We start from the raw sequence: 72,089 nt of genomic DNA on the forward strand, positions 1-72,089 counted from the left end.
TGTGAGGTTTATTATATCATGTCATGTCTATTACGACCATCAACAATATAAACCTAAACCTCAAATACCTTTATTGCACACATATGCGTGATCAACAATGGCATCAGACATCTAAATACATGGCCTGGAGAAATTAATCCCTGTGAAATACACACGTTTTCAATTTATCTTGATGAAAAAGAATGATTCAAGCAGTAAGACATTCCAGCCCAAAGGAAGTGCATCAGTGCTATTTAATTTCACAATTAAATACAATACTAATTCTATGTTTTCAAGGACAGCAACACGGATATAGAAGATCAGTAAGTTATAAAACACTGCGTGAAGTAAAAACAGCAACAACATAAGGTGGAATGGTGCATCCAAGGCTGGTTTAAAATGCACATTTGAAACACAAATCTCAGACCTAGTAATATTGTTTATTTCTCTGTGGTTAAATTCATTCAAAGCTGATCAATTCTTGCAATATATTGGTATCAACTTTAGATATATGTCGACATTGTTCTCGACTTCGTTCTATCTAGGTAATAAAATAGAGCATTTTGTACCAATCTTAAACTTTATCATGGTGTATCATAAACAAATAATCAAACGGTAATACGAAAGAATTAAACGTATCTTTTTTATCTGTGATATCTATATTCTGTAACGGTCACCAAAATCATAATGGCACTCATTATTGGAAATAAACCTATCGAAGAAGTTATTTCATCTTAACCAGTTGGTCAGAAATTTCCCTAAAAACAGCAACCTGCTATCAAAGAAATCATAATAGGAAATTGTATCAACTGGGAAATAAATAATATACCCTGGTTTTGTAGGAATACTACACATCAAAATGGAAAGTTAAGTCTTGTGAATATAAAATAATCTCTTTATCAAAAAGTTGTGGTTTTCAATCTGTCATCATATTAATTTCTAAGTGTACAAAGCAGCTCAGTCTTTATCTTTAACGTTAATTGAACAGATGTAACCGACATGCTAACCTAACTTTGAATTATTCAGTAGCAGGACATAGTCAACTGTTTTGGTGGAATGTGGAGTAAAAGGGTAGTGCTAGTTTCATCTTCCCATGTCGTCAAGGTTTTGGACAGGTATAAACGACCTCATATGCTTTTAGACTGAAATAGGAGAGAACAGCCTAGTGTTAAGTAACTCTGCTAAATCACTTTCCAATCATTATAAACAAGATTTTGCATTCGCAAATATTACATACTGAGATATGTTTCGACATGGTTTTAAGACGTTCAAAGAGGAGGGTCCAAAACTACTCGTAGCATGCTTTAGTTTTGTTAAGCATCGTCCATTTCTACTGAAATTTGTTAGAAATTGATATAGCGTTGACAATCTTTAAACATATATATCCACAACAAAGTCTCGGTTCATTATATGACACTCCAGAGTTCGATATGATCATTGTATAACTTACGTTACACTTAATATGAAAAACAATTTATCTAATATCGAGAAACACAATGTTGACTGCTGTATCCCAATTTTTGACATTTTTACCTATTATGTCTGTTTGGTTTGTTTGAACATGCATTGTTGTCAATATAATGGAATTTTATGCGACTGTCATACAAGTGAGAGGTTTAGCTAGCTATAAAACCGGGTTTAATCCACCATTTTCTACATAAGGAAATGCATGTACCAAGTCAGGAATTTGACAGTTGTATTCCATTCGTTTCATGTGTTTTGGCTTTTGATTTCGCCATTTGATAAGGGACTTTTTGTTATGAATTTTCCTTGGAAATCGGTATTTTTGTTATTTTACTTTTTCCATTCTTATGAATGCGCGAATTTTGTGACATCCAGATAGACGACCAAGTCGGAAAGAATATCTTTCCTCATATATACTATTGGGAAGAAATAAAACATTACGTTAGTTGTCATAATATTTACTACCAACTAATATAACCAGAGCTGGTTTTTAGTGATTTCATGTTGCTCAATTTTTAGTTTCTGTGTAGTGTTGTGTTGACTTGTTTGTCTTTTTGTCTGTGTTTCTTCGACTTATAGTTTTTGTATTGTCCCTTTGGTATCCTCTCTTTGTTTTATCTGCATATCATCTAGTATCATCCCTTCCCTCCTCAGTTCAGTTAAATTTTATCTTCGTGACTATACCTCCTTCACTTCATGTTTTGTCAACACCAGACAATCGCTGCAATCAAAACATTTCTTTTTCAAATGACAATCCAGAAAAGGACACGTCAATATATCCCTAGAAATAGTACCAACCTCCCCTGGACTGACCTGGGTTTTACAGAGCCTTGCATTTTCCACTGATTTGTGTGTTCTTACACTGGCCCTGCTTAAAGATATGACCCGAACTGTTTCGAATCTGTCATGCGTGTTATTCTTCCCGCGGAAATTGTTTGGTTAACCACAACATTATATATTGACTTTAAATCCTTTTACATCCTAGCCTAATATTGACATTTGTAGATATATACATAATGCTGAAACCAGGATTTTATTGAAGTTATTCATCATTTTTTAGTTTTAATTGCTGTTGTTTACAGGATTTGATCTTCTAGATCCTTCAACCTTCTTCTCTGTTTAGCTTAAAATGAACTGAAGATGGGCAGTCCCTATAAAACCTTTGCAGCCAAATTACTATTCAATGTTTTGCACCAAATAGTCCTATGCCAAGTCTGGATTGCTTTCTACCAGGAGAGAGAAAAGGGCTCACTATCTTTGCCATTTAACGCACAAGTACAGCTGATCATTGCTCCTCTTCTTGGCAACTGGTGCCTAGTTCATATGAGGCATCCTTAATACAGGAGTTTCTCAAGAGAATCAAAAAAGCTAGTGTTGTCCTTTAATTCCAAGCTCCACTAAAAAGATACTATTATGTACTCTCACTAAATAGATACTATAATGTACTCTCACTAAATAGATACTTTAATGTACTCTCACTAAATAGATACTATAATGTACTCTCACTGAATAGATACTATAATGTACTCTCACTAAATAGATACTATAATGTACTCTCACTAAATAGATACTATAATGTACTCTCACTAAATAGATACTATAATGTACTCTCACTAAATAGATACTTTAATGTACTCTCAATAAATAGATACTATAATGTACTCTCACTAAATAGATACTATTATGTACTCTCACTGAATAGATACTATAATGTACTCTCACTAAATAGATACTATAATGTACTCTCACCAAATAGATACTATTATGTACTCTCACTAAATAGATACTATAATGTACTCTCACTAAATAGATACTATAATGTACTCTCACTAAATAGATACTATTATGTACTCTCACTAAATAGATACTATAATGTACTCTCACTAAATAGATACTTTAATGTACTCTCACTGAATAGATACTATAATGTACTCTCACTGAATAGATACTATAATGTACTCTCACTGAATAGATACTATTATGTACTCTCACTAAATAGATACTATTATGTACTCTCAATAAATAGATACTTTAATGTACTCTCACTGAATAGATACTATAATGTACTCTCACTAAATAGATACTATAATGTACTCTCACTAAATAGATACTATTATGTACTCTCACTAAATAGATACTATAATGTACTCTCACTAAATAGATACTTTAATGTACTCTCACTGAATAGATACTATAATGTACTCTCACTGAATAGATACTATAATGTACTCTCACTGAATAGATACTATTATGTACTCTCACTAAATAGATACTATTATGTACTCTCAATAAATAGATACTATAATGTACTCTCACTAAATAGATACTATTATGTACTCTCACTGAATAGATACTATAATGTACTCTCACTAAATAGATACTATAATGTACTCTCACTAAATAGATACTATAATGTACTCTCACCAAATAGATACTATAATGTACTCTCACTAAATAGATACTATAATGTACTCTCACTGAATAGATACTATAATGTACTCTCACTAAATAGATACTATAATGTACTCTCACTGAATAAATACTATAATGTACTCTCACTGAATAAATACTATAATGTACTCTCACTAAATAGATACTATAATGTACTCTCACTAAATAGATACTATAATGTACTCTCACTAAATAGATACTATAATGTACTCTCACTAAATAGATACTATAATGTACTCTCACTAAATAGATACTATAATGTACTCTCACTGAATAAATACTATAATGTACTCTCACTAAATAGATACTATAATGTACTCTCACTAAATAGATACTATAATGTACTCTCACTAAATAGATACTATAATGTACTCTCACTAAATAGATACTATAATGTACTCTCACTAAATAGATACTATTATGTACTCTCACTGAATAGATACTATAATGTACTCTCAATAAATAGATACTATAATGTACTCTCACCAAATAGATACTATTATGTACTCTCACTAAATAGATACTATTACGTACTCTCACTAAATAGATACTATTATGTACTCTCACTAAATAGATACTATAATGTACTCTCACTAAATAGATACTATTATGTACTCTCACTAAATAGATACTATTACGTACTCTCACTAAATAGATACTATAATGTACTCTCACTAAATAGATACTATAATGTACTCTCACTAAATAGATACTATAATGTACTCTCACTAAATAGATACTATTACGTACTCTCACTAAATAGATACTATTATGTACTCTCACTAAATAGATACTATAATGTACTCTCACTAAATAGATACTATTATGTACTCTCACTAAATAGATACTATAATGTACTCTCACTAAATAGATACTATTATGTACTCTCACTAAATAGATACTATAATGTACTCTCACTAAATAGATACTATTATGTACTCTCACTAAATAAATACTATAATGTACTCTCACTAAATAGATACTATAATGTACTCTCACTAAATAGATACTATTACGTACTCTCAGTAAATAGATACTATAATGTACTCTCACTAAATAGATACTATTATGTACTCTCACTAAATAGATACTATAATGTACTCTCAGTAAATAGATACTATTATGTACTCTCACTAAATAGATACTATAATGTACTCTCACTAAATAGATACCTTAATGTACTCTCACTAAATAGATACTATAATGTACTCTCACTAAATAGATACTTTAATGTACTCTCACTAAATAGATACTATTATGTACTCTCACTAAATAGATACTATTATGTACTCTCACTAAATAGATACTATAATGTACTCTCACTAAATAGATACTATAATGTACTCTCACTAAATAGATACTATTACGTACTCTCAGTAAATAGATACTATAATGTACTCTCACTAAATAGATACTATTATGTACTCTCACTAAATAGATACTATAATGTACTCTCACTGAATAGATACTTTAATGTACTCTCAGTAAATAGATACTATAATGTACTCTCACTAAATAGATACTATAATGTACTCTCACTAAATAGATACTATAATGTACTCTCACTAAATAGATACTATAATGTACTCTCACTAAATAGATACTATAATGTACTCTCACTGAATAGATACTATAATGTACTCTCACTAAATAGATACTATAATGTACTCTCACTAAATAGATACTATAATGTACTCTCACTAAATAGATACTATTATGTACTCTCACTAAATAGATACTATAATGTACTCTCACTAAATAGATACTATAATGTACTCTCACTAAATAGATACTATTACGTACTCTCAGTAAATAGATACTATAATGTACTCTCACTAAATAGATACTATTATGTACTCTCACTAAATAGATACTATAATGTACTCTCACTGAATAGATACTTTAATGTACTCTCAGTAAATAGATACTATAATGTACTCTCACTGAATAGATACTATAATGTACTCTCACTGAATAGATACTATTATGTACTCTCACTAAATAGATACTTTAATGTACTCTCAGTAAATAGATACTATAATGTACTCTCACTAAATAGATACTATTATGTACTCTCACTAAATAGATACTATAATGTACTCTCACTGAATAGATACTTTAATGTACTCTCAGTAAATAGATACTATAATGTACTCTCACTAAATAGATACTATAATGTACTCTCACTAAATAGATACTATAATGTACTCTCACTGAATAGATACTATAATGTACTCTCACTAAATAGATACTATAATGTACTCTCACTAAATAGATACTATTATGTACTCTCACTAAATAGATACTATAATGTACTCTCACTAAATAGATACTATAATGTACTCTCACTAAATAGATACTATTACGTACTCTCAGTAAATAGATACTATTATGTACTCTCACTAAATAGATACTATTATGTACTCTCACTAAATAGATACTATAATGTACTCTCACTAAATAGATACTATAATGTACTCTCACTAAATAGATACTTTAATGTACTCTCACTAAATAGATACTATAATGTACTCTCACTAAATAGATACTATAATGTACTCTCACTGAATAGATACTATTATGTACTCTCACTAAATAGATACTATTATGTACTCTCACTAAATAGATACTATAATGTACTCTCACTAAATAGATACTATAATGTACTCTCAATAAATAGATACTATAATGTACTCTCACTAAATAGATACTATTATGTACTCTCACTGAATAGATACTATTATGTACTCTCACTAAATAGATACTATTATGTACTCTCACTAAATAGATACTATAATGTACTCTCACTAAATAGATACTATAATGTACTCTCACTAAATAGATACTTTAATGTACTCTCACTAAATAGATACTATAATGTACTCTCACTAAATAGATACTATAATGTACTCTCACTGAATAGATACTATTATGTACTCTCACTAAATAGATACTATTATGTACTCTCACTAAATAGATACTATAATGTACTCTCACTAAATAGATACTTTAATGTACTCTCAATAAATAGATACTATAAGGTACTCTCACTAAATAACTCGAGGTTCAGTGCTTGTGTTGATATGCATTTATTCCATACCTTGCCACGTATAATTAGTTTTATAAGGAGGGTCGGTTGAAAACCAAATTTTTGACCAAGTTTTTGCGTCGAATGAAATGATTGTTTTTGTTTTTGTTTTTGTTTTTGTTTTTGTTTTTGTTTTTTTGTGTAATGTTTCAACATTCCAGCAATGCTAGCGGTTCCAAGCTGATACGATATTCTAGGGTTTGTGTTTGTTATCATGATTTCTTGGTAACTGCTCACTTGGACGCGTACGCGAAACATAAAAAAAAATTTCAATTTTGTATCGATTTGATGGAGATATGTAAAACTGCTGCAAAATGTTTGAAATCTTTTAATTTCAAATATCGGTCGGATTTCCTACTTTTTTTATATTTTGACCTTGTGCATGAAACATAGACCGAGGAAATTGTCCATCTGTTCTTTTTTTTATTTCGAACATAAAATAGTTGGGTAGTATGTACTTATCCTTACAACGCTCCTGCAATCTTCCCGGTTTTAGTGGGCTTCGTGTTGGTAATTTTTTTTATTATTATTATTATTATTCCGTCGTTTTTCTCTTTGCCCATGAGACAAAAGACTTCGACAATCAAACGTAAAAGACATTATAAAAAATGAAGAAAAAAAAAGACAAAAGTGTTAGATTATATAATTAAAAACTTATTTAAAAAAGAACACCAATTAAGAGGAGACATATTCGGTTAAAAAAATCCTAGGGAATTTTGGAAAAATTGGAAATAAAGTAAATAATAAACATTTGTAATATTAACACTAAGTATCTGTTTAATTTCTTAAAGATATAAAGAAATATGAGGGTGATACGTATATAATACTAATAATGATGTTAGTCGTTAATTTTCTAATTCTATCTTACATGGTTGTATTTCTTCGGCGATTAGTTGAATGATTTATATGTATATAATAAATATTATTTCTATTCCCGAGGCATGGTTGATCGGTAACGTCATATCAATCTATAAGTACAAAGTAGTAATACCGAACTACTAAATGACCTCCATTGCTCTTTTGTCTTGTCTTGGTAAGATTTTTTCTTATATTTTTAACATTTACTTGAAAATCGAGCCATGTTTAGCTATGGATATTTCATATAACAATCATTGTATGCATTTTTAGAGTTATTTTAATTAAGAATTTTAAAAAAAATTATGTACGTTTTCGACTTTGAAAATCATCTAATTTTATTCGGTTAGTTAGTTGGGCTGTTTAACGTCCTACACATGTATCTAACTTTTAATGCTCTAGTCGGACGGTAATTTTATTCGGATAAATTGTCTGTTATTATGTAATGCTTTAGGAAATGATATTAACAAAAAAGGTTTCTGATTTTTTCAAAGTATATACCAATTATGAAATCACGCACAATGCATAATGGAAAAAAAAGATGAACTTGGTGTACAATGTTTTAAAACTCTGTATATGTGGATGACCCTATAAAAATGTTAAAGTTGTGAAAAATGGCAACAATTAATATATATGTTAAGGAGACAAAAAATCTTATTTTCTCCAATGCCAGACTACCTAGAAATAGTATTTTTTTCTATCCATAACAGAGAACTAGAAATAGTCACTGATTATAAGTATCTTTGTATATTTTATATGCTATGAGCGTTAATTTTTTTAAAACCGTGAAATAAATGTATTATCAAAAAGATATTGAAACCATGTTTGATAAGTATAGAGTAACTAGTCCAAGAATTTGGAGTTTGAACAAAATAAACGAGAAACCGTAAGAATACACTATTTATGAATGTCAGTAGCGCATGACTCAATTACATGTATCAGTGCTGCTCGTTGACGACTTTTTTTTTATCAATCTTTCATCAGTTATTCTTTTTGTTACTTTGACTTTTAATAAAAAATATCGTAGGAAATGCAAGGACCTATAGATTTTTTTCTGTGGACATGTTCTTACAAGATTTATTTTATAATTCTAGTCATGTGAAATAAATGGTAAATAACGATATTTCATACTGAAACCAATGTAATAAGATTGTTTTCTGTCTATTCTTCTAGATATCCGGCTTGTCATTCTAAATTTAATGATTCCTCTATTAACTATCAAATCAAATCAAAAGCTTTATTTAAAATATTTTGTTTCTTTGATGTACATGTGTATAAGATGATGAAGGTAAATTTGATTTTCTTTATTACTGTCCTGAATACCTCTAATGCCATCGTTCTTATGCGTCTTATTTAAGAGATGGCACTTTTCACTTTAAAAGTAAAAATCATCATGTCATGTTGTAATACTGGTAAATGAGGCGGAGTATTCTTTCTTGTATTTTTTTCAATTTTAATCGTGTTTACTCGTTGAAACTGAATTTCAGACAATGAACAGAAATTCTAGTTAGACAAAATGAACGAGTAGTATCTTGTTAATTTTCCCAGTCTTTATTTATATAGGTTTCAATAATTGTGAAAAAAAAACGGTTTTCGGCTTGAATGAAAAGCGAACTTAGCAAATTTGGTGATTTACGTTTAGTACATTTAAATTCCTACTACAATGTCCTCAATATAATCGTTTGAGAAAAAATTTTGATGTCATGATAAATTTTTAAAACATGTAAAAATTTCATGTAGGTTAAAAGAATTGCTAATTTTGCCTTTTATTCAAGAAAACTGTGTTTTTTTTTTGTGTTTTTTGTTTGTTTTGTTTACATATAATAGAACTTATATGTATAAATGTTTTGAACTCATATTATCAATGCAGTAGTTTTGAAGCCCACCGTTACAATATTTGCCTACCAAAAATATATATATAAAAATAAGAAGATGTGGTATGATTGCCCGCAATGAGACAACTCTCCACAAGAGACCAAATGACACAGAAATTAACAACTATAGGTCACAATGATTTATGCATGCCATTTTACATACAGTCTTATGAAATTGGTCTGGCTGTGGGCTCAGATCATTATGTAAGGGGGTTATATGTTTATATCTGATTCGAAATTAGTTGTGTTTTTCATTAGTGAATCATCAGAGACATAATACATATAAGACATAATATGTATTATCAGAGACATATAATACAATTGTATTATATGTCTCTGGTATTATGGATCTGTCTTATCTTAGTTAAGTAGTAAACTTTTTATCACTTTGCATGTGTCTTCAATCTTTATTGGATCGTTACTGAAAAAATTATTTAAAAAAAAAAGATACTGAAAAATAGGTGTTTTAGAAAAAAAACAAATAACAAAATAACCGGAATGAAAAGACTATTCCGTAAACTATACGAGTTTTACTTTTGCACTGTTACCCATGCCTGCATATGGAATACGGGAAAGTACTATTAGTAAAACTAAGATCCAGTTTTCCAATCAAAAATTGAAGTTTGCTAGTTTGGCAGACTTTTTTCATTATGTTTCTATAAAACCAAATAATGATTTCCTGCTAAGATTTTTAATTTTCCTTTAAAGATACAGTAACGGTTGCAGGTAAAACTAATGAAATTTAAAAAAAACAAATGTTGTTCCCTACCCAGATTCCATCATATATCGGATACACCGACACATGGTAAATTTGCGATGAAGTTTTTCATCCTTCAGCATTTTCTTTTCCATTAGTAGAAATATGAAACTTAGTGTTTCTGCGTTACAATGCATAGGGTTAAACTATAATTTGTTCATCCATAGTCGGGGGAAAACTGAAATAGACCATTTCATGTTGCCTGAATAATACTCGACCCAACATTCCATAAAAATTCCTGTAAAACTAGACATGTTTTGATTATAGTTGATCTGTATTTTTCCTTGATGCAAGTATGTTAAATGATTTTGATACTTTCAAATTGAGGGAAACTCTGGAATTTGAAAACATGAATAGGTCTATTCTACTTTCTCTTTAGACTTTACACTTTACTAATACATGTAATATGAGGCAGGTGTTACATGTACATTTGTACTTGTGAAAGAGTACAAAGTCCGTACATATAAGTATCGTATTTTACCTGCTTTGCCATTGGCGAAAGCAGTTCTAGTAACCACTATACTCTGTGTGTCCATCTATCTGAAAGACATTGGGTAGAAAACTTTGTTCAAAAATTTTAGGCTTCTATAAAAGGGAAAATTTTTCGAAAAATCGGTATTTAAGCAACTATATGCATATTTCGTCACATTAAAACTTCTTTTAAGGCAGCAATTTTAGATCTGGACATTCATGTAACACTGCCCTACTCTAATAAATCAATGAATGGCTAAGTGAAATGGATAAAGGGAATTTCACAATTTATTATTATGCACTTTTTTTAGACTTTAGAAAAGCATTTGACATTGTTAATCATAACAGTTTACTCAGCAAATTAAGAATGTATCATTGTGATGATCATGCTATTGATTGGTTCCAATCTTATTTATCAGGAAGATTTCAGAAGATCAGGGTTCTCGTTAAGACGCATGAAAATCGAGCTGGACGCGTCATTTTTGAAACCCGTGGGGGGCGTCCTCGTTGTATCCCCTGAGTCCAAAACACATCGTTCAGTCAAGGGTCTAACTTAAATTAGTTATTAGAGAAAAATAACATACATTTGTTATTGAGGGCTAAAAAATCTAAAATCTGTGATAACATATGTATGTTACATGTTTCAAAGGGGCATTATACATCCTTTATTTTGTTAAATTGTGTACTAGTTCTATTGATATTATAATTGTCTTTATGTATATTAAACTTTAGAAAGATATAACAGCCCATAGTTTGCCAATCATGCATAACATACCCGTGTTATTACAGAAAAAATATGCCTGTAATAACAAAAGGGTGTTATTACAGCTTCTCTACATCTCTTCAAAGCCTTTTCTCCTACATATATCACAATGTATTTTAATTTATTGTAATAAATAATGATAAGAGCATGTAATGAGGTTCTGCGCAAGCTTCCTAGTCATTCCCAAGTGTCTCATGTAATAAGTTAAATGCCTGTAATAACTAAGCCTTGTTATTACAGCTAAGTTATCACTTAAAAGCCTTGTCTCATTGATTTACCATGGTTGATCAAAAATGTATTAATTGAATTGGAAAATTAGTTTTCATGGTTATGTATTAAGTTACTGCGCAAGTTTCAAGAATTCCCAAGTGCCCACTGAAAATAAAAAATTTTATGGTACATTTAACTGATAACAAGCATATGTTACTACAGATTAAGAGAAAGTATCCGTAATAACACATGTACGTTATTTTTCTCTAACAATTTATTCAAGTTACACCCTTGACTGTCTTTTGCCTAGAAGATTCATGATCGTCGACATTGTTAAGATTGTTTTGACAGGAAACTTAACCGGAAGTCGATGTTGAAAAATTATGTAATGCATAGATAAATATTTTTGTTGACTGATAACTATTTTTTAAAATTAAACATATTTCATCCTAAAATATAATACTTCTGTTCAAACTGATTAATAAAAATGTAATAGTTACTGATTTTTAAAAAGTTTACGAGTATTTGAAAAGCTTGAATATTTCCACATGTTGAACATCACATACTTATCTATTGAAACAAAGAAAGTAAAATTTTTTGAGAACTTGAAATGAAATAATATAATATTTCAAAACTGTTGCTACTATGCATAAAATAGATCGTAGAACAGTGAAGATTAAAAATTTTACGGATAAGAATAATTTTTTTGGCCTTCAAATGATTTAACATTTCTCTCGTATTGTGCATGCTGAACATCGCAATCGTAAACAAAGGTGGAAAATGTTTTGAAATTGAAACAAATCTGATTAAAAAATGATTTACGGTTACAGTGTTCACTTTAGATTTGCTTGATTTTATTAAAGATTATAATAATGATCATCATCATGATGCAAACATCAGAGTGATTATTAACAGATTGATTAAATATAATTAAAATTGATTAATAATAATTGATATGAACAGTGACAAGTCTGTGTTCATGCAATCCCTATTTCTTATAAATACTGGCTTGTCCAACAAAATGACATCAGTATCACAATATCAGAATCAGTCAAAATTAAAGTCCTTCTTCAAAAGGAAACCTGATGACATTGAATCATCAGAACCAAGTAAAAGATCAAGAGTCAATGACCCACTATACCAAGAATTGATAGACATAGAAAGATCTTCAGAAACAACAACTTCAGTTACTTCAGTCACTATTCCATCTAAACCTAATAAAGAGAGGAAATGGTAGTCTATAAGATATCATAACTTTTATTGATATACATGTAATCAACATGATCAAAACTACCAACCCAACAAGCATCGTTTTAGTTTTATTTCATTATATTTCATCATATTAAGACACAAAAAATTACATGCATCCTGGAATCATCAAAATCTATTGGGACTCACCATTTCTAAAAGTGATGAGTACCAGGACTCACCATGAAAAATTCCTAGTGAGAACCCTGGAAGGTAATGATCAATGATATTGAATCTCATTTCCGAGAGGTTCAATCAGGAGTACCACAAGGTTCCATCATGTTTGGACCTTTACTTTTTATAATATTTATCAATGATTTGTCACTTGTGCTTGAAAATGTTTCTTCAGAGCTTTATGCTGATGATACAACTTTATATAAGTCATCTCAATCGGTAACTAACAGATTTAAATGTATTTATGAATGTAGGTTTTTGTAATGTCAATGAATGTTATGAATTGGTGTAGTGATAATGATATGATATTGAATAGTGATAAGACTAAGGTCATGTTGATTTGTTCTAATAGACTAAATCCTTTTGAATCAGAATAAGATATCAAATACTGATGCCAGGGGCTCCATCTTGGGCTGTGGGTAACTTTAGTTACCAACAGCTGTTTAAGCACAGTGATATTAGTTAATACACCAATCCTGTACAAACATCACACAGCAAACTTCCTGCCAAAAAAAAAATGGAGTTACCTACCTACCCTGGTTTTTAAAGGAAGAAACCTTAAACAGACATTTATATTTTTTTTGGCCTAACATGTAAGCATAATTATGGCATTACTGATAAAAATCCCTTTCATTTAAAAACAGAGATACCCTACATTGTTAATGGCTACTGCAAAAGGCCCTGGTAAGAACACTGAGTGTACTTTGTACTTAAGGTAGCTTGGGTGTCTAAATGTTCGACTATAGATTATTCTCAAACTTCTGTACAAGACTTCTTGGTCATTGTACTTTAAAATTTCAGTATTAAAGCTGGGGGTCACAGACCTTGTTTCTTTCGTTAAAATACTTTGAAATTTACTAAATCACAGTTATTTTGTATGGGTTATAAAAGGGAAACTTAATTTTTCCTTATTGAGAAAACAAAAAATGATAGAATTGGTTATAATTCAATGCGATAATTGCTTTTCATATTATAAATACTTACGAAATAGCAAAAAATAATAGGGGTCATGGACCTTATTTACTTGGAAAATCCAAAACACACAGATTGTAATATATGTATAGCTATCAGTTTCAATATAATTATCTGCCCTTGATTTTAAAAGGAATTTTTCTGAAAATTTTAAACAGACTTACCGACACTTACTTTTTAACCGGATTTTAGAAGGAAATATCGGTTATTGATTTGGGGATGTACGGCGGGCAGGCGAACGGGTTGCGGCTGCCAAACAGTGTCCGTTCAATAACATGAAAACACTTCGATGAAATTTTTTCAAATTTAGATATGTGGTTTCCTGTGATTAAATGAAGGTCAAGAACAATTTTCACGATTTTAGCTTTTCTCCTTGTTGAGTTATCACCCTTTTTAATATCCAAAAGTGGTATTTATAATGTGATTGAGTTATTTCTCTTTGTACAGAAATGGTTAATTATATATATAAAGTTTGATTACACTAAGTGTTTTTAAATAATTTTCTCCTGTTATCAGATTATAACAAAGCAGATGGTAAATGTCTTATCTCACAATTATAATTGGAGGGACAGATTTATTTTAAAATTCTCTGTTTCCTAAGTGCTGATGATTATAAGCTATATAGGACTGTATAAACATAGTAAGAAATTTACTGGTCATTTTTATAAGACCGCAAAAAAATTTTTGTGGACGTATATTGGTATGACGTTGGCGTCGTCGTCGTCTGGCATCGTCCGGCGTCGTCCGAAGACACATTGGTTTTCGCACTCTAACTTAAGTTTAAGTGAATGGATCTCTATGAAATTTTACCACAAGGTTCAATACCACAAAAGGAAGGTTGGGATTGATTTTAGGGGTTATGGTACCAACAGTAAAGGAATTAGGGGCCAAAAAGGGGCCAAAAATAAGCATTTTTGTAACTTCCAGACATAACTTGTGTGTTAGTGTATGGATCTCTCTGACATTGTACCACAAGGTTCCATATCACAAAAGGAACGCTGGGATTGATTTTGGGGGTAATTGCCTCAAAATTTTAGGAATTAGGGGCCAAAAAAGGGGCAAAAAACGAGCATTTTTCTAGTTTCATGACAATAACTTGTGTGTAAGTGTATGGATCTTTTTGAAATTTTACTACAAGGTTCCATATCACAAAGGGAAAGCTGTTATTGAGTTTGGGGGTAATTGCCCTAAACGTTTAGGAATAAGGGGCCAAAAAGGGGCCAAAAAACACATTTTTCTAGTTTCCAGACAATAACTTGTGTTCAAGTGTATGGATCTCTCTGAAATTGTACTGCAAGGTACCATACCACAAAGGGAAGGCTGGGATTGATGATGGGGGTAATTGCCTCAAAATTTTAGGAATTAGGGGCCAAAAAGGGCAAAAAACAAGCATTTTTCTAGTTTCAGGACAATAACTTGTGTGTAAGTGTATGGATCTTTCTAAAATTGTACTACAAGGTTCCATATCACAAAGGGAAAGCTGGGTTTGAGTTTGGGGGTAATTGCCCTTAATGTTTAGGAATTTGGGGCCAAAAAGGGGCCAAAAAACACATTTTTCTAGTTTCCAGACAATAACTTGTGTTCAAGTGTATGGATCTCTCTGAAATTATACTGCAAGGTACCATACCACGAAGGGAAGGCTGGGATTGAGTTTGGGGGTGATGAATCATAAGGGGGTTCAAAAAATTTGGGGGGGGATTTTTTTTTTTTTTTCCTTTTTTTTCTTTATTTCCTTTTTTTTTCTTTTAAAATTTTCCATTTTAAGTTGGTTATTTCTGATTTATATTTAAAAGCAAATATTAATGAAATGGTAGGAGATACACACCAAACAGGATGTGTAAATTATTATAAAATAAGTATTGTGCAATAGCAAGAAATTTTCAATTGCACAGTATTGCACAATAGCAAGAAATCTTCAATTGCACAGTATTGCGCAATAGCAAGAAATATCCAATAGCACAATATTGCGCAATAGCAAGAAATTGTCAATTGTACAGTATTGCGCAATAGCAAGAAATATTTAATTGCACAGTATTGTGCAAGAGAAGATACTTCGTATAAATTGCTTATTTCTTGACCAATTTCAATGGGGTTTTATTCTTGAATTCCTCTGGTTTTTTAATATGCTGAATCATACTGTGTATTCAGTTTTTGGATTTTGGGCCCCGTTTTTAAATTGGTCCACATTGAGGTCCAAAGGGTCCAAAATTAAACTTTGTTTGATTTCATCAAAAATTGAATTATTGGGGTTCTTTGATATGCCAATTCTAACCGTGTATTTCGATTCTTAATTTTTATACGACCGCAAAAAATTTTTGCAGTCGTATATTGGTATGACGTTGGCGTCGTCGTCGTCGTCTGGCGTCGTCCGAAGACACATTGGTTTTCGCACTCTAACTTTAGTTTAAGTGACTGGATCTCTATGAAATTTTACCATAAGGTTCAATACCACAAAAGGAAGGTTGGGATTGATTTTGGGGGTTATGGTACCAACAGTTAAGGAATTAGGGGCCAAAAAGGGGCCAAAAATAAGCATTTTTGTAACTTCCAGACATAACTTGTGTGTTAGTGTATGGATCTCTCTGACATTGTACAACAAGGTTCCATATTACACAGGGAATGCTTGGATTAATTTTGGGGGTAATTGCCTCAAAATTTTAGGAATTAGGGGCCAAAAAAGGGGCAAAAAACAAGCATTTTTTTAGTTTCATGACAATAACTTGTGTGTAAGTGTATGGATCTTTCTGAAATTGTACTACAAGGTTCCATATCACAAAGGGAAAGCTGGAATTGAGTTTGGGGGTAATTGCCCTAAACGTTTAGGAATAAGGGGCCAAAAAGGGGCCAAAAATAAGCATTTTTCTAGTTTCCAGACAATAACTTGTGTTCAAGTGTATGGATCTCTCTGAAATTGTACCACAAGGTACCATATCACACAGGGAATGCTGGGATTGATTTTGGGGGTAATTGCCTCAAAATATTAGGAATTAGGGGCCCAAAAAGGGGCAAAAAAAAAGCATTTTTCTAGTTTCAAGATAATAACTTGTGTGTAAGTGTATGGATCTTTCTGAAATTGTACTATAAGGTTCCATATCACAAAGGGAAAGCTGGAATTGAGTTTGGGGGTAATTGCCCAAAACGTTTAGGAATAAGGGGCAAAAAAGGGGCCAAAAATAAGCATTTTTCTAGTTTCCAGACAATAACTTATGTTCAAGTGTATGGATCTCTCTGAAATTGTACTGCAAGGTACCATACCACAAAGGGAAGGCTGGGATTGAGTTTGGGGGTGAATAATCATAAGGGGGTTCAAAAAATTTGGGGGGGGGATTTTTTTTTCTTTCCTTTTTTTCTTTTTTTCCTTTTTTTTTTTTTTTTAAATTTTCCATTTTAAGTTGGTTATTTCTGTTTTATATTTAAAAGCAAATAATAATGATATGGTAGGAGATACACACCAAACAGGATGTGTAAATTATTATAAAATAAGTATTGTGCAATAGCAAGAAATTTTCAATTGCACAGTATTGCACAATAGCAAGAAATCTTCAATTGCACAGTATTGCGCAATAGCAAGAAATTTTCAATAGCACAATATTGCGCAATAGCAAGAAATTGTCAATTGTACAGTATTGCGCAATAGCAAGAAATATTCAATTGCACAGTATTGTGCAAAAGAAGATACTTCGTATAAATTGCTTATTTCTTGACCAATTTCAATGGGGTTTTATTCTTGAATTCTTGGGGTTCTTTAATATGCTGAATCTAACCGTGTATTAAGTTTTTGGATTTTGGGCCCCGTTTTTAAATTGGTCCACATTGAGGTCCAAAGGGTCCAAAATTAAACTTTGTTTGATTTCATCAAAAATTGAATTATTGGGGTTCTTTGATTTGCTGAATCTTACCATGTATTTAGATTCTTAATTTTTGGTTCTGTTTTCAAATTGGTCTACATTAAGGTCCAAAGGGTCCAAAATTAAACTTAGTTTGATTTTAACAAAAATTGAATTCTTAGGGTTCTTTGATATGCTGAATCTAAACATGTATTTAGATTTTTATACGACCGCAAAAAAAATTTGAGGTCGTATATTGGTATGACGTTGGCGTCGTCGTCGTCCGGCGTCGTCGTCCGAATACACAATGGTTTTCGCACTCTAACTTTAGTTTAAGTGAATGGATCTCTATGAAATTTTACCATAAGGTTCAATACCACAATAGGAAGGTGGGGATTGATTTTGGGGGTTATGGTACCAACAGTTAAGGAATTAGGGGCCAAAAAGGGGCCGAAAATAAGCATTTTTGTAACTTCCAGACATAACTTGTGTGTTAGCATATGGATCTCTTTGACATTGTACCACAAGATTCCATATCACAAAGGGTCAATGCTGGGATTGATTTTGGGGTTAATTGCCTCAAAATTTTAGGAATAAGGGGCCAAAAGGGGGCAAAAAACAAGCATTTTTCTAGTTTCATGACAATAACTTGTGTGTAAGTGTATGGATCTTTCTGAAATTTTACTACAAGGTTCCATTTCACAAAGGGAAAGCTGGAATTGAGTGTTGTGGTAATTGCCCAAAACGTTTAGTAATAAGGGGCCTAAAAAGGGGTTTAAAATAAGCATTTTTTAGTTTCTAGACAATAACTTGTGTTCAAGTGTATGGATCTCTCTAAAATTGTATTACAAGGTACCATACCACAAAGGCAAGGCTGTTATTGAGCTTGGTTTTGGGGGAAAGGGGGGTGGGGGTGATGAATCAAAAGGGGGGCGGGGGTCAAAAAAGGGGTAATTTTTTTTTTTCCTTTTTTTTTTGTTTAAAATTTACATTTTAAGTTAGTTATTTTTTTATCACGAAGAGAAAGTAGGAATTGAGTTTTGGGGTTAATTGCTCAAACATTTATGAATAAGGGGCCAAATATTGGTCAAAAATAAGGATTTTTTTAGTTTGCAACAAAAACTTGTGTTCAAGTGTATGGATCTCTGTGAAATTGTATTGCAATGTACCATACCACAAATTGAAGGTTGTGATTGAGGTGGGGGATGATGAATCAAAAGGGGGTTGAAAAAATGTGTGGGAGGTAGGATTTTTTTTTTTCCTTTTTTTTTCTTTAAAATTTTCCATTTAAAGATGGTTGTTTCAGATTTATATATGAAAGAAAATAATAATGATACGGTTATATATCATGAGGATTTGAAATTTAAAATTATGTATATTGGAAATTTAAGTTACATTGGAAAGTAATAATTGGCTTTGGGGGGGGGGGGGGGGGGGGGGGGGGGGGGGGGGGGGGTGGTTATGGCTCTAATGTTTAAGGAATAAGGGGAAAAAAGGTTAAAAAACAAGGGTTTCCATTTTAATAGACAAATAATTGAGTAAAGAACATTATTTAAAAGCAGTGTAAGGTTGGTAATTCAAACTCATTTAAATATCTCATCTACACTGCTTTTAAATTATGTAAATTGGAAATTTGCCAATAACTTTATTGTTAATAAATGCATTGGAAATTTGCCAACAATTTTAGTGTAATAAACTTCATTGGAAATTTGCCAATATAAAATTTTGCTGATGAAGGTTTTTTGTTTACCTTTAGCCTTGACTATGAAGTCATTTTCTATTTTTATAGCCTTATGATGTAGTTGAATTATTTAATACTTTTATGATGTGTTTAAATGGGGTTTTATCATGTTTATGGTTGCAAATTTATTGTTTTAGTATAATAAACTCCATTTAAAATTTGCCAATAAAAAAAATTTTTGTTTATTTTTAGCTATGATTATGATGTCATTTTCTATTTTACTTTTATGGTTGCAAAAAAATTTTTATTTTTAGATATTACTGTTAAATGATGCTGATTAAGGTTTTTGCTATGTTTAGCCATGACTATGATGTCATTTTCTATTTTAATATCTGTTATGATGTATTTAAATGGGCTTTTATGGTTACAAAGGAATTTTATTTTTAGATATTACTATAAAATGTTGCTGATGCTGATTAAGGATTTTGTTTATTTTTAGCCATGACTATGATGTCATTTTTTATTTTAATACCTTTATGATGTAATTTCCATTTTTAGATATTACTGTTAAATGCTGCTGATTAAGGGTTTTTAGCTATGTTTAGCCATGACTATGATGTCATTTTCTATTTTAATATCTTTATGATGTATTTAAATGGGCTTTTATGGTTACAAAGGAATTTTATTTTTAGATATTACTTTAAATGTTGCTGATTAAGGATTTTTGTTTATTTTTAGCCATGACTATGATGTCACTTTCTATTTTAATACCTTTATGATGTATTTAAATGGGCTCCCATGTATTTAGATTTTTGATTATTTATACATGTTACCAAATTGGTCCACATTGAACAAAAACGGTCCAAATTTCAACTTTATTACATTACATCAAACATTGAATTCTACATATTCTTTGATATATTGAAATTAACAAACAATTTAGTTTATGGATATTCCACCTTAATAGGTAAATTAAATTTTTTCCAGTTCTTACACCACATTCATCCTGTGTCAGAAACCTATGCTGTGTCAAATATTTAATGACAATCCAAAGTCATAGCTGTATCAAGCTTGAATTTTGTGTCCATACTTGCCCCAACTGTTCAGGGTTCGACCTCTGCGGTCGTATCAAGCTGCGCCCCAGCGAAGCATTTTATTGATTATGGGCCCAGTTTTCAAGTTGGTCCAAATCGGGGTCCAAAATTAAACTTTATTTGATTTCAACAAAAATTGAATATATGGGGTTCTTTGATACATTGTATGCTGAATCTAACCATGTATTTAGATTTTTGATTTTTGGGCCCCATTATCAACTTTGTCCACATTGAGGTCAAAAGGGTCCAAAATTAAACTTTGTTTGATTTCATCAAAAATTGAATTCTTGGGGTTCTTTGATATGCTGAATCTAACCATGTTTTTAGATTTTGGATATTGGACCATAATAGTTGAATGTCCAATTTAAAATTTTTAAGTTCTTAGACCACATTCATTCTGTGTCAGAAACCTATGCTGTGTCAAATATTTAATCACAATCCAAATTCAGAGCTGTATCAAGCTTGAATGTTGTGTCCATACTTGCCCCAACTGTTCAGGGTTCGACCTCTGCGGTCGTATCAAGCTGCGCCCTGTGGAGCATTTTATTAGACATTTTGTCGATAATTAAGTCTCCCTAAACCATATATATTCTTACCCCCACCCTCCTTCAATTTGAGAATGTGCTTTTATCTTGTAAATGGTTGAGATCCCCACCCCTAAACCATATATATTCTTGTATGGGACAATAAAACAAATCAAATGAAATATTGGGGGAGTCCCCGGTTTCACCCTCACACCCATTCTTTTTGAAAACTTGTAAACGGTCAAGATCCCCACCCTGAAACCATATTTCTTCTTGTATGGGACAATAAAACAAATCAAATGAAATATAGGGGAAGTCCACGGGGGTAACCCCCATCCCCCTTCTTTTTGAAAACTTGTAAACGGTCGATATCCCCACCCCTAAACCATATACATTTGTATATTCTTGTATGGGACAATAAAAAACAAATAAAATGAAATTTAGGGGAAATCCCCGGGGGTAACCCCCACCCCCCTTCTTTTTGAAAACTTGTAAACGGTCAAGATCCCCAACCTGAAACCATATATATTTTTGTATGGGACAATAAAACAAATCAAATGAAATAAAAGGCGAGTCCCCTGGGGTCACCCCCACTCCCCTCCTGTTTGAGAACTTGTAAATGGTCGAGATCCCCACCCCTAAATTTAAACCATATATATTCCTGTTCGTCATTTCAAGAAGATTTGAATGACATACAGGGTCAATCCATAGGCGTCACTTATGCATATCACAAACCAATTTGTACTGGACTTTGCCCAATGTCCGGCGACCATGGGAATTATGAATTATGGGAGCTTTGCTTGGGAGACTTCGTAACAGCATCCCGTTACAATTATTTCTTGTTACTGATTAGTTTTATAGATTTTGAAAAGACATTGTATTAATGATAAATAAAATTTTGGATTTTTTTCTTCTTTTCTTTGTTAAATTGTTTGAAGAATTTTGTGGCAAGTTTGTATGTTTATCAGTAAAAACTAATTTTCTGTATGCTATATATTTTTTTTTTTTATAAAGTGAACTCCTTTAAAAACTAAGCTTATATTGTCTATTAAAAAACATATATTTAGATTTCTGATTTTGGGCCCAGTTTTCAAGTTTGTCCAAATCGGGGTCCAAAATTAAACTGAGTTTGATTTCAACATAAACTGAATATATATAGGGTTCTTTGAAATGCTTAATCTAAACCTGTATTTATTTTCCTTATTAATAAGATAATACCACATTGAGGTCCAAAGGGTCCTAAATTAAACTTCTGCTTAATTTCATCAAAAATTGAATTCTTTGGTTCTTTGATATGCTGATTCTAACAATGTTTGAGTGTTAAATCATATCTAATTTTAGAGAACTTAGTCATCACTGGTTGTAGTTATTATATTATTGATTATAATTTGAAAAATTGCATCATATCTTATTTTAGAAAACTATTTATCCAGTTTGAGTTATTTCCCTTTGCAAAGAAAATATTATGGATAAAATTAAACTGTGTTTTATTTCAATATAAATTAAATATATATATAGGGTTCTTTCAAATGCTGAATCTAAACCTGTATTTAAATATTAGATTTTTGGGCCCAGTTTTCAAGTTGGTCCAAATCAGGGTCCAAAATTAAACTTTGTTTGATTCAACAAAAATTGAATTTATGGGGTTCTTTGATATGCTGAATCTAACCATGTATTGAGAGATTTTGGATTGTGATCTTCTTTATCAAATTGGTCCACATTGAGATCCAAAGGGTCCTAAATTAAACTGTTGTCTGATTTCATCAAAAATAAAATTCTTTGGGTTCTTTGATATGCTGATTCTAATATGTACTTAGATTTTGGATATTGGACCATAATAGGTAAATGTCCAATTTCAAATATTTCAGTTCTTTGACCACATTCATTTTGTGTCACAAACCTATGCTGTGTCAAATATTCAATCACAATCCAAATTCAGAGCTGTTTTAAGCTTAAATGTAGTGTCCATACTTGCTCAACTGTTAGGGTTCGACCTCTGCAGGAAAATCTGGTTTGCTGTCACTCTGACAGCCTCTTGTTTGATAGTTTAATCTTTAAATTTCAAGTTTTAGATGTTTCTGTTGTATCTTGAATAAAACTGTGTAACTAGGCAAAATATTTTTAAACCCAGTAGGTATTGTTGCAACATGCCCGAAGGGATGCTCAGAAAAAGACACCAGATCTACATTAAAACATTTCTCATACATTTCTTCAACACTGCGGGTTTTTCAGATTTGTCAGACCCCTACATTGTACATGTGTACTTCAAGTTTTCAGATACTTTGAATTATGAGATGGCTGCATTCTTGTTTGTCCAGTCTAACTTTGATCAAAGTGATTTCTTTTTTAATTTTTATACGCCTGTTTACTGGACGTATTATGGTACACCAATGTCTGCTGTCCGTCATCAACATGTTGGACAATAACTGAAAACTGCTTTAATCAATTAACATGAAATTTTGATGAATTGTTTATATCTATTGACGTAAGCTCCCTTTCAATTTTTATAAATTTTAGATTTTATGTTTTCGAGTTGTGTGATTTTATTCATAAAAAAGGGGGGATTTTCTTGTTTTCTGAAAATAACTCAAAAAATGCTTTGAAAAGTTTTCATGAAATTTTGGTGACTGGTTTATATCTATTAAAACAAGCTCCCTTTAATTTTTTTTTTATAAATTTCTGATATGACATTGAGGATTTATGGAACTTTATTTGTTGAAAAAGCGACAGGCGTATCATGCTTTCATGGCGCATATGTACTTTAGCAATGACATAAATAATGATCTCCTTTTATAATTATGAATTGCGTGAGGATCAAATTCTAACTTTAAAAGTTGTTTTTATTTTCAACATGTATTGTCAGGATGGAAAGAGAAGTTGATTCTTCGGAGAGAAGTAGAAATAGGAAAGAAGCAGCCAAGATGGATGTAGATAACTCTGGGTACAAACCTACCTATATTTATAGTAGGGTAAGTGATTGGAGGTATGGAGATTCAATCATGAGTGGAAACACAGAAAATCATAGACAGGTGAGAATTCTGATTTCAGATCTTCCTTGAGCACATATATACATATAGGTGATGGTAGAAATCTTCCTTGAGCACATATATACATATAGGTGATGGTTTAAAATCTTCCTTGAGCATATATATATATACATATAGATGATGGTTTAAAATCTTCCTTGAGCATATATATACATATAGATGATGGTTTAAAATCTTCCTTGAGCATATATATACATATAGGTGATGGTAGAAATCTTCCTTGAGCACATATATACATATAGGTGATGGTTTAAAATCTTCCTTGAGCATATATATACATATAGATGATGGTTTAAAATCTTCCTTGAGCATATATATACATATAGGTGATGGTAGAAATCTTCCTTGAGCATAAAAATATAGGTGATGGTTCGAAATCGTCCTTGAGCATATATAGACATTTTCAGATTAAAATACATGGTTGCAGCTATTAATATCTTCAGTGACACCTAGCAAGTTTTCTCAAATATTATTTATGAGCAGAATAGTGTGTGTTTCTTTATATGTCACTACACATTATCTATGTAGACCCCTGGGATGGAGATGGGTAAGGAGATACACATTATCTGTCTGGACCCCTGGGATGGAGACGGGTAAGGAGATACACATCATCTATCTGGACCCCTGGGATGGAGACAGGTAAGGAGATACACATTATCTTATTCTATCTGGGCCCCTGGGATGGAGACAGGTAAGGAGATACACATTATCTATCTGGACCCCTGGGATGGAGACGTTCAGGAGATACACATCATCTATCTGGACCCCTGGGATAGAGACGGTTAAGGAGATACACATTATCTATCTGGACCCCTGGGATGGAAACAGTTAAGGAGATACACATTATCTATCTGGACCCCTGGGATGGAGACGTTCAGGAGATACACATCATCTATCTGGACCCCTGGGATGGAGACAGGTAAGGAGATAACACATTATCTATCTGGACTCCTGGAATGGAGACGGGTAAGGAGATACACATTGTCTATCTGGACCCCTGGGATGGAGATGGAGACAGGTAAGGAGATACACATTATCTATCTAGACCCCTGGGATGGAGACGGGTAAGGAGATACACATTATCTATCTGGACCCCTGGGATGGAGACAGGTAAGGAGATACACATTATCTATCTGGACCCCTGGGATGGAGACGGGTAAGGAGACACACATTATCTATCTGGACCCCTGGGATTGAGACGGGTATGGAGAGACATATTATCTATCTGGATCCCTGGGATGGAGACGGGTAAGGAGATACACTTTATCTATCTGGACCCCTGGGATGGAGACAGGTAAGGAGATAGGTATGTTAAGATTTTATTAATTTTCCCTCGTTTAGTCTTTTTTTTATCTGTGGACAGTAGAAATTCAAAGTTGAATTCATTTATGTTAAAAAAAGAAACTAATAATTGAAAAAAGTCAAAAACATAACCTGAAATAAAAGTTGTCATTTAACTTGAAATAAAATAGTTGACTCTCAATAGTAGTCCAGCAAGCAGTAATGGCCAATAAATTTTGTTTCAATCAAATTCTGAAATTGTCTATGCATGTATATTGGTCATGCTTTGATATCTTGAGCATATTTATAGGTTATGGTTTGCAATCTTCCTTGAACATATAAGTAGAACTATATATAGGTGATGGTTTGATAGTTTCCCATAGCATATACTGTAAATTCAGAAATTATTGCGAGGTTTTTATTGATGCGAATAATGCCACTGGGTGAATATCGCAATAATAAGAACTCGCATTCTGATATTGGACACATATATATGCATGAAGCTTTTCCTGAAATCACAATAATTAATCTCGCATTTTTGTTCAGTCTTCAAAAATCGCAATAATTAATCTCGCATTTTTGTTCAGTCTTCAAACATCGCAATAATTTCTGAATTTACAGTATATAACTAGGTGATGATTGGAAACTTCCTTGAGCAAACATATACATATGTAGATCATTGGTGTATGAAATGAGGTCAAGGTCAGGTGAATAATCCTGTCTGACTGACATGCAGACCTTATAATGATGTGATATACCAGATATAGTCATCCTATTACTCATAAGTAAGAAAATAATGTGATAAAAAATACACAGTTTATTTAAGAGTGGCTGAACAATGAAAATTAGGTAAAGGACTTGTAACACACATATACTAGGCAAAAAGTTAAGAGTAAAGTATATATATATATATATAGAAGATATAAAGTAACCCTGTTTCTATAATATGAAATATAAATCTTTATACAAATAGTTAACATTCACAGCTATCAGATTATCATCCCTTTGTATCTCATTCTGCAACATTCTTTGCAGGCATATCTGTAGAAATTCTTAAGTAACTGTTAAAAGCTTTGCTTCAAAATTTCTGACTGATCCTTTATGATTGAGAGGATGTTTTTGAGGCATAGTTCATTTCTCAGATACCAAAAACAATAGGCCAACTGACATTGTCGAGGTGAATGAGTTTTAGGGGTACATGTCTGTCTGGCATGTTTCATGACTTTCATCAGTCAATGTTAAGTGTTTGTGGTTATGTCAGTTTCTCAGGTTCTATAAGCAAAGGGTGATATATATTTGTTGGTCTGGAATGATTGTAAGCTGTACATGTCTGCCTGGAGGGTTCAATTATGATCAGTAGAAAACTGGTCAGACATTTCAGTAGCTGCACTCTTGTTGCTTCTGAAAAAAGTTTTTAAACCAAAAAAAATTTTCAAAAAATCTAAGCCATGTCATTGCATGCACTTTGAAGTCCTCAAAAAAAGAAAAATATGTTTCTTTTCTGTTCCCTAGTCACATTTTTACTCATTCCTGAAATGTCAAATCTCTGACTTAAATTTTCAACATTCATACAAGAAAATTTTAGGGAAGTATTAAAACTTGTTTTCTTTATTAGTTGCTGGTTGTATTTCAGAAAATCTTTAATTTTTTTCAATTCAAAAGTAAATATGTAACACTCCCAAACGTGTCCATCCCCCCAAATGTGTCAGATTCCCCCAAACGTGTCTATTTCCCCCAAACGTGTCTATTTCCCCCAAACGTGTCCTTAAAAGTTGATATCGCCCAAACGTGTCCGATTTCAAAACCCCCAAACGTGCCCAATAATTGTTATTTGCCAAAACGTGTCCACTTTAAAACGCCGGAAAGTCTGAAGACTTTAAGTGCTATTATATTCTCAGTGACGTCTATAACATATACGGCAATTCCATAATAGGGGACATTGAAGATGTCGGGTTTTTGTTGGATCCTAAATATGATCAAAGCCGCATTCAAAAGACATTAATCCTGGAGTATATATTTTGGGCACAATTACCAGAAATTAAAAAGGAACAGAGTTAAAAGAAGAACATTCAAAATGAATTAGCATTAGTTTGTTCAACGCCAGTTGTTTATATTTATGCAAGATTGATTATCATAAAATTGAGAATGGAAATGGGGAATATGTCGAAGAGACAACAACTCGACCAAAGAGCAGATAACAGCCGCCCAACATATACATAATTCTTGACTGTAGCTTTCTTAATGTCTAGTGGCAAGTATTTGATGCATATTTAGAGCGAACAAACATTACTTTAGTACAGTTAAATCAATCGTTTACTCAGTAAATTATTTTGTACTAATAAATTGCAGTGATGCCTTACAATATTAATCATGTATGAGGATAATGTACGACTGGCTTCCTGGAGAAGTGTTTTCCAATTTTTTTCAACAGTCCTGATTTTTTAAAAGCTCTTGAAATCATAAACTTGTTTTCAGGTTTTTATATTATAAATTTTGGGTTTCAAACATCACTTAAAGACACACAAACAAGAGACATTACCTCCAGTGGCAAATATTTCATTCATTTTTAGGACGACAACTTATTAACAATAAATATTATTGGTAAGTTCTTTAATGAGAGACGGAAGACTATTTCAGGGACTTTAGGATTGTAACATTTTTATTACGGGAATTTGGGATTGGGCCTAAATTTGTACTGTTATTAGGAATTTACACTGTACGGTTCTTAGGAATTTACACTAATCGGGACTCAGAATTAGATAATAACTTTTGGGAGCGGAGAAAGACCACTTTATTTTTATGGGGCTTCAGTATAACAATCTTTTATTCCCCTTTATATAATAGAGGCCGTTTAAAGTTAAAGTTGGGGAAATTCTAACTGCCACTAGATAATAAGGGTATATGTATAGGGACAAAAATGGTTGCCTTGATGCATACCATCGACGGCACCCTGAAAGAGTTGTTACAAGGATTTTAATGTGCAGATAGGGGGCATTCTCCTTATACAGGAGGTATCTGATTCAATATCATCATTATTACCTATAGACATTGCTGCGTACTTTTACACCCCGCCCAACCAAACAGAGGCCCCATTTTGGCACAGGTTATACTGTTCGTTTGATAAAGACCTAAAGGACTATATTTCAATTTGCAATGAAATAGTAAAAGGAGTATATGAAAGAGCAATAACCATGCAAATAACGGGGACACGTTTGAACATTTTTATGATATGGACACGGTTGAGCTTTCAGAGAAAGGAAAAAGTTAGGCTTCATATATATGGACACGTTTGTGAGATTGGACACGTTTGGGCATTATTATAAAAATGGACACGATTGGGCGTTAATAAAAATAACATGCTTTGGCGCCCTTTTACATTTAGACATGTTTCGCAGTTCAGTGATGTCATGTGGATACATTTGGGGGAATCTGACATGTTTGGGGGGAAGGACACGTTTCTGAGTGTTACAAATATAAGTTAAAACAAAATAATAAAAGAAAACTTGATCTTTAGATTTACTTTTCAAGTGATAGTTTATTTTCCTCATTGTTAGTTTGATAAAGTATGGGCTTGTTTTGTGATTACCGGTATATTTTTTTTGGACAAAATATGTTTTCTTGCATTGTTGAACCAGAATTGATTTATCATTTTAATACTAAGCAGGAATATGTTATATTTTCAGGACCAGCTATATGATTTGAGAAACCATAAAACTTCAACGAATAGACCTGCATATCTGTCTACAGATTATGATAAGTATGTTATCAGATATTTACCGATGTTTTCAAGGACTTCAGAATATATTAATATGATAACTTTTTATACGACCGCAAAAACATTTGGGGTCGTATAATGGTATCACATCATCTGAAGACATTTGGTTTCCTGACAATAACTTTAGTTTATGTGTATGGATCTCTTTGAAATTTAATCAAAAGGTTCAATACCACAAAAGGAAGGTTGGGATTGTTTTTGGGGGTGATGGTCCAAAACAAGCATTTTTCTAGTTTCAGGACAATAACTTGTGTATAAGTATTGTTATTGCTCTGAAATTGTACCACAAGATTCAATACCACAAGTAGAAGTTGGGATTCATTTTAGGTGTAGTTGCCGAAACCGTTCAGGAATTAGGGGCCAAAAAAGGGTCTAAAACAAGCATTTTTTTAATTTTCAGGCAATAACTTGTGTTTAAGTGTATTGATTTTTCTTAAAAGAAAATTTCTTCAAATGTTATTTTTTTCGAATAAGGGGGGTGCGGGCAATTTTTTTCCCTCAACATTTAAGAAATTGTCAATTTTCCAAAGAAAAATTGGGGTCACAATTTATTTTGCTAATTCTTTGTATATAGTCTGATAACAGATTTACTGAGTCTTGCGCAACAGCACAGTGTATTGCACAAAAGCAAGAAATCTTCAATTGAATATAAATTCAAATCATATAACCAATTTCAAGTTCTTTGACTACATTTTTCTGTGTCAGAAACCTATAATGTATCAAATATTTAATTACAATCCAAATTCAGACCTATATCAAGCTTGAATATTGTGTCCATTTTTGCCCCAACTGTTCAGGGTTGGACCTCTGCGGTCGTATCCAGCTGCGCTAGGCGAAGCAGTTTATTATACTAATGATGAAGTTTTGGTAAACATAATGCTTGTGTAATAAACATAAATTATTAATGAAAAGATAGTATCAGTAATTTGATAAAATGCAGACCCAATAACACATTGAAACTAATATGGAAAAAAAGTAGAAATATATAATATTTAATAAAGTTTTAACTTTGCCAAAATCAACTATCAGATAGACATTGAAAAGTAACATATATATAACACATATACATATTTATATATTGTTATAGTTCTGAAGGTTTATGGGATCCACAGAAATGGATTGGATCTGTCCATGATGGTTCAGGAGATGGAGTATCATCACACACACTAGAAAATGATACAAAGAAGACGTCATATGTCAGAACTTGTGAGATTTTAAAATTTATTTTATATATTTATAATTCATTCATCTAAAAGTTGGAAAGTTTGCATAAAAAAACATTGAACAGTTTATAAATCATACAGCAAAACCAGGAAAGTTTCTCTTAAAAGTTCTTTCCATTTTACATTTAGGATCCTAAAGTTATTTTGAAATAAGTTGGAAGCTATGGCTTTCTAGGTCAATGTAGATACGAGTACGAGATCTGTCATTATGACCTATTCCCTTATATTAATAAGATATTTTCTGTTGTACATTCAACTTTTATGCATTAAGTTTTATCATACTTTTTTGTCATTTTATTTTATTTATAGCTGGTCCAAAAGAGAGATTAAAGAAAGAAGCAGATGGACTACCACTTGGAACTGAGTGTCAAATAACATCATCCATGGAATACAAACATCACTCAGTAGATTACAATGATAACAGCAGGTATTTGTATTCTTTAATTGTATATATAGGTTGCATACACTTATATTTTTGTTTCATAAAAACATACATGGCACAAAGGGAAGGCACTTTTATTTCTCATCTATGGGTGTGGGTATTTATACGACCGCAAAAAAATTTTGTGGTTGTATATTGGTATATGACGTTGGTGTCGTCGTCGTCGTAAGACACATTGGTTTTCACACTCTAACTTTAGTTTAATTGAATGGATCTCTATGAAATTTTACCATAAGGTTCAATACCACAAAAGGAAGGTTGGGATTGATTTTGAGGGTTATGGTACCAACAGTTAAGGAATTATGGGCCAAAAAGGGGCCAAAAATAAGCATTTTTGTAACTTCCAGACATAACTTGTGTGTTAGTGTATGGATCTCTCTGACATTGTACCACAAGGTTCCATATCACAAAGGGAATGCTGGGATTGATTTTGGGGGTAATTGCCTCAAAATTTTAGGAATAAGGGGCCAAAAAAGGGGCAAAAAACAAGCATTTTTCTAGTTTCATGACAATAACTTGTGTGTAAGTGTATGGATCTTTCTGAAATTGTACTACAAGGTTCCATATCACAAAGGGAAAGCTGGAATTGAGTTTGGGGGTAATTGCCCAAAACATTAAGGAATAAGGGGCCAAAATAAGCATTTTTCTAGTTTCCAGACAATAACTTGTGTTCAAGTGTATGGATCTCTCTGAAATTGCTCTTCAAGGTACTATACCACAAAGGGAAGGCTGGGATTGATTGTGTATTTGGGGGTTATGGTACCAACAGTTAAGGAATTAAGGGCCAAAAATAAGCATTTTTGTAACTTCCAGACATAACTTGTGTGTTAGTGTATGGATCTCTCTGACATTGTACCACAAGGTTCCATATCACAAAGGGAATGCTGGGATTGATTTTGGGGGTAATTGCCTCAAAATTTTAGGAATTAGGGGCCAAAAAAGGGGCAAAAAACAAGCATTTTTCTAGTTTCATGACAATAACTTGTGTGTAAGTTTATGGATCTTTCTGAAATTGTACTACAAGGTTCCATATCACAAAGGGAAAGCTGGAATTGAGTTTGGGGGTAATTGCCCAAAACGTTTAGGAATAAGGGACCAAAAAGGGGCCAAAAATAAGCATGTTTCTAGTTTCCAGACAATAACTTGAGTTCAAGTGTATGGATCGCTCTGAAATTGGTTTGCAAGGTACCATACCACAAAGGGAAGGCTGGGATTGATTTTGGGGGTAATTGCCTCAAAATTTTAGGAATTAGGGGCCAAAAAGGGGCAAAAAACAAGCATTTTTGTAGTTTCATGACAATAACTTGTGTGTAAATGTATGGATCTTTATGAAATTGTACTACAAGGTTCCATATCACAAAGGGAAAGCTGGGTTTGAGTTTGGGGGTAATTGCCCTAAATGTCTAGGAATTTGGGGCCAAAAAGGGGCCAAAAATAAGCATATTTCTAGTTTCCAGACAATAACTGAAATTGTACTGCAAGGTACCATACCACAAAGGGAAGGCTGGGATTGAGTTTGGGAGTGATGAATCATAAGGGGGTTCAACAAATTGGGTGGGGGGATTTTTTTTCCTTTAAAATTTTCCATTTTAAGTTGGTTATTTTTTATTTATATATAAAAGCAAATAATAATGATATGGTTTGATTTCATCAAAAATTGAAATAATGGGGTTCTTCATATGCTGAATCTAACAGTGTATTTAGATTCTTAATTTTTGGTCCCGTCTTCAAATTGGTCTACATTAAGGTCCAAAGGGTCCAAAATTAAAATTAGTTTGATTTTAACAAAAATTGAATTCTTGGGGTTCTTTGATATGCTGAATCTAACCGTGTATGTATTTAGATTTTGGATATTGGACCATAATAGGTAAATTTAAAAATTTTAAGTTCTTAGACCACATTCATTCTGTGTCAGAAACCTATGCTGTGTCAAATATTTAATCACAATCCAAATTCAGTGCTTTATCAAGCTTGAATGTTGTGTCCATACTTGCCCCAACTGTTCAGGGTTCGACCTCTGCGGTCGTATCAAGCTGCGCACAGCGGAGCATTTTATTGTAATTAATATGAAAGTATAAGAGATATTGTAAAATTTCCTAGATACATCTAGGTTGTTATCCCATTTTCAAAGTGCCTTCCATGGGTACCTTGTATGTTTTAATGGAACAGCCTACATCAATAAGTCCCAACAATTTGTCAGTATTTCAGAAAGCATGTTTTGGTTTTTTTTTATTGTTCCTGTAATTAGGTTTGATTTGGTTTGTCAGGATTTGATAAATGAAATTTATTTCTATTATTTGATATTTGATTAATAGGTAAAAGCAGACAATTTCTTGAATTTCAAAAAACAAAAAAAATTCAACCAAACTTTAAATGAAATGAAAATAGCAAAATTGTGTGTTTCCCCAAGAAATTTAGGAGATAGGATATTATCCTGGCATCCATGACTATTTGTTTTTCTGGTCATACTATGTATTGATGTTAACTTTATGGAATGTTGGGTCGTGCTCTTGTTTGTCTTTAGAATTCATAAGCATGAAAAGATATAACACTTACTTTCTAATAGTTATAGAAAAATAGAACACTTAAGTATCAGGCATACATATGAAACCGGGTCCTGAGTCAGAAAGGGATGCACTTAATAAAAGAAAAAAATGTAATTAAGATAAAATAACTGCCAGTTTTGTGTCAAAACAAGGTCCTAAGGTCCTAAATCTCAGGAGAATAACCATCCCCCCCCCATCAAATCTTGGATCCACATCGGGAAACAGTTTAATAGTGGTATCATTGACCATCTCCTTATTTTTAAAACTTTAATTTGAAAGTATATTTTGTTAGTTCACTTCAGTGAAGTTAAGGGGACAATCGGAGTGCCAGGATCTGTAGGTGCATCCATAGCCAATTCTAAGAAACAAACATGGACTTCCATAAAAGTTTTTACTTTAGAATTCAGATCTCAAGCACTCCATCTAATAGCTTAGTTTTAGGATGCATCATAGTGAAATTTTGTTTATAAATAAACCTTAATTCACAGATAATTACAGCTAAAGTGAGTCAATTACACTTGATTAGGTTAGTTTCATTTGAATTGACAAAGAATTAACAGGCCAGTAGTAACACAATTTTATTTTACAGAAATGGAAGGAACATGACACTGGTGGATAAAGATCAAGAACCAGAGATACATCAAGAATCCAACGTAGATAATAATGGACAATTGGTAAAAAGATTGATTTGTAATCTCAACCATTTAAAGAATATCTTTAATTGCATGATGATAAATAACCAGTAAATATTTAGATATCATTTCATTACCTGTCCAGAACTTAGCATTAAATTTGATGAAAAAAATCAGACTTAGGTAAATGTTTTGTATATTTTTATTTCCTGTTTTACAGACAGCAGGAGTAAATGATCTACCAATCTACCTGGGAAAGGTGACCTATATAATAGATTTGGATTATTTTTATATGCATATTGGAACAGGTAAATATATTATCTTTGTAAAGAATAAAATAATAGAAATCTAATTGATTGATAATAGTATTGCCTCGTTATCAAAAATAGAATATTATATATATGTTATTATACTTCACGTTAAAATGACATATTTTGATTGGCTAATAGGAGGGAGATAATTTACTCTATCCCATGGCTCAGCTGGATACAATTTTTTGAATTTCAATCTCTGGTGTTGACAAATCGAAAATCGATAATTTAAAGGACAATGAATTGAGTTTCATTAATAAATTGAAGACAATGCTCAAGTACATCGTTTTAGCCTCAGAACTTTTTCATAGACTGTCAAAATAAAATATCTTGCTTCACTTTTGTTGTTTTTCTAATAATTGTAAAGTTGTTATGTACTTGACGTCTTAGTTAAGTACTTTCAATTAAGAATTTAACAGTAAAAGACAATAAGGATAGAATATTCAGTATAATTAACTAAATAACAAATAGGTGAGAGAGTGGTAGAGCAGATTGGTACCCCTTGAAAAACATTGTCAACCTTTGCCTTAGTTGACAATGTTTTCTCAGGGTAACAATCTGTTCTATCACCCTTTCACCTATGCGTTATTCATATATTTATTCACCAATCATTTGCCATCTCTTACATACCATACAATATAAAAATAAGTTACCAATGAGACAACTCTCCACCAAATGACGTAGAAGTTAACAACTATAGGTCACAGTACAGCCTTCAACAATGAGCAAAACCCATTCTGCATAGTAAGCTTTAAAAGGTCCTGAAATGACAAATGTAAAACAATTCAAACAAGAAAACTAATGGCCTGATTAATGTACAAAAAAATAAACAAAAAAAACATGATAACCAGCAATAAAGTTTCATAGCCAATAACAACGAATAAAAAATTATGTATTTAAGACTAAAATTTAGATTTAATTTTTTTTTAAATCCCAATTTATAGCAAATGCAGAGATAATTCAAAACAATGAAACTGTTTATAATGCAGAAAACTATTTCTTTCTTGTCAGCTGAACAACTTGAAGAATTTTGTGTATTAGAAGACAGTATAGCTAGTTACTGTGAAACATCATCATGTATAGAAAATATATCTGACCTATGGCTAGAACAGATGGTACTTGTTGATTGTCAGGAAAATAATGGCTGCTGGCGGAGGGGACAAGTAACCAGAATAGACAGGTTAGTATCTATAAGCTAGTCCATCTCTCAGAATGTGTAAAACTGCTGAAAGAATGTATATGTTGTGTACAAGTTATCATTTTGTACAAATTATAGTTTGTACAAAAAAATTATACAAATTATAATTTGTATTTTGACTTTGTACAAATTACAATTTGTACAAAATTTGACTAAAATTCATTTATAACTTGTACAATAATTTATAGTATGAATTAATTTTGTTTAAAAAAAAGCATTGATACACACTATATAATTTTTATTTAATGACCACACAATAACCCTTATTCACTAAATACAGAAATACCCAGATGGAGGGAATGTAATTGATACATGCATGGCAGTTAATTCTGATAGTACAATAGAAATTGTCCCCAAGGGCTAATTCTGATAGAATGATAAACATTGACCCCAGTGACAATTCTGATAGTATAATAGATATTGGCCCCAGTGACAATTCTGAAAGTATAATAGCTATTGGCCCCATTGACAATTCTTATAGTATAATAGAAATTGGCCCGAGTGACAATCAGGATGAAACTGACGTTTGAACACCAATCATACGAGCCAGGAAGTGTGTGTTGTGGGATGATATCATTATACCAATTCCTCAGTATGACCAGTACCAATTGCTCCTCGAAATATCTTAGGTGTAATTATTGAATCTGGAAACTTTGGGTACTGCATTGGAACAGCTGTAGGAATTTTAACAGGATATTGTTGAGAAATCAAATTGAAGCTGTTAAAGACACATCTTTATTCGCAACGGTTCCTGAGCTTCAACTTTCGCTAAGTGAAGCAGCTAAAAATCTATCAAAAACTGGTGGTCAGGTTTTTTTTTAAATGTAAATGCAAAAGGGGGTTGCATCACTTCTTAATGTAAATGTAAAAAGCAAAAGATGTTGTGCAATTCCCGATGCCATAATTCACTGATCGTGGTATGGTGGGCTTGAATATTCAATATTTTATAGTTTTCACGTTCATACTACGACCTTGCTATGATCAAACCATGACTCCATTACGTTTCCACTACCTTGTCACTACGCTCTTTGTCCCTATAAATATCTTTACTTTCCTATTGTTCACACAAGTTTTCTTGAGAAAACATGTCACTAAAGGTATCAAAAACACTTAAAGGTCGTGGTGCTAAAAGTAGTGGTCTTAGTGTGAAGGGGGTATTAGGTTTATTATGTGGTCATTGAATAATAATTCTATCGTCTGTATCAATGCTTTTTTTAAACAAAATTCATACTATAAATTATTGTACAAGTTATAAGTGAATTTTAGTCAAATATTGTACAAACTGTAATTTACAATTATCAAAATACAAATTATAATTTGTACAATTTTTTTGTACAAATTATAATTTGTACAAAATGATAACTTGTACACAACATATATATAAAGAATAATCATAATAGATAATCTGTTTGGGTTTTTGAGCTCCTTGCTTTTAGAGGTAACAAACTACTGGTCATGTTTTCAAACTTTTGTTCTAGTATTTGTGCAGTGGATGTTTGTGTAATTCTTGACACAAATATTCTATTCACATCTAAAGAAATCTGTAGAAATAATCAAATATGCTTGCATATATTTACCTAAACACCAACTCTTTATATATGTATAAATAACTAAAAAAACATAGCTGACTGAAAGAAACACAGTAAACATTATGATTGATAGCCAAGGAGAGTTTGAATAAACAGCTAGAGTTACACAAGTTCAGGAAAGAAAAGAAATATTATCATCTTGCATCAAAATCATGAATGGTCCTTAGTGTCAGTTTAAATGGTACTCTTAAATACTTGATAACTCCTACAAATCTTATTGAAAATGATAACTAGATGTTGAGTTTACATCAATGAGACAGCAGTCCAACAACACCAATAACTAAAAGACATCTAGAAGGCAACATACAGTAGTAAGAGTAATAGATAGGTGTCTATACAATGTGTCAAGCTCTTAATCATCCCAAGTCTAAGAAAAATTGTGGATAAATCAAACAGAAACTGTCCAAGATCTGCCATTGATTATCAAATTCTCCAAATAAGAAATAAACACAAAAAGATATGTAATCAGGCAACCACTAAAGACGTATATTTTTTTTTCATTTTTATAGTGAAAACAACAGTGCAGATGTGTTTTACATAGATTATGGAGAGACTGAGAATGTCAAGGACAGCAGAATATGTATTGAATTATTAGAGGAGTTTCAGAGCTTTCCATTACAGGCATTAAGATGTTGCCTGGCAGGAATAAGACCAGTAAGTGATATTAGAGGAGTTTCAGAGCTTTCCATCACAGGCATTAAGATGTTGCCTGGTAGGAACAAGACCAGTAAGTGATATTAGAGGAGTTTCAGAGCTTTCCATCACAGGCATTAAGATGTTGCCTGGCAGGAATAAGACCAATAAGTGATATTAGAGGAGGTTCAGAGCTTTCCTTCACAGGCATTGAGATGTTGCTTGGTAGGAATAAGACCAATAAGTGATATTAGAGGAGGTTCAGAGCTTTCCATCACAGGCATTAAGATGTTGCCTGGCAGGAATAAGACCAATAAGTGATATTAGAGGAGGTTCAGAGCTTTCCTTCACAGGCATTGAGATGTTGCTTGGTAGGAATAAGACAAATAAGTGTTAAGGGATGAAGGCAATCTTGTTTCCTACATAGAACAACTCGGTCTTTTCGAAAAGTCTGAAAATTGGTTTTTCAGAAAAATATCTTTAAATTTATATTGCTTATGAGACATCTTTTCAGGGAAATTTTACTAGCTCGAAGGCATTGTTACTGGCCTAGGCTAGCCTAGTAAGGATTGGGGTTAATTGTGACACATTGATTAGTTTTCTGAATGACAGGACAGGTAAATTTCTATAGCTAATTTTCCAGACATTAATCTTTTGATTCCAGTCTATCTTTTTGGGATAAAATTCTTGTATTATTTCCCCCTGTTTTAATTTGCAATCATCTTTTAATTTTATAAGGATACAAACTGATGCAAGTCTATTTCCTAAACTGATTTTTCTCAGTAGATTATGTAAAATAATATTCATATAGTGGAATGAATCAAGTTGCATGTACAGATGACATTTTATAAATTCTTTTAAAAGTTGATTTATGATTTGAATGGTAGATTGCTAAGAAATGGACAACAAGAGCTGTTAGGACTTTTGAACAACATACAAGCATCAAAATCTTTAACACTGTGATTTTGACAACAGAGAATGTTATATTTAAAGTGGCACTGTATAGCCGTGATGGTAAACAAAGATGTCTGTCTAATATTCTGGTAGATGAAGATTTAGGAATAGTAAGTAAATGAAGTCAGATACCTTTACAACAGATTAAAAGAGAGTCTTGTAGGAACAAGATAATTAAATTTCAACCACAACATTCATTAGTCTTGTTTTAAAACTAGCAGCTATGCAACAGATTGTGAAAAAAACAAAATTTTGCGTAATTCTTTTTAGTGCAACTGCAAGTAGTCTGAATGAATATAAATATATGTTGAATTTACCAAAACAAGTGCCTTTACACAATAAGTCCCCCACTTCAGTTTAATATACTCTGATGATGCAATGTACAAATCTCATTTAAATATTCCCATAAGAAACTTACAACAATCCATCATCAATGTCACATCAATGTAAAGCATTATGCACTTTTGTAAAAAATCCAATTGAGGAACCTTAAGTCAATTAAATGTTTAATATGTTTTTGAGCTGCCTTCAGGATCTAAAACTACATAATGTTCAAGTAAATCCATTTTAATGGTTCAATTGTTGAATCTATGCACTGAGCGTTGTTATATAACTTGTTCAATAAATTTTTAAACAGCCTGTTGAAGACGAAGTGACAGAAAATTTTGAAGATGCAGAAGAATTTTATGCAGCCAGATTCACCCAATCAGCAACTGGTATGTATGCCTTAGTGTTTCATCCAAATTTTTACACATTTTCTTTTGAAACAATGTTAAATTTAGATAAACATAGGTAGTCTTGGGTTAAAGTTTTTAAAACATTAATCTAAAAATCAAACTTTCAAATTACTCATGCTCACTCAGCAATTTTTAGTCTGGTAATTACATAGCATTACATACTTTACCAGAAAAATGTATTCCCTCATTATACTAATTTAGTTATTATGGTACTTATATATACTCTAAGCCAACATATTATGCAGAAATATTTTGTCCCCTTTAGCCCTTTTTAGCCCAAGTAAGTGGCTATTCATTTTTTATGAATTTCTAACTATATTCATATGAGAGAACTTCCAACTATCATGTATGTGACAATTTATATTCAAATTTAACACTGGGTGCATTGCAGGGGACATAGAAATGGTGGGCATATGTCCGTCTGGTCTTGTTAGCATTCTCACATGTACAATTCTTGCCTTATTTTTATAAAACTTATTTCGTAGGTTTATATCAGTAATGTCTTGGACAAGTGTGAAAATCAGTGACGATCAACTATTTTTCAAAGAAATATGCCCTGAAAATATTAATTAAATGGAAAATTGCATTGTAAGTGCTCTCATGTGTACAATTCTTGCCAGTTTTTTATATGACCGCAAAAAAATTTTGGTATATTGGTATGACGTTGGCGTCGTCATCGTCCGAAGACACATTGGTTTTCGCACTCTAACTTTAGTTTGAGTGAATGGATCTCTATGAAATTTTACCATAAGGTTCAATACCACAAAAGGAAGGTGGGGATTGATTTTGGGGGTTATGGTACCAACAGTTAAGGAATTATTAGGGGCCAAAAAGGGGCCAAACATAAGCATTTTTGTAACTTCCAGATATTACTTGTGTGTTAGTTTATGGATCTCTCTGACATTGTACCACAAGGTTCCATATCACAAAGGGAATGCTGGGATTGATTTTGGGGGTAATTGCCTCAAAATTTTAGGAATTAGGGGCCAAAAAAGGGGCAAAAAACAAGCATTTTTCTAGTTTCATGACAATAACTTGTGTGTAAGTGTATGGATCTCTCTGACATTGTACCACAAGGTTCCATATCACAAAGGGAATGCTGAGATTGATTTTGGGGGTAATTGCCTCCATATTTTAGGAATTAGGGGCCAAAAAGGGACAAAAAACAAGCATTTTTCTAGTTTCATGACAATAACTTGTGTGTAAGTGTACGGATCTTTATGAAATTGTACTACAAGGTTCCATATTACAAAGGGAAAGCTGGAATTGAGTTTGGGGGTAATTGCCCTAAACGTTTAGGAATAAGGGGCCAAAAAGGGGCAAAAAAATAAGCATTTTTCTGGTTTCCAGACAATAACTTGTGTTCAAATGTATGGATCTCTCTGAAATTGTACTGCAAGGTACCATACCACAAAGGGAAGGCTGAGATTGATTTTGGGGGTAATTGCCTCAAAATTTTAGGAATTAGGGGCCATAAAGGGGCAAAAAAACAAGCATTTTTCTAGTTTCAGGACCATAACTTGTGTGTAAGTGCATGGATCTTTATGAAATTATACTGCAAGGTTCCATATCACAAAGGGAAAGCTGGGTTTGAGTTTGGTGGTAATTGCCCTAAACGTTTAGGAATGTGGGGCCAAAAAGGGGCCAACAAACAAGCATTTTTCTAGTTTCCAGACAGTAACTTGTGTTCAAGTGTATGGATCTCTCTGAAATTGTACTGCAAGGTACCATATCACAAAGGGAAGGCTGGGATTGAGTTTGGGGGTGATGAATCATAAGGGGGTTCAAAAAATTTGGGGGGGGGGATTTTTTTTTCCTTTTTTTTCTTTAAAATTTTCTATTTTAAATTGGTTATTTCTGATTTATATATAAAAGCAAATAATAATGATATGGTTTGAATAGGTAAATTTAAAAAATTTTAAGTTCTTAGACCACATTCATTCTGTGTCAGAAACCTATGCTGTGTCAAATATTTAATTACAATCCAAATTCAGTGCTGTATCAAGCTTGAATGTTGTGTCCATACTTGCCCCAACTGTGCAGGGTTCGACCTCTGCGGTCGTATCAAGCTGCGCCCCAGCGGAGCATTTTATTTCAAATTCATATTTCTGTATTTTTTATTCCCTATTTATGGTTGACAAGGTCCTTACAAAAAAAAAAGTCCTGCAAGATTATACATATATAAAGCTCTATGTTATATCTTTTACAGATAACTATGCAGGATACGATTCACAATACAATATGGTCAATGGTGAAGTTTTTGGTGCAGAAGATATGTAAGTTATTTTATAATGGCATTTTTCATATGGGTCATATGGTACATTATTGATAAAAAATCTAAATGTTATAACTTCTAAATATTCCATTTTATTCTGGCAACAATTTCAGTATGCACAAGACGATTGTATTATGCGCTCTTGTTTGGGCTGCTTATTTTATGAACAGTTTGCGTAAGACAGTGTAACCCAGTGTTGGCAGCTTCCAAGTATGATACACAATTTCAACAATATGGCCAATGTGTACTGAAGCAAAAAATAGGTTGATTTAGGCCAGAAAATGTCATGTACAAGATTGTTATCACTTAATCAATGTGCCAAAACTTGATAATTTTGATTAATCAGAAATCATTTTGGAGGTTGTGTGATTTTTGGGGTTTTTTTTTAACGAAACTGAAATTTAAAAGAAATTGAGGGGAAAATTCACAGTTTATGAACTTTCTACTTTTACACAGATATACAAGCAGTTTTTGGAGAAGTATGTTATTGCAGCTTAAGTTAATTAAATACATTTAAATGGTTGTATTGTACTTGTAGTTTATCTTTTCATAGAGCATGTTATTGCGAACCCAATGATACTTTTCCACAGATTCACCTGCAAGTTACCTGTCGATTTAAACTTTTGTAAGTTCTTTTGTCCCATCTAATTAATACAATAGCTATTGTTCTCTGTGTAGTTTAAAAAAAATTCCTTTTTAATAGTTTCAATATAAACACTGATTCAAAAATTAAAAATTGATTTCTGAACAAATTTTTTATTTTTTCCCTATTATTGCAAACCAAATGAAAGTCTTCCACAGAGTCGTCTGAGCAGACGACTCTGTGGAAGACTTTCATTTGGTTCGCAATAACTATTATGTTTATATTTAGAACTTGAAATACTAACTAACCTATTACTTTATAAGTTGAAACAAGCCCTCCTATCAAAAAGATGCATTGCATCTTACAATTCAATTTGAAATTTATATTGATTTTTGGTTTTTAGAGACTATTTCATTTAAAATATTTGTTCTCATATTTCAGTTCAGAAGCTTATCTAGAAGTGGGAGACCAACCAGAATCCATACCATATATAGACAATGAATCATCATTTTCTGAAATTTCACCACCAGCTGTTGACAGGGGAGATAACTCATCAACATCTCTACTAGAGAGAATTATTCAGAGGAAAGACACTTGTTCTCCATTTGCATCCCTGTTGGCTAATATTAGTGACAGGAATTCCAGTTCTCCCACAAGTTCAAGGAAGGATAACTCTTCTTCTAGTTCTAGAGTAGATACCTCTTCTCCATCAAGTTCACTACGGTTGAATGTCGCAGCAGCATCCGAGTCAGCCTTGAACATTGGTACTGGCCAGTCTTTATCTCCACAGATGATTCCTCAGTTTAATCTTGATAGTCTGCACAAAACACATCAAACTACAACAGACAAATTGTTAGAGAAAAAACATAAAGAAATACAGAAGGAATCCAAGATAGAGCAGGAGAGAGTAAAGAAGGAGACAGTGGAACAGTCTAAACTAGCCATTTTAGCTGGTTATGGTATGTTTTCAAGGAATTGTTTATATAAAAAAAAGAAGATGTGGTATGATTGCTAATGAGACAACTATCAACCAGAGTCAATGGAGTAAAGATAACAACTATAGGTCACCGTACAGCCTTCAACAATGAGCAAAACCCATACTGCATAGTAAGTTATAAAAGGCTCTGAAATAACATACAGTTACAATTCTAATCTAAAATTGTTATTAGAACACCTTTGGGTGAACTGTTGCTCTTTGTTTACTAAATATTTATTACATTGATCTGCTTCATTCAATCATTTTTACCCAAGATTTCAGGTAACTTTGTAAATGTTTAAACCCAATTTTGAAATAGTGGACAAAAATGCTACCCTGCCTGTGATGATTAATCTAGGTTTCAATTTCTCTAATAAAAAAACCCAATCACACGAGAATTCGAAGGGTGCAATTTTATGGATGATTATATTACTGCAGTTACAATATCTCACTAAAAGGAAACCCCATGGTCATGTTTGTGATATGTAGTTGATTCAGTCAAGTTTGTTGCTACATTAGATATTGTCCCCTATAAGTTAGATAATTGCCTTTGTTCAAGGTGGTCTAGAAGATGATACTAGTAACCAGAGTAAGCCCACTAAGACACCACAAACACCAAGAGACAAATGGACCTCATCTGAATTGGCACCAAAGTCCCCTGAAGACTGGGATAAAGAACTACGCCTTCATGAAACTAATAAAGCAGACTTAGGTAAGGTATCATGTCTTGGACAACTTAATTTTATAAAAACAGGAAACAGTGATTTGTGTTCAAAACTTCATCTAAGCTATTATGGAAAAAGTCATCATCTCAAAAATTATAAATCTAACTGATAAAATGTTACCTGGGTGTAAATTTCATATAAATGTTTACGCTAAATGATGGTTCAACACACATTATCATTTGTTCACCTACTGTTTACGACAGGTAAGAACAGTGTAGGATGTAAAGATTACTGAATATCGATTAACATATTTGACATGACTAATTCAGTGTTCAGCTCTGAGGGGCATTACTTTTTTTGTTAATGTATCTCACAAAAGCTACTGTAGAAATATGAAAACAAAATTTAATACTTATTCTTAACTATTTTTATCCTGTCTTTGTAGCTTTGAAAGAACTGCCACCACCACCAATAGAAAAAAGGGACACCCCTCATGGAAGAGAATTGTTAAAAGTTCTAAATCAGGTATTGGATTTCAGGAGGGGACAATGTTTTACACTGACTGTACTATAATCAGAACTAAAATCTGCATTAATATGTCAAACCTAAAGTAATGGATTGGCCCTATTATCAAAAATGAAAGAAAAAAGGAGGGGTTTTGATGTATTTTTCAGATGGTATCCCACTATAATTTGTTACACATTTATGCAGTTGAAAAATTAGCAATAATAGTATATTTTTTATTTGTCCCTCCATACTAGCCTTGAAATATAAATGTTTTCTCTCAATAAATGAGCAGTTTGGGGAGCATCAGTTGGCAGTGCCAGCTTTTTAGTTGTTTAGGTCTTTGATTAATATGTGAATATCTTAAAAAATCTTAACTTATTCTTGTTTTATTGTTGTTTATGTGTTTTCAGATATTTGTTGACTCTGAAAGGGAACCAGTAGATGAGATTAGAGTTCGACTGCTAAGTCTCTTCCAGACAGGTAAGAAAATCTGTTTAATGGGTGTACATTTTAAACAAGAAAACTGATGTGAGCAGATATTTTATTTTCTCTTATTTTTAAACAAATTACACTTTCAAAAACTACTAAATTGGAGTTTTTTTTATAAACACCTGATTTTAGTTTTCTCAGCTTTTAATTGGCAAAGATATAATTTTGAAATCAATTTACTTGCTGTCCTCTGATTTTTCCATTATTAAGCAATTTATGAAAGCCACTACTTTAGATGTCGTCACAATAATGTAGGTTGCCAGTAAAATAAAAAACTTTACTGACATGTCATCAATTGTAACAGAAAGATATTCTAACACTAAATCTTCAGCAATAGGTATTATTTAAGTCTCGACAGTTAATTTTCTTATATTAAATAAATTAAAAAATTGACAAATATCACCTTTAAAAAATTGCAAATTTTACCATCAGTGGAGAAGTTATTTACATCAATGACTGCAGTGGAAGAGTTATTATATTTGATATTTAGAAAATGTTCTGTAAAAACTTGTTGTTCTAACTTATGATGTTATACATTAAACATTAAAGAACTGATTATGATCAGGTATACTTCAGAATACATATTACCACAATTGCAAGCAGCGACGCAGGTCCAGATATGGTGTTGGTCTTGTTCATTGACTAGATGCCTATTTGTTCCTGAACAGAAATATAGTGACTGATTTTTTAAAAGTATTGACTGTAATTTATCATTAACTAGATGCCTATTTGTTCCTGAACAGAGATATAATGACTGTTTAAATAATTGACTGTAATTTATCATTGACTAGATGCCTATTTGTTCTTGAACAAAGAAGAGTTGGGTGAATTGATGAACACAGTAATAAATAGAGCTGTTCGATACTATGGTGTCATACATGATATTATCCTCGAAATCCTTGATGTTTTAAGTGGTAAGTATAAGTATTAAATAAGAGTCTACTTCTTTATTAAGATATGATTTGACATTTGGTCCGACTCTTAAATTGAGGTTTACTGTGTAAGTGATTTTCAGAACTTCCTGTTGTATTATACTTAAAGTTGTTATTATATTGACAGAATTATTCTCCAATGTCTAGTTACAAGTTTGGTTATACCTTCCTAGACATTCCATGCAACTTCTTCATTTCGATGTATGCTGAACATTTTATCATTGACATGATGCTGTATAATGTATTATGTTAGATGTAATCTTGTAAATTGTGGAAAAGAGACAATGTATTTGATGTTGTATGACTTAATTACTAAAAGTATTGAAAATGGTTTGGAACTCCAGCATGTGTAATATTAGTTTAAAAAGTTATCTTTTCAAAATTAGTGTTGCCAAATTTAGCAACATGTAGTCAAGTATTAATGTGTTTTATAGGTACACAGTTTTTCCAGGAATGTTTACTTGAGGCCATGAAGAGGGTCCAGGAAATGTATGTCAAGGTAAAATTTTCTACTTTTTTCATTATATGCCATTTTTGAAGGGAAAAATACTATCAAAGCTTATCTGTGTAAAACATCAATATATAATTGAAATATATTGATTTTAGATTTAGAACTGAATATTTGAAAAGAAACAATAAAAAAAGCATAAGATTCTGATTTCACTGTATACTGAATTTTGACTAAAGTGGAATAGAGTTAAGTTCAAATTTCACATAAAGGGTCACTTATAAGTTTTTATCTAGCAATAAGTTATTTAAAAATCACTGTATAAGACCAATACAATTTTAGATTACAAACAATTTTTCTTCACTTTCTAAAGTATATGTTGCTACATTTTTAAGATTAAAACTATACATTCCCTTCCTTTTTGGTTTTGTCAAAGTGTGTGCAGAGATTTTGTGCCCATGAATTAATAATATGCTTAACCCTTTATTTGAATGAATATAGTCCAGTTGAACTATTCGTTATCCTTAATTATGAATTCATATAGCTACAGTCAAGTAGGTTGTTTTTGTTAATTTTCTTATACAGGATATATCTAATTTACACCATGATATTATGGTTATTTAAATGCAAAATGATAGCTTTCGATAATTTAGAAAAGGACTTTCAGATTTTTGACCTAATTTTAGGATAAAAGTTTATTGATGAGGGATGTTAGATGAAATGACAACATGGTGTAAGTTGATTTAATGTTTTATGTTTTAACTTGTGAGATGGGAGAAATTGGGCATTGAATTGAGGCATGCTTTAAACAGTGGTTATATTGTGGCATTATTAATGATAGATATATTACCTTGAATATTAAATGTTAAAGCAGCAGAACTTTGAACAAAAATTATTTAAATCATAGTTAGTTATTCTTGATTGTGTTCATAATTTCTGTGGAAATGACCACTAAAATTCTAGACATCTTACTTTGAATGAGAGTGATGATTTCTTTTTCAGATTCAATATAAAGGGAAGCCGTTCCATGTACAGTGTAGCAAGATTATAGGTCATCTATTTAATATGTCATTCCATTGGAAAAACAGGTAGGTATTAGGTTAAGATAAATGTGTGTGAAGGTCATTAGAGAAATAATCCGTGGTTTGACCAATGTCAGCATTAATGCACATAAATTTTTAATACCTGTACACATTTATATAAATAATCATTAAGTATTTAATTGTGAACTCATTTTGTCTCATCTGAAAATTTGTCATATCAAGCATTGACATAACAATTGTATACAAGAATAGTTCATGTTTTAAAATGAGTAATGCTAAGAAAAAGTAAAAAAAACTGAAAATTCTAAATTAAATGCTACCATATTGGGTTTTTACATCAGCATTTTAGGCTGGAAACCAGTCTTATGCTATCACATGATACTTGGGTTGAAGTTCTCAAAATATTTATGAAACCTTCCACTAAAAATAGTGTTTTGATTTTAATTTTGATACAATACTGAAAATAAGATTCATGACAATCTTTTGATATGCTTAAATTTTCAGCATTCCTCTACAGGAATATGTTGCATCTTTATTAGAAAAGTGGATTATGTTCAACAAAAAGGTATACTAATTTTATTTTATTTTAAAATATATTTACTTCTGTATTAATATCATATATCATTCTTGTATATCCATATGAAAAATGCAGTTTATTTAAGGAATGACTGTAATATTTTTTCTGTCCATGAAGAAATAACATCAAAAATGTGGTGCACACTGAATAACCCACGTAGCGGGTTATTTTAAAGTGTGCACCACATTTTTTATGTTATTTCATCCAAAATTAAATTATTCCAAATTAAAGACGGTTTAAAACATCTAGATATGATTTATACACTTCAAGATTTTCAGACAAAATAAAAAAGAAAAAAAGAACTGGCCATGAATTTGTGAAAATAAATTTATGTGTTTTGACACATACATGTCTATGTGGTTTGATAAAACACAGCTATCTCAAGTTTTGTTGTCAATCTGTCATTTTTGTCAAACCTGTGACTTGTGGCTAGGGATAGTGATCCGGCGGCAGCGTTAACAAACTTCTTAAAAGCTTTATATTTCAGAAGGTAGAAGACCTGGATCCTTCATACTTTGTATATAGATGCCTTATGTTATGGAGTTTCCATCTGTCATATGTCCATTATCCTTGACCTCATTTTCATGGTTCAGTGACTACTTGAAAAAAAAGTTGATTTTTAGTTTTCTTAATTTCTCTCTTATTATGAGTAATAGGATAACTATATTTGGTATGTGCTTACCTTGCAAGGTTCTCGTACCTGTCAGACAGTTTTCACTTGACCTAGACCTCATTTCATGGATCAGTGAACAAGGTTAAGTTTTTCGTGGTCAAGTCCATATCTCAGATACTATAAGCAATAGGTCTACTATATTTGGTGTATGGAATGATTGTAAGGTGTACATGTCAAACTAGCAGGTGTCATCTGACCTTGACTTCATTTTCATGGTTCAGTGGTTAAAGTTAAGTTTTTGTGTTTTGGTGTGTTTTTCTAATACCGTATGCAATAAGTCAACTATATTTGGTTCATGAAAATATTTTACGATGTACATGTCAGTCTGGCAGGTTTTATTTGACCTTGACCTCATTTTCACGGTTCATTGCTCAATGTTATGTTTTTGTGTTTTGGTCTGTTTTTCTTAAACTATGAGCAATGGGTCAACTATATTTGGTGTATGGAATGATTGTAAGGTGTATATGTCTGTCTGTCAGTTATCATCTGACCTTGACCTCATTTTCATGGTTCATTGGTCAATGGTAAGTTTTCTTGCTTAAGTTTGTTTCTTAGATACTATATGCAATAGGTCAACTATATTTAAAGCATGTAATTATTGCAAGGTGTACATGTTTGTCTGGCAGGGTTCATCTGACCTTGACCTCGTTTTCATGGTTCATTGATCAATGTTAAGTTTTCCTGGTTAAATTTGTTTCTTAGATACTATGTGCAATAGGTCAACTATATTTAAAGCATAGAATGATTGTAAGGTGTACATGTCTGTCTGGCAGGGTTCATCTGACCTTGGCCTCATTTCCATGGTTCTTTGCTCAATATAAAGTTTTCATAGCTTGGTCTGTTTCTTGTATACTGTAAGCAATAGGTCAACTATATTTGGTGTATGGAATAATATTAAGGTGTGCATGCATTTCTGGCTTGGTTTATCTGACCTTGACCTTATTTCTTTAATCATGTTAAGTTTATGTGATACTTGTAGTAAATTTATATTTAGTACTATCAACATTAAATCAATGGTAAGTAAAGCAGGCGAGATATTTCAGCGTGTGCAATCTTGTTTTTCTTAAATAATATCTTTACTATTTTTTTTTTAAATCAAGGGCCTCTCTAGGAGGATTTAATTAATATTTACAAATATTAATCTCAATGTTTATTTTATTGTCCAGAACATGCAATAAATAGACAATACTATATGACTTTTTCAATATCACACCCATTTCAACCTGAGTCACCAATGTAATCTCGAGAGCTCTTCTCAAAGGATTATATTGGTTAAGGGATGATAGGGTTTGTGATATTGAAAAAGCCATATCATACACTTTTTTTTTTAAACCAATTTATTTTTCTGTTGTGGTTTAATAAAGCCTGTTCAACCTTTACTGATATTCTATCATCATGGTTGGCTGATACAGAATGATTGCCATTGTTTGTATAACATATGAAAATAACTTGTTATACTAAAAAATATGTAATAAAAAATGAAATCTAGGGGACTCTTTTATTTGATATGTGGAACCCACAAATAGAGTGCAATTCTAATATACGATGAACTAGATATGATATGATTGTCTATGAATGAGGCAACTTCCAACCAAAAACGAAAGGGCTGGGTTGTGAACAGTTAGAGGTCATCATATGGCCTGCAATAATGAGCCAAATTCATAATGTGTAGTAAGATATAAAAGGCCATGGAAGGACAGGTGTGAAACAATTTAAAAGAGAGTAAATGGACATTTATTAAAAATGCCTTTGAAATAGTCTTATGGATAAATTGTTTTGTTTGGTTTGGTATTGGTTGATTATTTATATATATATTGTATATACAGGGCAAACAGATAGGTACAGACAAACTACAGGAGATATATCTGGAATGTTTTGAGATGATTTGGGAGATATCAGGAGAAGCTTTACTAGACACTGTGAAGAATGTAAAATCTCGTCTCCTGAAGGAATGCCAGGATAAAATACTTAATACTGCAGTTTCACAGTAATGATTTAAAAATTAAGGTTGATGTTGATAGACATCCCTCTATAGAAGTATCCATTAAAGGTTCAGCATTAATTATTGACATTGAAACTTTACCAGTGTGAAATTTTTCATCAGCAATACCACATTAAAAAATAAATTACATTTTTGTCAGGAATGAGAAGTAGAATGAAAACTCTTTATGTGGTGACATTAATCTGATGTGAATGGTGTTCATTACAACTTAAACCAAAAACCTTGTCAAGTAAAGGCAACATTTTTAAATACTAATGTGAGATTGAAAATGATAAAAAGTTTATTTCCTCTAAAATAAACATTTAATCATTTATGTATCAAATTTCAATGGTCATATACTGCTACATATGTATATCGGTCTCACTAATTAGCAACAAGAAGAAAAAAAATAAGCGACAAGAAAGTTCATTTACTATTAAAACAATAGATTTACAGAAAATAAATCATCTGATTATACTAAGGGTCCATGAAAAATAGAAAATGGCAATTAAAAGTAAAAAAAATAAAGAAATTACCCCCCCCCCCCCCCCCCTTTCCCCCTTTTTTTTTAATCCAAACACGCATGTATACCTTTTGATTTTTAACTATGATAAGTAATGTAAATATTTGACCCTTTTATCCTGTTTAGACAGAAAACTTTGTGTCATATATTTATATATATATATATATATATATATATACACAACTTGTCTAAACATCAGCCCAACAATGTTAGATCTGTAAATTTGCTTTCGCAAATTTTTTGTTCTTCCTTCACCAGGATTCGAACTCATGCTACTGAGATATCGTGACACCAAATCCCGGCGAGGGAAGAACAAAAAATTTGTGAAAGCAAATTTACAGATCTAACATTGTTGGGCTGATGTTTAGACGAGTTGTGTATACAGAATGTACACAGCCATGTATCACCATCACTGCTGGTGATCTGATGGATAAACCTGTTGTAGAGTTGTCACTGGTTCAGACGTACTTATATATATATATATTGACCTTTTTGAGTCTGATATAAATCAAGATTATATTATCTTATAATTTGGTTTGAATCTTTCATATATCAACCATGCCGACTCTATATAAATATTGATTCATTCATCTATACACTATGCTGTAAACTGTAAATATATTATCTTAAAAATATCCTTAATAATGAAAAAGAACTCTCTTTTTTAAACAAAGTTTATTCACTTGTATCTTTTATATTAAAAAAACACAATTTGGTGTATGTTTCAATATTTATTTATTTACATGTAAAATAATAAATATAAAGATTTTTTTACGCTAAATTTGTTTTCTTGTCACTAATTATACTTCTTGTCGCTAAATTATTCTTCTTGTCGCTAATTTTTTTCTTCTTGTCGCTTCTTGTTGCTTCTTGACGCTTCTTGACGCTAATTAGTGAGACCCTTGTATATTGTAAACATGAATATGCATATTTTTTTTTATTCAGTTCTTACATCGTTTAAATTACTGGAAAGAAATGTATAGTTCTATACATTATTAGACCACAGTTACATATATTTTTCTTATTCTTACCCGATTTATCCTTTAACATGTGCTTTTGTTTGATCTCAGTTTTTTCATTGATCAAATCTCAATTATGAGGTTTAATTGTCTTGCTTTCCTCTGAATTTGCTATTCACAATAAGGGGGCCATGTTTGATTATGTCAAAAGATCAGCAAGACAAAATCTACCAGTAATTTATTATTGCTGAAATCATTGGGCAACTCCTTGTAAATCATTTTCATGGTTCATTGGTGAATGTCAAGTTTTTGTGATTAGGTCTGTTTCTTTTAGCAATGGGTCAACTATTTTTGCTGTCTGGAACTATTGTAAGAAGTACATGTTGGTCTGGCAGGGTTCATCTGACATTGACCTGTTGTACATGGATAATTTATAATGATAAGTTTATGAGATATTTGTAGTAAAACATCTATCTTGAAATCATCCGTTATCAGTAAAGCGGACGAGACATTTCAGCGGGGGCAGTCTTGTTTATTTTTTCACTGGGAATTTCATTTTATCTGTCTCTTCATTATTTATATCAGATCTCATACACTACATTTAATCCGTCTCTCCACTAGAAATATCAGACTTCATACACAACATTTTATCTGTCTCTTCACCGGGAACATAAGTTTGTACACTGCACTTTATCAATTCCCTGACCAGGGTATGATATCCCAGACATTAATTTTTATCTAAAAGTATCTATCTTGTACTCTGTATAGCTAAGTTTGTTTTTTTTCCATAGGAATATCAGATCCCGTACACTTCATATTTACCTGTTGCTGAATATGAAACAGAAAATACAGAAGATGACAGATAAGGACGTACAAGCAGGTGTAATGACATCTGATGTAGGTTGTCAGACTGAAGACAGACCATTTGGTAAGATTAATGACTATAATGCTTAAAGGATAGCCTACATTTCCAAAGTATAGTTAATTGAAAGATGCTGGAAATCTAATCATTGAAATGTGGTACGAGACTGTGTGTTGACCTCTCAATATTGTGTTGCTATCTTATTGACATATTCAACTCATCTTTTATTCATAACATTATAAACAGCAAATGCTAATGAAACCTAGAGTTGAAATTCAGCACAATTTTTTTGAAATGCAGTTTAAAAAGCTTACAACCAATATTATGAAATTACTCTGACCAGAATTATTTTTATAGATGACTGAATATTTGTACAAACCTACCGGTATATCTTTTGAAAGAGACAAATATTTTTTTTAATTTAATCTACAATGTTCATATGATCAAACAATTTAATACTATACATACAATATTGCAGTTCCAGCAGAAGAGAAGACAGAATTCACTGTTCCAGTCAAGTACCAGAAATCTACCAGACCACCTTTTTTCCCTCCAAAGTCATCCAAATATTACAGACCCCACTCCAGAAGTTCAACACCTAGTTCTGTTCATTCTGACAAATCTGAGGACTCATGGCCAAACCTTTCAAAAACTTGTGCTACTGGTGTTAGAAAAATTATATCACCTGTTCCAGACGGAAAACCTTCATCGAATGATAATAGCTTTAGGTCTGATGGTCAATCTCCAGCAGTGGATGAAGTACTATTAATGACCCCCGCATCCTTCACGGACAGTTTACATTTGAATGACCACAGTCCTGATGACAGTAGTGTGTATTATTCTGTTAGTGACAATTTCAACAATAGTTCTTTACTAAATTTTAAGGATACATCATCAAGTGATAATTTGTTGAAACCAACTCCTCACAAATCTGATGTTAGTGTGACATTTGGTGGAGGAGATAAAAGTCTGGAGGTTAGTCCTCTTACCAAATTGATTGAAATGGATGCAAAATCTACTTTTTATAAAACTGATGAAAACCCTAACATTCATCCGATTGATAGACTACATAAATCACCTAAGGGACATCCTGTCATTGAATCTAGTCAAAAAAGTTTTTCAGTTTATTCTACTCAGAAAACTGATTGGTGGGACATGGATGAGGATGTCAAGATGGCACATTCAAGGGTCAAGGACAATTGGTATGATACTGAAGACTCATCAGAGAATATTAGTGTCAAGTCTGAAAAAGTACCAGCAAAATCTTTAGCTGATTGTGCAAATGTGCTGCTTGTGCCTGCCAAAACTCATCGATCATCACAACCATCCATACCACAAGTTAAGACAAATGTGGTTATAAATGAGAAAGCTTGTATGAAATCTTCTTTACGACAAGATCATGTAAAAACTACTAAAAGTTCATCTTTAAGTCATGTAAGCTATGCAGACAAGGTAAAACCTATATCCGGTGAACAATATAACACAACACAAGATAGAAGTCCTGTTGCTTTTAATCTACATGAAGATTCTTCTCTTTCTTATGACACAGCAGATAAACCAGAAGAACCGACAGCTTCAGGAAAAAACAAAGTCATTGATTGGTGGAAAATTGGTGTAGACGAGGACAATGATACAGATAAAGATCTTGATAATTTTGAGGATGATGAAGATTGGGAATCTTATAGTGGTAGCACAGAGGACATATCTCAGAACCAAACTTCAGAGTCAGTCAGTTCTGAAGTACCAGAGAAAACAGCATCAAATAGTAACAAAGTGACAATTGTAAGGGATTATCAAACAGCAGAAAAACCTAAGCCAACTTGGACACCAGGAGCATGGATATGTACAATGTGTGGCGATACATCACATTTGATTTATGACTGTCCTAACAGACATAAAAAAGGATTATTTTACTAAAAAAAAAAAGCCAATATAACTCTGAAAAAAATGCATCAAAAATTATCCATTTCTGAAACTTTTAAGGACTATGGGTTATATCGTTATTCATACACCAAAGTGAAAGTATTACACCATTGTTTGAATATCTATTGTGTGGAAGGTTCTAAGCAGGAACAACATTTTTTTTGTGCAGTCTTTTAAAATATTACCAAGAATTCATCATTCAAAAATAGGTCATTTTAACCTCGTTTTATTGCTTTACTGATATTGTTTCAAGTTTACACCAAAGTCATTTTACAGGAACTGGAAGCTTTATTATCATCAAGTTTAATATGTAGATTATAAATATAACAGTTAGAACTTCTTTTCATGTTTTATAGATTTTGGTTAAAGTTGATATGTATGTGTATATTGTGTTACTGTGAATATAAATTAGCGTAAACTGCATTTTTGAGTATTCATGGAAAAGTAGGTGATCTCAAAACTACGTTTATGCTTGACTGGTTAGTTCCAATTTTTTTTCTGAATATTTTTTTATGTTTCTGTCGCTTTATACATTCTGTCAGCAGTGTTTGCAGTGATGGTTAGTTTTAGAAAACCACTCAATAAAATAGGAATCTGTTATCATTTTTGCTGAAAATATCAGTAGTAATCTTTTGACCATATTTTACTTGGTTTATGAAAAGGAGATGTAGGGAATTCATCAATGATACAGCAACCAAATGACACAAATAACCAAAAGACATCTTTCGTCAAGCTTTAAATCATTCTGAGTTTAAATATAAAGCTCTAAGAAAAAATACACAGAAATTATAAAAGATCTGCCATCAACACCAAATAACAAAATATAACCAAAAAAAGATATTTTAAAAGGTAGGATGTAAGAGAGGGTCTGGGTGGGGTTTACAGAATAGAGAATAATGGGTCAAAAAATAAAGAATAGAGAAAAACAGGCCCTAATGTAAAGAATAGAGAATACTGGGATGCTAAAATATGAAAAATAGAGAATAACGGGCTGAAAATATAAAGAATAGAAAAAAATTACCAAATAAATTAAACGAATACAGAAATGAAGGATCCCCATCTAGACCCTCACAAGACAACCACTGAAAAGGTTCCCGACTTAAATCTCAACCCTCCCTCTTAATCTTTTTCTGTGGAATCTGATGCTAAATGTTCATCAGGGAAACCGGAAATTGATGATTAAATAGAATCATTTGGTAGGTAAGATTCCAAACATTGTAAGGTACCATAGGTAGCAATACACAGTTAGGAGTTTAGTTTCGCATTTTGGCCCCGGTGGATTTTTCAAATTTGAAAGTTATTGTCCAATAAAATTCATTTTTAGACAGCTGAGTACTAATTTAGCCTTCAAAGGTGGTTTATAAGAACATCAAGATTATTTTTTACATGTTTTATGGGCTATTTTCTGTTTGACTCTCCGTATTTTCATAGCTAGACCGGCCATTGGTCCAGAAATTAATGTAATGTTTACAAATACTTTTTTTCTACACGAAGTTTTTGACGCAATTTTACAAAAAAATGAGACGAAAGACATATGATTTTGATTGGATTTCTTGATAGATATATGTAAACAATTTCAGAAAAGGTATTACTTCAAGGGATTGAAATTCTACTTCTAGCAAAATTTTGGGGAAATATGTGACATCTTTTCCCCCCTTTTTGCAATATTTTATAACAAATAAATTCAGATTGTTGCCATGGATACACCAAAAAGAAATTATATTTTGCCATTTTAACTACTGGATATAAAATCTATGGAAGATTCTAATTACATACATATGCACATATATGACACAAACAGTAAGCTAAATTTGCAAGAAAGCAATGAAAAGGGGATGGTAAAAATTATATACACTTTTTATTTTTTTTCATTGTAAACGAATGGCCCACTCATTTGACAACATGGCCCATTGAATATATGTTTGGGGGGCCCTGGGCCCATAGAGAAAAAATCCTTCCAGATCACTAGATAATTTTTTGTTTACGATTTAAAGGTGCTGATACTTTTTGTCGAGCCTGCGACTTTTGTCGCAGAAAGCTCGACATAGGGATAGCGATCCGGCGGCGGCGGCGGCGTTAGCTTACTTCTTAAAAGCTTTATATTTTAGAAGGTGGAAGGTCTGGATGCTTCATACTTTGTATATGGATGCCTCATGTTACGAAGTTTCCGTCAGTCACATGTCCAATGTCCTTGACCTCATTTTCATGGTTCAGTGACTACTTGAAAAAAAAGTTCAGATTTTTTGTAATGTTAGATTCTCTCTTATTATAAGTAATAAGATAACTATATTTGGTATGTGCGTACCTTGCAAGGTCCTCATGCCCGTCAGACAGTTTTCACTTGACCTCGACCTCATTTCATGGATCAGTGAACAAGGTTAAGTTTTGGTGGTCAAGTCCATATCTCAGATACTATAAGCAATAGGTCTAGTATATTCGGTGTATGGAAGGACTGTAAGGTGTACATGTCCAACTGGCAGGTGTCATCTGACCTTGACCTCATTTTCATGGTTCAGTGGTTATAGTTAAGTTTTTGTGTTTTGGTCTGTTTTTCTTATACTGTATGCCATAGGTCTACTATATTTGGTGTATGGAATGATTGTAAGGTGTACATGTCTAGCGGGCAGGTGTCATCTGACCTTGACCTTATTTTCATGGTTCAGTGGTCAAAGTTAAGTTTTTGAGTTTTGGTCTTTTTTTCTAATACTATGTGCAATAGTTCAACTATATTTGGTATGTGCGTACCTTGCAAGGTCCTCATGCCCGTCAGACAGTTTTCACTTGACCTCGACCTCATTTCATGGATCAATGAACAAGGTTAAGTTTTGGTGGTCAAGTCCATATCTCAGATACTATAAGCAATAGGTCTAGTATATTTGGTGTATGGAAGGACTGTAAGGTGTACATGTCCAACTGGCAGGTGTCATCTGACCTTGACCTCATTTTCATGGTTCAGTGGTTATAGTTAAGTTTTTGTGTTTTGGTCTGTTTTTCTTATACTTTATGCAATAGTTCAACTATATTTGGTGTATGGAAATATTTTATGATCTATTTGGCAGTCACGCAGGTTTTATTTGACCTTGACCTCATTTTCAAGGTTCATTGCTCAGTGTTAAGTTTTTGTGTTTTGGTCTGTTTTTCTTAAACTATAAGCAATAGGTCAACTCTATTTGTTGTATGGAAGAATTGTTAGCTGTACATGCCTGCCTAGCATGGTTCATCTGACCTTGACCTCATTTTCATGGTTCATTGGTCAATGTTTAGTTTACTTGGTTAATGTTAAGTTTATGTGACAGTTGTAATAAAGCTTTATATTTAGGACTATCAACATAATATCAATGATTAGTAAAGAAGGCGAGACATTTCAGCGTGTGCACTCTTGTTGTATATTGGATGTATTTATTTATTTTGTCAGTTTTTAGTTTTAGTTTGATGAATTTGATGAAAGTGCCAAATGTTGTATAACAGTATAAGAATACTATATCTGTATGTTTGTATGTATCTGAGATAATGTCCAAAAAGCTATTGTTAATTAAACATGGTGTTTGTCTTCGTTTCACTCTTAACAATCTTAGAAGTTCCAATCTGAATCCACTAAGGCAGTAAGGGTCATCTCGGCATGCATCTCCATCATCAGAGATTAGTTTAAAACTTATAATCATTTTCCTACGTGACTTTAGATATATTTTTTTTGGTGATACTTCAGTATTTTGAATTTTTTATGGTACTTAAGTATTTTGAATTTTTTTTCGTGGTACTTAAGTACTATGTGAGTTATTGCCTTATATTGAAATATATCTTCTTGTATGTTCATTTCTATCATTTAAAGTGGTTCTTGGCTAAAAAATCAGGCTGTTTTTTAATTTTAATGGAAATGTATGTCACTGACATTACTTTTAATGTACAGGATGTCAAAGAGATCCCTTTAATGGAAGGATTATACAAGCAAAAATTACAATTATGTGAAAAGAAGGAAAACAAGATGAGTATTTGAAATAAAACATAAAAACATAGCTTTTATCTAATATTTTGAGGAAATTAAAAGAAAAAAATAAGGCCACTGATTTTTTGTTGTTTTATACAACAAAAAAGATAAAAGCATTTATGATTGTCTGGATGGGGTTTTAAAAAATAAAAGAATGGGGGAGAGGGGGATAGGGAATAAATGGCCACAAAAATAAAGAATATAGAAAAATAGGCAACAACAAAAAATAGAGAATAATGGGCTGCTAAAATATAAAGAATCGAGAATAATGTGAAAAAAATTAATGAATAGAGAAAAAAATGCCTCAAAAATTACAGATTAGGGAAAAATCAGGGGCGGGTCCAGGTAAGGGCGTAATGGGCGTACGCCCCCCTTTTCAAAAAAAAACTAAAAAAAACTATCGTTATCTGCTTATATTGTATTGAATATGGCAATTTATCATATTCATTAATTAAACACATACTCTGATTTCTTTTATACTGATTCCCCCATCCGATGGGTGACTTGGACACCTTTTTTAAACAACCAAAGCGGTAAGTAAATCTATACATGAAATGGTTGTTTTGTGTGACACTTCCCCAATGGCCATTCTACATCTACCCGGGGGATACTCGCTATATATATGATACCGGGTATGTTCCGACAAACGGGGTTGCATTTTCAGCTAAATTGTCTGAAATGGGGTTATGTTTTTTTCGCCTTGCATTGGAAGGGGTCAGATTTGACTATCTAGAACGGGGTATTATAAATACAATGTTACACTATTGTTTCAGATAAGGGTGAATGTTTGGTACCATTAAAACGTTTAAACCCGCTGCAACTGTTTGCACCTGTCCTAAGTCAGGAATCTGATGTTTAGTAGTTGTCGTTTGTTGATGTGGTTCATAAGTGTTTCTTATATAGATTAGACCGTTGGTTTTCCCGTTTGAATGGTTTAACACTAGTAATTTTTGGGGCCCTTTATAGCTTGCTGTTCGGTGTGAGCCAAGGCTCCGTGTTGAAGACCGTACTTTGACCTATAATGGTTTACTTTTATAAATTGTAACTTGGATGGAGAGTTGTCTCATTGGCACTCATACCACATCTTTTTATATCTACTAAATTGAAAACAACGTTCAAACCTATGATTGCGTTGGATAAAAACCCCAATTTTTATACGTGTGCATGCAAAACAAATTTCTTGGTAAAGGGGTCTAAATACAGCACAAACAACATTTTCCAAAAGACCAAAACAGTGAAAAGGTATATTTTAACAAAACGGGTATATATATATATCAAAAGTTCAGAAAAAGCTATCGTTAAAGATTTACTTTCCATTTTTCATGCCCATTTCATATAACCTTTTAACTGAATTTATAACTTCTTCCAAAGATTTGATATCCACATGTTAATCAATACATAATTTGAATGATCCGAAGGCAGACTATTTTCACCAATTTGTCTATCATGGAGTCTGTTATAATACTTCATAATTTAATGCTAAATTGTTGAAATCCAGGAGCTTCTGACCTTCCCCATGGACCCTATACCAGGGCAACCGGAATTACGCCTCCTGTTCATAAAATCCTGGCCTAGGACTATTGAAATGTAAAGTAACGCCCTATACCCTAGAATTTGGAATTTCTCGTTATTGGTCTACTGCTGTTAAGTTCCATCCAATCATTTTAATATACCATAGACAATTAGTGGAGAGAATTTGGCATAAAAAATATCAAACCCTGACACTTTCAATATAAAATATACATGCTCCAAGTCAAAGAACCGTTATATTAGTGCATTTCACAATTATTTTATGTTTTTTAGCCAAAAAAAGGTCCAAAAAAATTTTCACCTCGCTCCGCTCAGCGACAGATTGTATTCTACACCCCCTCTTTCAAATATCCTGGAAACGCCCCTGAAAATGGCCTTATACAGAAATGAAGGACCCCCCGTCCAGACTGTCGTCTTTTGTAAATTAAAGTTAGCTATATTATCTCCCTTTATCATTAATTGAATTCTTTGGATTTTTATTTATCATAATCAATAAAATGTATTTAAGTAAAAAAAATATTCAGATAAAAAATATAAATGCTAAAATTGATATGAACATTTATGCAAAATAATTGCATTATAATACTTACTTTTCAGCTTTTAGTAAATTTCTCTTGTAACAATCTGACCCACCCTGATTTTTTTTCAACACTTGAATAACATTAAAATGAAGCAATATTTCAATCATTATATGTCAATACAATCTTGTGTACTTAATTGGTGACTGTTTCTATTTGTATGTTATGCTTATTTTTTTAATATCTTTCTTTTCATTGTGGATATTTATGGTATTATATGCAACATTCAAGTCTTGTCTGATAATGTGAGGTGAATATGATATTAATCATTTTTTATGCCCCCGCCATAGCGGAGGGGGCATTAAGTTTTACCCTTGTCCGTCTGTACGTATGTATGTCCCAAAATTGATTTTCGTTCTCTAACTTTAGTTTGCTTCAACCAAATGTTATGAAACTTATACACAATGCTTATTACCTCAAAACACAGATCAATTTTGAATTTTGGTGGCATCACTTTTACCGTTCTAGAGTTATGCCCCTTTACAAATGGGAAAATTGCTGAATTTTTCGTTTCCGTTCTTTAACTTTAGTTTGCCTCAATCAAATGTTATGGAACTAATACACAATGCTTATTACCACAAAACACAGATCAAGAATGAATTTTGGAGGCGTCACTTTTACCGTTCTAGAGTTATGCCCCTTTACAAATGGAAAAATTGCTGAATTTTTCGTTTCCGTTCTCTTACTTTAGTTTGCCTCAACTAAATGTTATGAAACTTATACACAATGCTTATTACCACAAAACACAGATCAAGTTTGAATTTTGGTGGCATCACTTTTACCGTTCTAGAGTTATGCCCCTTTACAAATGGAAAAATTGCTGAATTTTTCGTTTCCACTCTCTTAAGTCTGTCTTAACTAAATGTTATGAAACTTATAAACAATGCTTATTACTACAAAATTCAGATCAAGTACAAATTTGGGTATCGTCACTTTTACAGTTCTTGAGTTATGTCCCTTTATAACGTTATATGCAAGCGGGGGCATTGTCTGTGTCCCATGGACACATTCCCCATTTATTTAACAAAGATTGTGTGCAGGTCAAAGTTTACATGAAGGTTCCATTTATAATTACATACCATAAAAGGCCAGTTGTTTCTTGATCTCTGCTCAGTTTTTATACGACCGCAAAAAAATTTTGTGGTCGTATATTGGTATGACGTTGGCGTCGTCGTCGTCGTCCGAAGACACATTGGTTTTCGCACTCTAACTTTAGTTTAAGTGAATGGATCTTTTTGAAATTTGACCATAAGGTTAAATACCACAAAAGGAAGGTTGGGATTGATTTTGGGGGTTATGGTACCAACAGTTAAGGAATTAGGGGCCAAAAAGGGGCCAAAAATAAGCATTTTCTAGTTTCCAGACAATAACTGTGGAACGGTGTATGGATCTCTCTGAAATTATACTACAAGTTTCCATACCACCAAGGATGGTTAGGATTTGCTTTGGGGGGTTATGGCTCAAACCGTTTAGGAATTAGGGGCAAAAAAGGGGGAAAACAAGGTTGTCCTGGTTAATGGACAAATACTTTAGTACAAAACATAATTTAAAGCAGTGTAAGGGAGATAAATCAAATACATCATTGAAATTATCTCCCTTACACTGCTTTTAAATTATGTATAAAGTAATGGTTAATGAACAATAAAGATAATTTAAAACAGTGTAAGGGAGGTAATCCAAATACAACGTTTTGGTTACTTCCCTTACACTGCTTTTAAATTATGTTTAAAGAAATGCATATTTATAAAGGAAGACCAGTAAAAATATCTGCAAATGTTTCATAATTTTTTTTTACAACAAAATCCATATGAAAGATTTGACACTATATTTTAAATACTATTTTAAAATAGATGAAGTTAGCACTATGGTAAATTTAAATGGGTAATTATGGTTGCCAACTCCATTGGAAATTTGAATTGAGATTATGGCCATATCTTGAGGGAAAGATTTTTTTGGGGGAAAAAAAGGGGGGGGGGATAAAAAGAAATTGTGGGGGGTCAATTTTTTCTCATTTCAGATTTCAGAAATTAAAAAGAATTATTCTTCAAATATTATTTTTTTTTCAAATTTCAAATATTGAAAAATTTCAAGAAGTAATCTTTAATTGCACAGTATGGCGCATTAGATTTGTAAAATCTTTGATCACATTTATTTATTTGTTATGCCGAATCTAACAGTGTATTTAGATTTTTAATTTTGGGTCCAGTTTTCAAATTGGTCTACATTAAGGTCCAAAGGGTCCAAAATTAAACTTTGTTTGATTTTAGCAAAAATTGATTATATGAGGTTCTTTGATATGCTGAATCTAAACGTGTATTTAGATTATTGATTTTTGGTCCAGTTTACAAGTTGGTCCAAATTGGGGTCCAAAATTAAACTTTGTTTGATTTCAACAAAAATTGAATATATGGGGTTCTTTGATATGCTGAATCTAACCATGTATTTAGATTTTTTATTTGTGGACCCCGTTATCAAATTGGTTCATATTGAGGTCAAAAGGGTCCAAAATTAAACTTTATTTGATTTCATCAAAAATTGAATTATTGGGGTTCTTTGATATGCCAAATCTAACCGTGTTTTTAGATTTTTAATTTGGGTCCTGTTTTTTAAATTGGTCTTCATTGAGGTCCAAAGGGTCCAAAATTAAACTTAGTTTGATTTTAACAAAAATTGAATTCTTGGGGTTCTTTGATATGTTGAATCTAAACATGTGTTTAGATTTTTGATTATGGGCCCAGTTTTCAAGTTGGTCCAAGTTGGGGTCCAAAATTAAACTTTTTTTGATTTCAACAAAAATTGAATATATGGGGTTCTTTGATATGCTGAATCTAACCATGAATTTAGATATTTTATTTGTGGGCCCCGCTATCAAATTGGTTCATATTGAGGTCAAAAGGGTCCAAAATTAAACTTTGTTTGATTTCATCAAAAATTGAATTATTGGGGTTCTTTGATATTCCAAATCTAACCGTGTATTTAGATTTTTAATTTTAAGTCCCGTTTTTTAAATTGGTCTACATTAAGGTCCAAAGGGTGCAAAATTAAACTTAGTTTGATTTTAGCAAAAATTGAATTCTTGGGGTTCTTTGATATGCTGAATCTAAACATGTGTTTAGATTTTTGATTATGGGCCCAGTTTTCAAGTTTGTCCAAGTTGGTGTCCAAAATTAAACTTTGTTTGATTTTAACAAAAATTGAATATATGGGGTTCTTTGATATGCTGAATCTAACCATGTATTTTGATTTTGGACATTGGACCATAATAGGTAAATTAAAAAAAATCAAGTTCTTAGACCACATTCTTTCTGTGTCAGAAACCTATGCTGTGTCAAATATTTAATAACAATCCAAATTCAGAGCTGAATCAAGCTTGAATGTTGTGTCCATACTTGCCCCAACTGTTCAGGGTTCGACCTCTGCGGTCGTATCAAGCTGCGCCCCAGCGAAGCATTTTATCTTTTTTTAAATTGATTGAAATTAGACTAGTATTTCTTATTTTTGAGAATTTGCTGCCACGTCTTTCATTTAATATGATTTGATTTTTCCAAAGGACTGAAAACAATCAATTAAGGTGACAATAAAAAATCAGTCAAAGCAAAACAGACAATACGATGGGGCTGAAAAGTACAAAAAGAGAAATGATAGTCTACAACACACTTCACAGAAAACTAAAGACTGAGGGATCTAAATTTGCTTTACCTATATCAGTGATTTATTCTGAAATCAAAATGTTTAAATTTAATACCTGTTTAAACTGAAACCATATGATAAGATAACATATGATTTTTCTAACTCATAATTTTATGTATTGAGATTATTGTATGATTGGAAAAAAGAGAGACAGCTATTGGAAATGGAATAAAAACATCTCTGAATTTAACTTTTAAAGATATAAACTAAAAACAAGGATTAAGAAATGGTTGTGAGTAAAAACATATTCCTATATAGGAAACCCTTTAAATGAAATTGTTATGAGTGGACATTCCTTTGTAGTATAATTATACTTCTGCTTAAAATAGGTTTTAAAATTTTGAGAGCCTACATTGATAATTGATCATATTTTACATTGTATATTTTAAAATTTGATTGAATTTCTTAGTACATATTTCACCAAATATTCATAAGCTGTTGTCTAGTAAGGAGAACAGATATTGTTGATGTTATGATTAATAAAATGCAATTGTTATTATGTTCATTTACTTCTGGGCCTAACTTCAATATTTTATTCTAATGCAATTAATTTACCGGTCTGAACAAATGGAAGCCCCTTTTATGAGTACCGCTATTTATTGTTGTGGGATTTCTTCAAGAATAAACAAAAAATTCACATTTTTCACCTTCAAATATTCTTTTTGTCAAATTTTACCACATTCTGAAGCATAAACAAAGCCTGATACTGTGATACATATGGTGTTACATATGATGCAGGAAGCGTATCTATGACCTCATATTATTAGTTTCAAAAGAAGAGAACATCGTTTCATGGAATTTTCATTTATAAAAAAAGTATTAACAAAATACCAAACTCCAATGTAAATAAAAGGGAGAAGTCCATAAAAACTGACAAAATCAAACATTATTAACCAACAGAACGAATGGGAAACAACTGTCATATTCCTGACTTGGTACAGACATTTTCCAAAGAAAATGGTGGGTTAAACCTGGTTTATAGCTAGCTTAATGACCAAAATCAACTGATTTGTTTAATTTTCAAAGTATAAAGAAAACCACAATGTATTTGAAGCTTGGCCTTTGTAAAAGTTGGTTTTACATATATCAGTTTACCTTCCTCCTCTACCTGCCCTTATAGGTAAACTCAATTTTTGAGAGTATAAACTATGTAAATTAAGCTTTAACTACAATACAGTTATCTCTTTTAAAAAGGAAACCAGTTTTCCTGTTTGTTTTTACCCTTAACAATTTTATACCCCTGGCTTCTAAGTAGCAGAGATGGGGGTGTATTGACCTGTCCATCAGTCATCTTTAACAGATGTTAACTGAAAACCTTTATACGGTATGCAACCTCACTTGCATATATGGTCACATATAACGAGAGGAAGATCCCTGTAGAATTTGAGGTCATTACATCAAGGTCATAGTTACTAAAAATATACTTATAATTTTTTCAGAAAAGTGGTTCCCAAATGCTGAATCAAATACCATACTACATTTGGGATTGGAAACTTGCTTGGATATATGGTCACATATGAGAGAAAGATCCCTGTTGATTTTGATGTTTTGTCTATGATCAAGGTCAAAGCTACTAGATAAATTTAGAATTTTGTGCAGAAAAGAGCTTTAATTATGTTTTATATTGGATTGCAACCTTACATGGATATGTTGTCACTTATTATGAGGATGAAGATGAAGATCCTTAATGATTTTCATACCACTAGGTCTAAGGTCAAGGTCATTTAGAAAATCAATGTGTGTGAGACAATATTACTGTCTCAGATTGTGTTGGTTTGCTATTTCATAGACAAATACCCAACATCTTCTCTTATTTATATAGAATGATATAGATATAAGACGATGTGGTATGATTGCCAATGAGACAACTCTCCATCCAAGTCACAATTTGTAAAAGTAAACCATTATAGGTCAAAGTACGGTCTTCAACACAGAGCCTTGGCTCACACCGAACAGCAAGCTATAAAGGGCCCCAAAAATGACTAGTGTAAAACTATTCCAACGGGAAAACCAACGGTCTAATCTATATAAAAAACGAGAAACACTTATGAACCACATCAACAAACGACAACTACTGAACATCAGATTCCTGACTTAGGACAGGTGCAAACAAATGCAGCGGGTTTAAACGTTTTAATAGGTACCAACCTTCACCCTTATCTGAAACAACATCACAACATAGAATATATATATATGTGTATAGGTATAAATTTTTGGTATCAGGTCGTTCCGGCCTGAAACCGATCCGGCCCCATGTTGATCCGGCCTTAAGTCGATCCGGCCCAAGTCGATCCGTCCCACGTCGATCCGGCCCCATCATTAAATAATGAATAATTTATATAAACTTCGGTGGATTTGGGACATATTTGAATCAGGATAAATGGTTTGTTAAAAGTATCGATGATTAATGACATGTGACAGCTGGTATTTAAAGTGAAGTATGCCTAATGTTGGATTGGTACTGTTTGAAGCAGCATCAGCCTATACTTATGAAGTTATTTTCCATGATACCTTGGAATATCATGGGGAAAAAAGTTTTTATTTAATTCAAACATAGAAGAGATAAATAGATACTTACAATCCAATGGAAGCTGAGACTACTAATAATACTACCGGTCTCAGATGGAACATATAATTACGACTTGTTAAATGAAATCAGTATAGTCTATAATTGGTTTGTTTATCAACAACTGTTTGATGATCGTACTAAATTCTGTTATATATGGTTTTATTATAATTATGCATGCCCAATTGTCTTGAAAGCTTGTTATAAAAACACAATCAACATAATTGTTTTATACTGTATAAGCATCCGTATTCATTTAAGGTGATAAATCGATTTGAATTCAAATATTTGATATTAAAATAATATTATATTTCTCAATCCACTTTCATCATGACTTTCTACTTCTGGATGATTACCAAAAGTCATCAACAAATACACTACCTGTTTTATTCTCCACCTGGTCCAGTCAACAATGGTCATAAAAAGCCAGCTAAGTGATTTGGTAATTAAACTAAACCACATCAATATGTTCTCATCCTGATATGCATGTGACATTTGCAACTGGGTGTTAAGCAACAATCCATTATCATACGTGGAAAGCTGGGATTACTCTTAAGAAATCATAGTAATCCTAGCTTTCCTGGCTGCACAGTTTATGTGCATGGGGCCCTTTTTTTTGTTTGGCATTGAACTTCATTCCCCATGTTTTTGTAGACTGTCCAGGTCATCCTAAATTTTAATTGTTTTGTATGGTAGACGACCATCTGCGAAAAGTATGACCTGTGACGTGTCTGATAGGTCATTTGTGTGAGAGAGAACATCAGTGGTCCTAAAACGGTTCCCGAGTCTTCATTTGTGTGGGAGAGAACATCAGTGGTCCTAGAATGGTTCATTGAGTCCTCATTTGTGTGGGAGAGAACATCAGTGGTCCTAAAAGGTTCATTGAGTCCTCATTTGTGTGAGAGAGAACATCAGTGGTCCTAGAACGGTTCATCGAGTCTTCATTTGTGTGGGGGAGAACATCAGTGGTCCTAGAACGGTTCATTGAGTCCTCATTTATGTGGGAGAGAACATCAGTGGTCCTAGAACGGTTCATTGAGTCTTCATTTGTGTTGTTGAGACCATCAGTGGTCCTAGAAGGGTTCATTGAGTCCTCATTTGTGTGGGAGAGAACATCAGTGGTCCTAGAACGGTTCATTGAGTCTTCATTTGTGTGGGGGAGAACATCAGTGGTCCTAGAACAGTTCATTGAGTCCTCATTTGTGTGGGAGAGAACATCAGTGGTCCTAGAACGGTTCATTGAGTCTTCATTTGTGTTGGGGAGAACATCAGTGGTCCTAGAACGGTTCATTGGGTCTTCATTTGTGTGGGGGAGAACATCAGTGGTCCTAGAACGGTTCATTGAGTCCTCATTTGTGTGGGAGAGAACATCAGTGGTCCTAGAACGGTTCATTGAGTCCTCATTTGTGTGGGAGAGAACATCAGTGGTCCTAGAACGGTTCCATGAGTCCTCATTTGTGTGGGAGGGGACATCAGTGGTCCTAGAACGGTTCATTGAGTCTTCATTTATGTGGGGGAGAACATCAGTGGTCCTAGAACGGTTCATTGAGTCCTCATTTGTGTGGGAGAGAACATCAGTGGTCCTAGAACGGTTCATTGGGTCTTCATTTGTGTGGGGGAGAACATCAGTGGTCCTAGAACGGTTCATTGAATCCTCATTTGTGTGGGAGAGAACATCAGTGGTCCTAGAACGGTTTAGTGAGTCCTCATTTGTGTGGGAGAGAACATCAGTGGTCCTAGAACGGTTCCATGAGTCCTCATTTGTGTGGGAGGGGACATCAGTGGTCCTAGAACGGTTCATTGAGTCTTCATTTATGTGGGGGAGAACATCAGTGGTCCTAGAACGGTTCATTGAGTCCTCATTTGTGTGGGAGAGAACATCAGTGGTCCTAGAACGGTTCATTGAGTCCTCATTTGTGTGGGGGAGAACATCAGTGGTCCTAGAACGGTTCATTGAGTCCTTGTTTGTGTGGGAGAGAACATCAGTGGTCCTAGAACGATTCATTGAGTCCTTATTTGTGTGGGAGAGAACATCAGTGGTCCTAGAACGGTTCATTGAGTCCTCGTTTGTGTGAGAGAGAACATCAGTGGTCCTAGAACGGTTCATTGAGTCCACATTTGTGCGAGAGAGAACATCAGTGGTCCTAGAACGGTTCATTGAGTCCTCATTTGTGTGGGAGAGAACATCAGTGTTCCTAGAACGGTTTCCTTAGTCCTCATTTGTGTAGTAGAGAAACATCAGTGGTCCTAGAACGAGTCCCTCATGGTTCAAGTCTCACTAAATCCGATTTTTCACCTTCAGCAACCTTTCATTTTCATGTTTGTCATGAAATATTTAAGCAAGGATTTGTATACTTACTATACAAATCCTTGCTTCAATAGACGATGTCTTTGATCGATGTTGTGAGATCTATATTTAGAAAACTTGTATATTTTACATACGTCTGAAGTTTTGTTTTTTTTTTTTAATACGATTGTCAAAATTTTGACGGGACATATTATGGTATACAAATGTTGTCTGTCCGTCTGTCTGTCCAGCGTGAACATGTCGCACCTTAACTTGAGAACGACTTATCCAAATTTCATGAAACTTAACATAGTTGTTTCTTATGATGGTCAAACGATCTGTATACTTTTTGGTGAAAATAAGATTAAAACTTTTTGAATTACGGGCCTTAGTAACTAAAACGTGTGTGTGCTTTTTTTCACATGTCGCGCAGTATCTCAAAAATAATTTATGATTTTGTTGTTTAAAACTTTACACACTTCTTAGTTATATTAATCTTAAGATCTGTATACTTTTATGTGATGATTCAAAATTTTATTTTTGAGTTATTGAGTATTTTGTATAAAAAAAGGGGGAGGGGTTTTTCACATGTTGCGCCGTATCTCAAAAACGATTTATGATTATTGCTTAAAATTTTACACAATTCTTAGTTATATTAATCTAAAGATCTGTATACTTTTTGGTTTTGATTCAAAATCTTATTTTAGAGATATTGTTTTTTTGTTTTTTTTAAAGGGGGTTTTCACATGTCGCGCCGTATCTCAAAAACGATTTACAATTATTGCTTAGAATTTTACACACTTCTTAGTTATATTAATTTAAAGATCTGTATACTTTTTGTTTTTTATTCAAAATTCTATTTTAGAGATATTGAGTTTTTTTGTAAAAAAAAGGGGGGGGTCGCATGTCACGCCGTATGTCAGTTACTATTTATGATTATTGCATAAAAATTCACACACAAGACGACAGGCGTATCATGCGCTCATGACACAGCTGTTTATTTAATATATTAATACATGTAATTGTATTTTCAACAATGTTATTGTTTTTAACGGTCTTTGAACGCTGATAATTAACTGTAAAGAATTTACAACGCTTTGTTCATCCCAAGCGCAATCAAGTCCTCATACATGCAATACAAAACTTATTTAAACTGTTGAAATCTTGACAAACAGTGTTAGCTTTATTTTTTTCCCGGTTAAATGTCCAGTCTTTATTTATATGTTCATGTTTTCTCAATATTTTTCAATATATAATTATATGTATAATTAAAAACAGTTGTTTACAATTGAATGTCTTTCCACATCTTACGATTCATTTTGATCTGAAAATATTAAAATACGGTTTAAAGTGTCATATACAGTGTCAAATGATAGCTTAATGTACGCTGATTCCAAAAATATATGGTTTCTAAACAATTTTATTGAAATTAGGGAGATGATTTGTTACTTCCGGTCTGAAAAATTGTCACTTCCGGTATTATTTGATAGTTTACTTGACACTGATTCCAAAAATATATGGTTCTTTATACTTTTAACATCAAATAAGTACAAAACAAAGCTACTTCCGGTTTACATAAAGTCATTTCCTGGATTTTCAAGCTCATGTAAATTGCAAACTAATGAAGAGTCCCATGGCTTCATCCACAGGCGCTTGGGTATATGATACAGAAATTTAAAAAAAAAAATTTTTTTTGTTAAAATATTCAATTTTCTATATTTATACTACATATCTATCACTACTGCGCATGTCTCACCTAGTTTCGAGTGATTTTACGAACTTTGAGACAAACCCCCATTTTACTATCCACACAGTAAAATGGGGGTTTGTCTCAAAGTTCGTAAAATCACTCGAAACTAGGTGAGACATGCGCAGTAGTGATAGATATGTAGTATAAATATAGAAAATTGAATATTTTAACCAAAAAAATTTTTTTTTTTAATTTCTGTATCATATACCCAAGCGCCTGTGGCTTCATCGTGTCTAAATATGAAGTTAAAGCAAAGGTCAAAATCTAGAACGTCAATTTCAACTTTGACCTTGAGCGCAATTTCAAGGTCATAAACCAATGTTTTATTTTGTATCAAGGAAAATTGTTAAATAAATCAAACTTCTTTTGTTTTAATTTTCGTTAAGTTAATTTTGAGTTTTAATAAGTAAGGACAGATTTTCTAATTAACGTTGGTTTGCTCGAAAATAAGTAAGCAATTAGTTTAAAATAGTAGCTTTTGAACATC

The 72,089-nt window shown here is 32.4% G+C and overlaps 1 protein-coding gene across 1 annotated transcript; it reads left to right on the forward strand.

Moving 5' to 3' along the window:
* The first annotated feature begins 10,314 nt into the window (after positions 1 to 10,314).
* LOC127735819 (uncharacterized) lies at positions 10,315 to 55,351 on the forward strand. Its single transcript, XM_052246199.1, has 23 exons — positions 10,315 to 10,437; positions 24,296 to 24,401; positions 29,444 to 29,517; positions 30,623 to 30,741; positions 31,068 to 31,185; positions 34,336 to 34,420; positions 34,599 to 34,686; positions 35,701 to 35,869; positions 37,986 to 38,130; positions 38,997 to 39,173; positions 39,701 to 39,779; positions 42,010 to 42,076; positions 43,100 to 43,617; positions 44,194 to 44,346; positions 44,745 to 44,824; positions 45,217 to 45,286; positions 46,087 to 46,209; positions 46,662 to 46,726; positions 47,678 to 47,763; positions 48,223 to 48,283; positions 50,795 to 50,955; positions 53,223 to 53,359; positions 53,772 to 55,351. The coding sequence occupies exons 2-23, from the start codon at positions 24,297 to 24,299 to the stop codon at positions 55,208 to 55,210; spliced, it is 4,119 nt and encodes a 1,372-aa protein (XP_052102159.1). The 5' UTR covers positions 10,315 to 10,437; position 24,296; the 3' UTR covers positions 55,211 to 55,351.
* Positions 55,352 to 72,089: the final 16,738 nt, after the last annotated feature.

This window comes from Mytilus californianus, unplaced genomic scaffold (assembly GCF_021869535.1).
Source record: "Mytilus californianus isolate M0D057914Y unplaced genomic scaffold, xbMytCali1.0.p SCAF_3, whole genome shotgun sequence".
In the NCBI taxonomy this organism is placed as follows: domain Eukaryota; kingdom Metazoa; phylum Mollusca; class Bivalvia; order Mytilida; family Mytilidae; genus Mytilus; species Mytilus californianus.

Coding starts and splice junctions, on each gene's coding strand:
- LOC127735819 (XM_052246199.1), top strand. CDS start 24,297: ATGGAAAGAGAAGTTGATTCTTCGGAGAGAAGTAGAAATAGGAAAGAA. Junction 47,764..48,222: donor TCATTCCATTGGAAAAACAG/GTAGGTATTAGG, acceptor TTAAATTTTCAG/CATTCCTCTACAGGAATATG. Junction 48,284..50,794: donor GGATTATGTTCAACAAAAAG/GTATACTAATTT, acceptor TTGTATATACAG/GGCAAACAGATAGGTACAGA.